General features: G+C 37.6%; 1 protein-coding gene across 2 annotated transcripts; it reads left to right on the forward strand.

Annotated features, from left to right (window-relative positions):
• The first annotated feature begins 19,598 nt into the window (after positions 1-19,598).
• Positions 19,599-57,004, forward strand: sncb (synuclein, beta). 2 transcript variants are annotated; one of them, NM_200969.1, is given in 6 exon segments: positions 19,639-19,675; positions 20,387-20,517; positions 31,820-31,849; positions 36,405-36,523; positions 51,820-51,903; positions 56,875-57,004. In NM_200969.1, coding segments are annotated over 5 exon segments (384 nt in total). In that variant the 5' UTR covers positions 19,639-19,675; positions 20,387-20,396; the 3' UTR covers positions 56,905-57,004.
• The last annotated feature ends 3,944 nt before the right edge of the window (positions 57,005-60,948 follow it).

Below are 60,948 nucleotides of genomic sequence, written 5' to 3' on the forward strand. Positions count from 1 at the left end.
TTTAGCTGCAGAAACCCTCGGGAGGAGAATCTCGTCTCTCCATGAGTCCTCCAAGTTCATGTGAAGAGCTCCAGCGACCCATCGGGCACGCACACATGATATTTGCACATTAAAGGGGATAGTTCACTCAAAAATGGCAATTCGCAGAACTACAGGAACTGCAGCAGATCTGTTTCTCTGTGTTTATACGGTTTCCTCAATGAGCTTAATGTGAGAAATGCTTAAAGGGAAAGTTCACCCAAACATGACAATACTGTCATCATTTGCTCTTTAATAGGAGGCAGGCATTCACAGACCCAGGGGCGCCGCTGGGCGGGGGAAAGACAGGATGATTCTGAGGCCACACGTCGTTTTGGGGCCCCCAAAGATACTATTAGGGGCCCACCAGAACCACCATGCTCTTTACTTATTGCGACACCCACAAAATGTTGTCATAGGGCCTGTACCGGCCAGCACCGCCACTGCACAGACCTACTGCACACTCTTTAGGGACTCTAGGGACATGGTGGTTAGTCAGTTGGCATTTCTGTGTGGAGTTTGCATGTTCTCCCCTTGTTGGCATGGGTTTCCTCCGGGTGCTCCGGTTTCCCTGGCAGTCCAAATGTATGCACTATAGGGGAATTGGATGAGCTAAATTGGCCGTAGTGTATGAGTGTGTGTAAATGAGTGTTTCCCAGTACTGGGTTGCAGCTGGAAGGGCATTTGCTGTATAAAACATAAGCTGGGATAGTTGGTGGTTCATTACGCTGTGGTGACCCCTAATAAATCTAATAAATAAGGGACAAAGCTGAAGAAAAAAATAATGAATGAATGAAAATTAAATGAAAATTTAGTCAGAACTCATACCTGTTTGAGTTTCATTCTTCTGTTCTGTTGAACTCAAAAGAAGATATTTTGAAGAATGTTTGAAACCTGTTATTAACACTCATAGTGCTCTATTTTGACGGTCCATGCGCAGAACGCAAAACACAGAGCGCAAACGCTTTCAGGGCGTGTCAGAACGCATTTTTGCTAATTTACGGACGGAAAAATGCGCTTTCCGCCAAGGTGCATGGTCTAAAAGGGTTGAGTTTAATTTCTTAATGAGTTATAAGTGTGTTTCGAGAATAAACCAAATAGAGTCTCCCATTCCCTTTAAGACCCAGCTGCGTCGTGCCAAGAGCGCGTTCACTATTTACAGGACGCAGAGTAAGTCCAAGTGGAAAAAATGAGCATTTCACAAGCAAACAGTTCACGGTTTTTAACAGAAAACGGTTAAACAGAGCATCTACTGCATGAGAATGAGAGATAATTGATCACTTTCACTCTCGTGGATAGGGAAACCTTTACGCACAGACATCAATTAGTCTATAAATAATTAATTTATTTTGTTAAGCGCAAAGATTTGATTCAGTTCTAATTTCCAGCAAACGAATAAATGAACAATAATGACCAAGTGTGGTCAAAATACACCTGCCATGCCCCATATGGTCTAAAACCTGACAGGTGGACAAATCTAAGCTTGTTTTTAATAAAACAAATATAAATATGGATATAATAAATAATACTGCTAATAATAATAACATTATACAAAATCAAATTGTTATGAATGAACTGAAAAAGCCTCCCGAGATGAAGAAGACATAAAAGCAGTGATTTTTCACATTTATGTAGGCTAGAAAATAATATGTTTTGTAATATTTTAATCCTTTATATTTATATCCTATATCTATTCTTATTATATCCTATATCCTTAATATTTAATTTTTTCATATGTAAAGATATTTGCCTATTGCTCTCTTGTGTGTATTAAGCAGTGTGTAAGTGAGGCGCAACTCTGCGCCGGACTTTAGACCGGGTTAGTTTTGGTCTAATGTAAAACTATTATAGTTTTTATAGTTTATAGTATAAAAACTAAAATCTATTATAGTTTCTCAAAATAGCAACGCGCCAGCAGTGCGCCTCAGAACGCCTTCCTTTGTAGACCAGAACGCCTATGGGCGCACAAATGAGCGCTAGTGCATTTGCTATTTAAACAGGGTAGCGCAAGGCCTCAAAACGACTCTTGCGTTAAGCTGAAACTACCAAAAGAATATTGCGCCGCACCTTGCGCCACACTGCGCCGGGTGTATGATAGGGCCCATAGTATTTGTTTTGTCCTGCTATAAATGTCAGTGGTTACAGGATTTCAGGTTTCAAACTCAAAGTTTTCGACAAGTAAAAGTAGATCTTGTCCGAAAATATGGCAAAAAGTTCTACATGAGGGTAATAGTTTGATTGCGGTGTTTACGTCAATAATGCCACTAATATCTGCATACTCCACATGTCTTCCATTTCTGTGTAGTTCAGTGATGACTTTAATCAGATTAAGGTGATCAAAAAAATCGCTGTTTGGAGCTTATGCAGGCCTACTGGTCATCATTCAAGTTTAACTGAATAAACAGTTTGTAAACACAAGTATATCTTATTCAACATAATTTATTTTCATCACCAACTATCATAGTAGAACAGTTTCTCAAGCAGTTTGTGATGCATTTTGGAAACAGGAGATGAGCCCCTGGTCTAATGCGCCACCTGGCTTGAGAAACCCGCTCTTTAGTCATTATTTTTAGTCATTTTTTGGGTTGCACACATATTCTGAATGCCTTCGGCAGAATGCAAATGAGCCATTTTAATCTAGATTAATTCTAAGATTACAGTTAGATTAATCTAGATTTGTTTTTAAATATATGCCCACCTGTAATATATTTATTTAGTTTTTAATATTGATTTAAAATGTCTTTATTTTATTTTGTATTTTTTAATATATTTGTGCACATTAAGTATTTTATTTTATATTATTGATTTATTTATTTTGAACTTTTTATTTTATTTTATTATTGTTTTTATTAATCTATGTCCACCCTATAATTTTAACACATATTTTCAATTGAATCATTAACTGCGCTTTTAGTTTTCCCATGGAGCGTCTAATAAATCAGAAGTCACATTCAATGCTCAAACCTAAAAGCAAGCTAACTTCCAGCGGTTATTCAAGGATAAGGATGCCAGACAGTGTTTACAGTCCCACTGTGTTTAGAGGTTCAGTGTTTGATAGAAAACAGCGACCACTCATTAACTGCCCCCTCCCTGCCCTCACCATGTTTTATGTTTTGCATAAGCATATTATGTAACATAATTGCGGTCTAGCATTAACATTAATAGCGGCCAATCGTGTTGGTATCCAGCCAACTGTAATGAGTTTACATAACCGGTTAAGATCAGTCAAATAAAGTAGCAATTTCAGGAAATTAAGTTTAAAGACACTCTTTGATGCTGCCGCTCAGTTGTCAGATATTAATTCCACAGAGTCGTCTTCATGAGGAATGTTTATATCTGTCTTTTCTGCTTTACAACAGTCGAAGGAAACCTTTGTTGCTGTATTTAACACATTAAATAAAACCTTGAGGCGGCACGGTGGCTCGCACTATCGCCTCAAAGCAAGTAGATTGCTGATTTGAGTCTCAGCTGGGTGAGTTGGCATTTCTGTGTGGAGTTTGCATGTTCTCACCGTGTTGGCATGGATTTTCCATGGGGCTCTGGGTTTCCTCCACAGTCCAAACTTGCGATATAGGAGAACAGAATAAACTAAGCTGGCCGTAGTGCATGTGTGAGTGTGAGTGTATGGATGGTTCTGCTGTGTAAAACATATGCTGGATAAGTTGGTGATTCATTCTGCTGTGGTGACCTCTGATGAATAAAGGGACTTAGCTAAAGGAAAATGAATGAATGAAAATAAAAACAACCAAAAATAACCTTTTTTCCTCTACAAAAATATGTATAATGGAGAAGTTTGGATGTTAAAGGTTCTTCATGGAAGCAGAAATGTCTGGGTTAAATCATGGTCTTGGTCTCCACCTAGTGGTACTGATGCTGAACTGTTGGTTTGGGCCTAATGTGATTGTATATACAGTTGAAGTCAGAATTATTAGCCCTCCTGTTCAATCAATTATTAAATATTTTTCCCCAAGGTCCGTTTAACAGAGAAGATTTTTCTTAACACATTTCTAAGCATAATATTGTTAATACACTGCAAAAAATGCTTTTCTTACTTAGATTTTTTTGTCTTGTTTCTAGTCCAAATATCTGAAAATTCCTAAACCAAGAAGAATTTTCTAGACAAGAAAAACATATTGTCTTGTTTTGTGAAATAATATGCCACTATGATGTGAGTTTTTCCTTAAAACAAGCTAAATAATCTGCCAATGGTGTAAGCAAATTAATCAAACGTCAAAAGAACAAACAAGATTAATTTGCTTACCCCATTGGCAGATTATTTTGCTTGTTTTAAGGAAAAACTCACTTAATATTGGCGTATTATTTCACAAAACAAGACAATATGTTTTGTTTGTCTAGAAAATGCTTCTTGATATAAGAATTTTTAGATATTTAAACTAAAAACAAGACAAAAAATCTAAGCAAGACAAGTTTTTTTTGCAGTGTAACTAATTTCTAATAACTGATTTATTTTATCTTTGCCAAGATGACAGTGAATAATATTTGACTAGATATTCTTCAAGACACTATTATGCAGCTTAAAGTGACATTTAAAGGCTTAACTAGGTTAATTAGTGTAAAGTTGGGGTAATTAGGCAAGTCATGGTATAACAGTGGTTTGTTCTGTAATAATATTGACCGTAAAATGGGTTGACCTTAAAATCTGGATGTTGAGTTGTATGTACAGGTTTGTTATAAATATACAGGTTATACGGTGCTGTGCACAAATGCGATTGTAGAAAGTATTGCATTGTATATTGATATAAGGTGATGTGTACAAATGCGAATGTAGAAAGTATTGCACATATGTATTGCACAGTTGGGGGATATTTAACTGTTCATGAGGTAGATGGCCTGAGGAAAGAAACTTTTCCTTTGTCGGGCTGTTTTTGTGCTTGGATCTCTGAAGCGCCGACCAGACGGTAACAGTTGGAACAGGTAGTGTGCTGGGTGCGAGGCGTCCAGAGTGATTTTGCGAGCCCTTTTACTCACTCTGGAAGAGTACAGTTCTTAAAGTGTAGGAAGGGTAGTGCCAGTGATTCGTTCAGCAATCGATAAAATCAAAAAAAAAAAAAATTCACCTTAGCCTCAGCAGCGTGGGAGTTTGAGATCGACCTGAGCTTAATCTCCTCTCGTCCAGCAAAAGGCAGGGGGACCCTGGGCTCGAGGATCCCTTGAGCTCAGGGCTTTCTCCCGGGACAGCATGCCAAACAAGCTATGTATAAATCATGAGCTAAGTGTGAATTCTTGAAATAAACTTTTCATCGACTTGTGGTTGATAAAATTTGGCTGTGGAAATCAGCAATTTTTAAAAAATCATCTAAATACATATTTATTATGGCATTTAAACTTACGCTTAAAATGCAAGATGTAAAATGGACGTTAGAACAAAAATAAAAGGAAACAATAAAATAAAACAACAAAAATGAGTTCTCAGTTTTTTATAGCTATGTAAATAAGGACCCCTTCCTTATCACCAGGGCCAGACGAAATCTGCAGACGTTTTTTGCCATTTCTGCAGAGAATTTTAGTAAAAATCTGCGGATTTCTGCGGAATTATTTTGGGAGTATCATAACTTACACCTTAATATATTAAATAAAAAGTAATAAATTACTGAATAAAAACTGAATAAATTCAGATTTACAAATTTACTCCAGTAAATAAACAGAATTAATAATGGGATTAAAATCTGCAGAAATCTGTGGAATTCTGCGCGCGCAGATTCTGTGTGGGCCTACTCATCACTTTAAAACCTTCATCTGAACATGGCAGCATAACATTAGCCCCTTTCACACAGTGATACCGGTAAATATCCAGAAAATTTCCGGAAGGACTTAACCGGTATAGTCAAAAAATCGCTGTTCACACAGGCGAGGACGTTACGTAATTTTTCCAAAAAAGACCGTTCACACATCCATTCCAAAATTACCGGTAAATTCTGACATCATTCCCTACAAATGAGCTTTAAATGGCTGCACTTGTATTTGTAAACATTTGACTACATCACAAACTCTGTGGATGATCAGTTTTGTGAACAACTTCGATGAAAACATATGGAGGATCACTTTCACATGTCGAGATGTTCATAATGTGTGTGTGTGTTGGAGCTCACAGGCTGTTTCACAGGCACAATCAAAGCTTGAAGGTAAACAAACAACGGCTTATCATAAGCATCTCATCGGTGATTATTTACACGGTTGGCATTAAGAAGAACATAGAAACGTGATCTGACTAACATCTTGCAGCTAAATACGTCTGGGAAAATATTCAAAGGCTTTTATTCTCATAAACCGTGCGGACGTAAACACGTCTGACTGTTCTGATTGGCTAAAGCAGACGTCTCACGTCAGCACGTTCTAGACGTGCACGCGCTCTTTCCGGCAATCTTCCTTCTGCGTTCACACAGCGCAGCATTCCGGCAAATTACCGGTAATCTTACAACTTCTTTTTCCGGAAAATAGCCAGAACGAATTTACCGGTATTTTCAAAAAGGACCTGTTCACACATACAACCTTTCCGGAAAATTGACGGTAATTTTCCAGAAAGGTCTGTATGTGTGAAAGGGGCTATAGTGATTATAACTGACAGAGACTCCTCCCCTTCATGATATATTGACCTTATTCTAAAATGCGGAAGTGCGGCTGTTTTCGTGTTTTTTTTAGAACTTCCGATTCAGTCGTCTATGGGAGAAATGACTAGGAATAATAAACTGAAGAAAACAGTCAAACTACTTGCTCTACAAAAAAAAAAAAAATTTTTAAATCAGTTTGCATCATCAAGCAGCGTAACAAGCAGTTTTTAACATCTAAAAATGACTGGAAATGAATGAGACCGGAAGTCTCGAGACAAAAAGATTCAAATGGCAGCGCCCGCTCGTCGGCAAAGAATGAGGTGAATAGCAACAAGCTCGGCCTGCCTTTACTCTCAGCTTTAAGTTATTTCTTAATAAAAGTATGCATCGGCAGCTTTGTGAGCAAATTTTGAAAGAATCTCTCATCTTAAAATTTTTACTGTTAATTAAGAGAACTCATGATGAAATGTCTTGTGAATACAGGCCTAGATTCATACAGCAAAATCTACAACCCAGGCTCATTACGGATATTTCTGGGGACAGTGAAATATGTTACTGGAGGTACGTCTACTCGCAGATTATGCTTTTCCAAATCCACCAGAAGCCGCTGTGGATTTTCTCTCTGCTCTTTCTGCATAAATCCACCAGAGGGCGCAATACACATTTCAGCCAACCAGGCCAGCTCGCTGTTGTCTGAATGACCGGCTGACTGACCCACCCACCCCTTCACGGCCACTGAGCAAACTGGTAACACCGGAAAAGCCAGTTGTACCAAGATGACAGAAAACAGAAGCCATCTGCAATGTCATACCGCCCCAGAGTGTTCATTTTAAAGATGAAATGCAGCCAGACGTACCTCCGGCTACATGATTGGAGAAACAAGAACACATTGAGCTGAACATGTTTGGAGCGGAGAGTTAAATCTGGTTTCTGCTTTCTTTGAGTTTGAGAACAAGATCAGAAAATGAGAAATGAAAGCTTTAGAGATGTCACGTCATTCATAATAATTATCTATCTTATTAGCCTATAACAACCAAGCAAGCCATGTCTTAATGTCTTAATTAAAAAAAGACGGGGCTTACGCCGAAGAACTTTATGAAAGGATCGTAACGAACTCTCATTCATGCAAACAATTCACAATAATGTTCAAATGTTAATCTGCCTCCTATAAGTCTTTCTGAGAGGAAAAACAGTGCAGTAAAACAACAGATAATGAAAGGGGGCTAATAATATTGACCTTAAAATGGTTTGTAAAAAATTAAAAACTGCTTTTATTCTTGCTAAAATAAAACAAATAAGGCTTTCTCCAGAAGAAAAAATATTATAGGAAATACTGTGAAAAATTCCTGAATCTGTTCAACATCAAAATTAGAGAAAGAAAAAATAATCACAGGACATAATTCTGACCTCAAATGCATATTTATTAACACATATTTTGTGTCTTAATTAAAAAAAGACGGGGCTTACGCCGAAGAACTTTATGAAAGGATCGTAACGAACTCTCATTCATGCAAACAATTCACAATGAATGTTCAAATGTTTATCTGCCTCCTAGAGTCTTTCTGGTAGAAATGAAAGCTGCTGAGAGATCTGTGTTTATCTGAAGGCTGTGGCTGTAAATCAAACAGCACGCAAAATTCAAACAAAGAGGAAAAACAGTGCAGTAAAACAACAGATAATGAAAGAACAGATAGAAAAGGGCGTAAAGTAAATTTCCCTGCCCGAAGTTCATTTGAGATGCATTTGTGGAGAGACACTTCAGGACAGCCATTGTCGAATAACAGCGTCTGATAGGTGACTGTTGTTATTTCCTTCTCTCAGATATTGTGCTTCTCTCGGGGTCTTCAGGGCTTATCTTCACTTCTCTGAAGAACTCGTTTATTGCAGGAGCCAGAGAGCAGTGAGGAAATGTTTGTTGTCAAATGTAACGCCTCCGTGGGGTCCATTAAGTCTGCTTTTACCCAAAAAATGTGCATTACAGTATCTTATTTTTATTGCACACTACAAAATGCAATGCTTGTTGTCTCATTTCTATTCCAAATATCTACATAGTCCTCCTGTTAAATTGTAACAGATTTCTAAACAATAGTTTTAATAACTCATTTTCTAATCACTGATTTATTTTTTTTCTTTGACATGATGACAGTGAATAATATATGACTAGATATTCTTCAAGACACTAGTATTTAGCTTAAAGTGACATTTAAATGCTTAATTAGGTTATTTAGGGTAAAATTAGGGTAATTAGGCAAGTCATTGTATAACAGTGGTTCGTTCTGAAGACAATCCAAAACAAACATTGCTTAAGGGGGCTAATAACATTGACCTTAAAATGGTTTGTAAAAAATTAAGAACTGCTTTTATTCTTGCCAAAATAAAACAAATAAGGCTTTCTCCAGAAGAAAAAATATTATAGGAAATACTGTGAAAAATTCCTGAATCTGCTCAACATCATTTAGGGAAAATTAGAGAAAGAAAAAATAATCACAGGACATAATTCTGACCTCAAATGCATATTTATTAACACATATTTTGTTTCTTAATTAAAAAATAATAATCATAAAAACATAATAATTCACATGCACATAAAGTTGAAATCAGATTTATTAGCCCCCTTCAAATTCTTTTCTTCTTTTTAAAATATTTCCCAAATGATGTTTAACAGAGCAAGGAAATTTTCACAGTATGTCTGATAATATTTTTTCTTCTGGAGAAAGTCTTATTTGTTTTATTTTGCCTAGAATAAAAGCAGTTATTAATTTTTAAACACCATTTTAGGGACAAAATGATTAGCCCCTTTAAGCTATATTTTTTCTCGATAATCTACAAAACAAACCATCATTATACAATAACTTGCCTAATTACCCTAACCTGCCTAGTTAACATAATTAACCTAGTTAAGCCTTTAAATGTCACTTTAAGCTGTATAGAAGTGTCTTGAAGAATATATATTAAAATATTGTTTACAGTCATCATGTCAAAGATAAAATAAATCTGTTATTAGAAATGAGTTCTTAAAACTATTATGTTTAGAAATGTGTGGAAATTTTTTTCTTTCCGTTAAACAGAAATTCAAAAATGAAGATAATCAAGGTAGAATAAATTGACTTATTTATTGAAGGCTAAAATTCATCTGATTTGTTTAGCAATGACATCTCATTGCACTAGCAATGATTATAGATGTGATGCCAGCTGTGGTCAGTCATATCACATGCTCCTCTTGAAATTAGTTTATAAAACTTCATTTGTTAACATTTTTCATGCAATATTTTTTAAACACATTTTTAAAAGATATCACATCAGTCTGAATAGGCATTTAATACAGAATTAGAAACAATTTAACAAACAAGAAAAAAAGAAAAAATTACAAACAAGTAGCTTTATTAACACTATTGGAAACACAGTCATAGTGATTTACTCTATATAGTGCAGGTCTTTTGCAAATATACAGTTTTTGTCGTGTTTCTAGTTTACAATTATACATCAAGAAGCATTTTCTAGACATTTTGTTTTTAAATTCCTAAAACAAGCAAAAAAAATCTGACAGTGGGGTTTAATAAAGTAATGTTTTGGCTTAGAAGTAATATTGTACTCTATTGGCAGATTATTTTGCTTGTTAATGAAAAAACTCACTTAATACAGATTTGATTTGATTTGATTTACGGTACCCCTATCCAACTCAATCCCCTTTGAGTGAAGGAATGCCGTCACCTGTTGCTTCACCGATGTAGCATCCCGCTGGTCAATCTCTGCTCCGTCCTGCGTCGTCACCGCTCGCGCATACGATCGGGGTTTGATTTCTAATCCGGTGACCACGACTTCATTCATTCTGGTGAATTGCTCCAGATCCGCCACCCGATTTTCTAGTATCAGAATCCGCTTGTCTTTTTCAATGTTTTGTAATCTCAAGGCTTTCACTTTCTCCACCAAGACCACGATCGTCTTTTTGTTGTCTAACAACAGAAACGTGCTCTGTCAGCATATCCAGCGATAGCTTGATATCATCAACCTCCTCCGCCTGTGTGGTAAATTTTTTGGTGGCATAGCGTTGTTTCGTTTTTATTATTATTATTTTTGTAGCATAACAACACCAGCACGCACCAGCATACGCTCTCTCAATTTATTAATAATAAGTTATTTTTATATACAGCTTTTCTACTAGATATTTTTCAAGACACAAGTATTAAGCTAAATGTGACATTTAAATGCCTAACTGGGTTATTTAGGGTAAAGTTAGGGTAATTAGGCAAGTCATTGTATAACAGTGGTTTGTCCAGACAATCCAAAACAAACATTGCTTAAAGGCGCTAATAATATTGACATTAAAATGGTTTGAAAAAAGTTAAGAACTGCTTTTATTCTAGCCAAAATAAAACAAATAAGACTTTCTACAGAAGAAAAAATATTATAGGAAATACTGCGAAAAATTCCTGAATCTGCTCAACATCATTTGGGAAATATTAGAACACAATTCACAGGAGGGTGAATGTTTCTTCTAACGTCAACAGTATGTGCCCTCTAGCAATTGTAGTTCCTTGTCTAATTACAACTGTTTGATAATAACTTTGCATTCTGTCGTATTTTCAAATACTCGATGTTTGTAATGCTATTATTATAATAATTTAACAAAGACCTTTTCAAATCTGTTTGGGAAAACTGAATCAGGAAACAACTTGTTCAGCAAACAACGATAATGCTCAATGTTTCCCTGCTGTTTCAGATGTTGCTGTCCGTGGTGCTGAAATCATGACTCCGTTTCCAGGCTCTGGACTCGAGCAAATGGGTAAAAATACATTTGTCTATTTATTTTCCTTCGGCTTAGTCCCTTATTTATCAGGGATGCCACAGCAGAATGAACCGACAACTACTCCAGCATATGTTTTTTACAGCGGATGCCCCTACAGCTGCAACCCAGTACTGAGAAACACCCATACACACTCATTCACACACACACATACACTACGGCCAATTTAGTTAATCAATTCCCCTATAGCGCATGTGTTTGGACTGTGGGGGAAACCGGAGCACCCGGAGGAAACCCACACCGACATTGGAAGAATATGCCAAGTCCACAGAGAGATGCCTACTGACCCAGCCAGGACTTGAACCAGCGACCTTCTTGCTGTGAGGCCACAGTGACACTGTGCCACCCTGGGGTAAAAATACACTTTATTTAAATTTCATTCATTCATTTTCTTGTCGGCTTAGTCCCTTTATTAATCCGGGGTCGCCACAGCGGAATGAACCGCCAACTTATCCAGCAAGTTTTTACGCAGCGGATGCCCTTCCAGCCGCAACCCATCTCTGAAAAACATCCACACACACATTCACACACACACTCATACACTACGGACAATTTAGCCTACCCAATTCACCTGTACCGCATGTCTTTGGACTGTGAGGGAAACCGGAGCAGCCGGAGGAAACCCACGCGAAGGCAGGGAGAACATGCAAACTCCACACAGAAACGCTAACTGAGCCGAGGTTTGAACCAGCGACCTTCTTGCTGTGAGGCGACAGAACTACCTACTGCGCCACTGCCTCACCCACTTTATTTAAATTGTTTTATTAATTACTATATGAAAAGTAATCTAATTTTTTTTTACTCAGTAGCTACTGTTTTAAACCCCTATAAATCTCAATGGATGTACAATAAAAATTTAACTCTTTTATTTATTTATTTATTTATTTATTTTTATTAACCATGGATCTTAGTTTAAGCATTTTAATAACAAGTTTAACATTCGTTAGTAATGTAAGAATGGGTTTTAACCACAGCTGTTCGAACTGTAGTTCTGCCGAGCGACTAAAAAGTCATCAGTATGATGGTAAAAACTGTACATTTCTAGTCAGACCATTCTTCTGCACTCTCATACCAAAAACAGAAATAAGGGCAGTATTAATAGCTATAAATGTGGGAGAGCGTTGATATTATGTGATTGTATTGTATTGCATTATGGAACAATTAAATGTTGATGTTAAATCAAAAGTGATTCACAAATACTTGAAAATCAGATGATTTAATGACAATAACTCTCTATGGTTACAACTGAATTAATAACAAAATACTGTATAAAATGATAAAATATGAAATGATAAAACATATGATATAAATTGTACCCAGCTTAAATGTAAAATTAAAGTTATCAGAGGTAGAAGGAGAGAAACAGGGGGAGGGAGAGAGACAAAGAGAGCAGGAACCAGAACCAGAAGTTAGCCTGATTGCAGTAGAGTCAGAGAAGATAGACTCCAGAGAAGCAGAGCAGGAGAAGAGGCAGAGCAGAGTTTTACACCAATTCTGTATCTTTCTTGACCATGTGACTAAAGCCCAAATGCTGAGACATTCAAACTGACCAATCAACATGTGACCACATCATAAAACCCCCAAAGTCAACATACCAGGCCCTGATCTAATCAGCATCTGCCTTTGGAGTCAGTATGGACCTTCTTGAGTCAAAAAGACATGTTTTGCATATAAACAAATGCATATGATAATTTAGCCTCTTACAGTAAAAACACTGAATTACACAGCAAAACAATTGAAAAATTAAACTTTATATGTATCAAAGCATGACACATTTCAAAGCAATGACTCCACATTGCATAAATACCAGATTTTATCATTGCCTTTTGATATCTTGATGTCTGATGTTCGTAATGTAACCTTCAGTTAATCTTCGAATTGCGCTCCAAACATATTGTTTAACAAAAACTTTATTCTTATTATTATTAAAAAAATTATTCTGCTTCTCTGAGTTGATTTATACAGAGCTGTTGGATTTATTTGCACTGTTTAATTCAAGTAGGATTATACATAGCTACTGTAGTTAAATCAACTTTAATTCTATCAATGGTATTTAGGGACAGAGCACCGGAACAGAGCGTAGGCCCTATTGACATTGCTCCGTTTCTTCTTCTTCTTCTTCTTCTCCTGAATGAATCGTGGTTTTTAGGGGCTAAACATGCCTGAAAACTCATGAAGCTGTGCACACGCCCCAAAAGTGGCGAAGATTTATGTATGTTATTGATTTCGGAAGTGGGCGTGGCAAAATGACTCGACATCACCACCTATGCACTTTTGGCGGAGTGGCCTCCGAGCTACGAATCACGCACGAATACAAAAATTGGCACACACCTCAAACACGCTAAAACCTACAAAAAAGTCTCTTGGAGCAGAATCTCAAACCCCACAGGAAGTCGGATATTTTTAACTTTCTGCGACGAAAAAGTGGCGTTTTTGCCATTTCCAGGCGTTGTATTTTAACAAACTCCTCCTAGGAATATTATCGGATCAACACCAAAATTGGGTTTTGTCATCTAAAGTCCTTGGCGATGTTAATTGTGAAGATCTAGAGTTTTTGTCTGAAGGCCCGTGCACACAGAGACATTATTTGCTAGTGTTTTCCGTCGACGTGTAACGCCTCGCGACTAAATAACCGGTGTCAATGTAATTGTGCACACCAACGCGCAAAACAGCAGACGCAAATGCGTCATTTAAAAAAAAAAACAAGTGGTGCTTGCTGCAGAGCCATTTGGGCGAGCTGAGCTCTAGCGAGGGGGAGCTTAAGCTTGAGCTCCACTTTTTTGCATTTCTTCTACGAGTGATGTCACTAGGGGGGAGGGTTAGGGGTGGGGTTGGTGTACGCATTAAAACAGCTTACAGGAGGAGGAGCGAGAGCTCATGCTCCCCCTCGCCGGAGCTCAGCTCTGCTCAAATGCCTCTGCAGCGAGCACCCTCTCAAAAAAACGCCTCATGCACGTTTTTTTGTTTTGACGCACCACGTCAAAATCTTCTCCACCTATCAGATCGGCACTTTTGCTCACGTGCACGGAGCTGCTGAAGTTACAGTAAACAGCAGTTGGAGGCGCTCAAGCGCTAAACGATCTCCTGAAACACAGCTCCTCTCCTGCTTTCACTTCTCATACTGACGGAGAGAGCGATTCGTTTGTGAATGAATCCCCCGAATAACTCTTTCACTAACGTTAGCCGACAATAATACAAGTTTCTGGCAGCGCAGCATCTCGTTGTCATATTTCTTTTGCTTTGTTTGCTGATTTTATTCAACAAAACTAGCATAAGTCGAGTGTTTAGTGCGAGTTGGAGCTGCTTTGCCGTATGGTGAATGCAGTAAGTGACTGTTATCATCAATAACGTTACCTGTTGAACATAAAAGTTCAGAACATACAAAAACGTAAAAAACTTAATATTACCTATGAAATGTTCTGCCTTTGTGCTTCGTTTTCTTTGTTTGCTCGTTACTACACTCGTAGACAGCGCTAAAGTCCCCCATCTTCATGTAATAACACTGTCTTGACTAGTGCGGTTGAATGACATTTGTCCTGGGAGCACTGTACCAATGTGGCGGCGCTATTGACGCATGCTCAGGGTCCCTATGCGATATCTAGTGTATAAATCTATGGTTTGTGCACTGTAAAAGTAATTCTGCTGCCTTAAGTTGTTTAGTTACATCAACTTGTAGTCATCATTTAAACTGACTGAAAATAACTTTGTATTTGTTGGAAAAAAATAGTTTTAAATTAACATATTTAAATAGGTTTCATTATTCAACGTATCATAAAAACATTTGCTCTCATTTCATTATTTACACAGTGTGTGTTCAATAAAAAGTGAATGCACATTATAGCTATAAATTAAATTCAGCTGTAGAACATATTGCATTATAAAAGATAATGCTAGATTTTTTTATTATGCAGAATAAAATATTGCGTTTTATTTTTAGTTGAATCAACTTAACTTTTCTGGTCATCTCAACTTACAATCAGGGTGCGAATTACAGGGGGGTTTGGAGGGCATTGACCCCCCTAATTAACGCTTGATCTCCCCTGAAGGAGATCAAAACAAGATGGGGGGGTCAGTTTAATATTGAGAAATATTTCACTCTGATCTATATTTCAAATAATAATGCTAATAACTAAAATAATAGATCATATAAATAAACATTTGACCACCCCTATAACGATTCAAACCATTGTTAATGCATAGTTGTGCCAATCAGTCTGTTTGAGAAACAAAGTCTGAAAGTGGGGCGACGCAGTGGCGCAGTGGGTAGCACATTCGCCTCACAGCAAGAAGGTTGCTGGTTCGGTATTCGGCTCAGTTGGCGTTTCTGTGTGGAGTTTGCATGTTCTCCCTGCTTTCGCGTGGGTTTCCTCCGGGTGCTCTGATTTCCCCCACAGTCCAAAGACATGTGGTACAGGTGAATTGGGTAGGCTAAATTGTCCGTAGTGTATGAGTTTGTGTGTGTATGTGTGGATGTTTCCCAGAGATGGGTTGCGGCTGGAAGGGCATCCGCTGCGTAAAAACTTGCTGGATAAGTTGGCAGTTCATTCCGCTGTGGCGACCTCGGATTAATAAAAGGGACTAAGCCGACAAGAAAATGTATGAATGAATGAGTCTGAAAGTGGCAGATCTAGAGCACCAGCAGACATCATGTTTACAAGACTTTGTTTTCTCGTAAAATAGGTGTTTGTTTCAATATTGAACCTGAAAATCTAATCAAATTAGATGCATAGTTTGAGGTTTAACCCAGTGTTTCTCAACCACGTTTCTGGAGGACCACCAACACTGCTTGTTTTGGATGTCTCGTCTGTCACACCTATTACAGGTCTTTCTTTGCTAATGAGCTGATAATCTGAATCAGGTGTGTTTGGTAGGAGGGCCGGTGTCCTGCATAGCTCCAACTTCCTTCAACACACTTCCCTGGAAGATTCTAGTACCTAGAAAGAGCTGGATTAGCTGGTTCAGGTGTGTTTAACTTAAATATGCAAGACATCAGCCCTCCAGGACCGAGTTTGGGCACCCCTGGATTAAGGAGACATGAAAAATATGCACATCCTCCAGGAACGTGGTTGAGAAACACTGGTTTAGTAACATCTGAAATGGCTAATCAGAATACTGTAGGTCAGAGAGTGTCCCCTAAAATGTTAAAAATGTATTAATAAACTAGATATAATAAAAAATAAATGCATAAATGACTGAAGCATATCATACACAAGCTAACCAAAACAGTTGACCCTTCTCATTATCCGTGTATAATTTGAGCCACTGCTTGCATCAATCACACTAACTAAACAAATCAAGTTACAATTGGTACAACTTTAAAAAAAACAACTGTTAACTACTAATAAAGTTAAAGCTTATCATTAAAAACATTTGTTTTCATGACTTATTTTACCAAAATGCTCATAAACATATATTTGTACAGTATGTGTACAACGAAAGTTGTGTATGCACATGAAAATTGATATTGTTGTTGTTTTTTATTGTTATTGTCTGTGTTAGATATTATGGATGATATGTTTTTATTTATTATTAATAATTGGACTTTGAGTCTGTAATAAAGTTTGAATTAATGCATGCATAATAATAAATTCAATGCAGTTCAATCAAACAGCAGATGGCGCAATAACCAAAGAAACGCGTCGGATGACGTCATCAGTGTGACTGCAAGCCTACAACACTACAGAAACAAGCGATGATTAATTATTGCTTCTTTGACTATCATTTTTTTATTTATTCTAATGCTTATGGATATATTTGTGTCCGATATGCATGTGTTATAAGTAATAGGCTACATCGTTTTATTCAATATATAAGATCTGGTATTGCTTGATCAAAACAACGTCTTACGCGAAAACAGAGACATTAGAGCTTATTGAAGCCGGACACTGTTAAATCAGCATCTGCTCCCGATCTTAATGAGCCTTCAGAGAAAATCGATCGGTCAGTCGAGGCTCTTGTATTGTGTTTGAGAGGCAGATGTCACGATTTTCAGCAGATGGACAGAGGACACACACACGCATTGATCCCACAGAGATATGCAGGAGCAGAGCGCACCTACTGTTCACTCTCCCTTTAAACATCGTGACGAGAATCTACTATACCGTCCACGCTTTTAGACTTGCAGCGTATTCGTAGTAGATGGCCTGCGATCTCAAACACATGCGGATAGACTATAGTGAAGCCAATGAGGATAGTTTCTCAACATTATATACAATACTGCCTGTATAAATAGATATCCTCTTGGATGGATGGATGGATGGATGGATGGATGGATGGATGGATGGATAGATAGATAGATAGATAGATAGATAGATAGATAGATAGATAGATAGATAGATAGATAGATAGATAGATAGATAGATAGATAGATAGATGGATGGATGGATGGATGGATGGATGGAGCGATGGATAGATAGATAGATAGATAGATAGATAGATAGATAGATAGATAGATAGATAGATAGATGGATGGATGGATGGATGGATGGATGGATGGATGGATGGATCTAACAAACCATTTATCTAGCTATTTACTTACTAGCTGATTAAGATGGCTTACCAACTGATTAAGATGGCTGAAAACCTGTATTCCTTTGACTTTTATAGTATTTGCTTTTCCTACTATGGAAGTCAATGGTTACAGGTTTCGAACATTTTTCTAAATAACTTAATTTGTGTTTAACAGAAGAAGAAAAAACCCCATAAAGGTTTGAAACTTGAAACCACTTCAGCGAAAGTAAATAGTGACAATATTTTCATTTTTGGGTGAACTGTCCCCATATTATAGCAAGGTGTTAGTTATAAAAAAAAACACTATGGGATGAGATACTAGACAGACAGACAGACAGACAGACAGACAGACAGACAGACAGACAGATAGATAGATAGATAGATAGATAGATAGATAGATAGATAGATAGATAGATAGATAGATAGATAGATAGATAGATAGATAGATAGATAGATAGATAGATAGATAGATAGATCTAACAAACTATTTAACTTTGAAGATGGCTGAAAACCTGTAACCATTGACTTCCATGGTATTTTTTTTCTAACTATGGAAGTCAATGGTTACAGGTTTTGAATTTTTTTTTAATAATTCATTTTGTGTTCAACAGAAAAAAAAAATAAATCCATAAAGGTTTGAAAGTTCTTGAGGGAGAGTACATTTTCATCTTTGCGTGAACTGTCCTTTAATATTTATTCTAATAGTAAGGTGTTTGTTATAAAATACGTGACTACAGACAGACAGACAGACAGACAGACAGACAGACAGACAGACAGACAGACAGACAGACAGACAGACAGACAGACAGACAGACAGACAGATAGATAGATAGATAGATAGATAGATAGATAGATAGATAGATAGATAGATAGATAGATAGATAGATAGATAGATAGATAGATAGATAGATAGATAGATAACTATTTAACGTTGAAGATGGCTGAAAACCTGTAACCAATGACTTTTATAGTATTTGTTTTTCCAATTCCTACTATGGAAAGTCAACGGTTACAGGTTTCAAACACTTCTAAATAACTTATTTTGTGTTCAGCAGAAAAAAATAAACACATAAAGGTTTGAAATTGCATAAGCGAAACTAAATAATAAGTTTAAATTTAAGGTGAACTGTCCCTTTAATATAGCAAGGTGTTATAAAATACTATGTGATGGGATATGATATGGATAGATAGATAGATAGATAGATAGATAGATAGATAGATAGATAGATAGATAGATAGATAGATAGATAGATAGATAGATAGATAGATAGATAGATAGATAGATAGATAGATAGATAGATAGATAGATAGATAGATAGATCTAAACATGCACAATAATTATCTATACACTAATAGTCTTTACACTAAACGCAGCGGTACATACTTCATATGCAATCCGATTATAGTTCAGTATTATTAAACACAGCGAATGTAAAGACAGTCAGTCGCACGTGCACACAGTGAGTAAACGCAGATGATCAAATCTTCTGTGATGTGTGTGTGTGTGTCTCCTCATCCCTCAGCTGATCTCCGCGGTGTCCGTCCTCTGTAATGTCCGCTCAGGTGCGCATCAGTGTCAGGGAGCTCAGGCCATTAGAGCCGCTCTCTGACTGACACCCCCGTGATGATCAATACCGCATCCTCGCCTCCTGATTGGCTGAGCGCATCATCCATAGGAAGGCCCACCTCGAGAGCGTAGTGTAACATTTCCTTCCACGATATTTCAATCTAGCACGCAATTGAAGCACAAGGACGAAGAAGGTGCTTTAAAAAGGTAGGCTTTCGACTGCTTTGATCACAGAAAAGTGGGTGTTTGAAGGGACGCGAACGGAGATCGTGTGAAATAGCTCGTGTGCATGTGTGTGTGTGTGTGTGTGAGGAGACTCGTAGAGGGAGGAAAATCCATCGATGCAATCGTATTTGAATTGAATGCATGTTGAATATCCAATGCAACCTGATGATTAAATGAATACTCGCTGTGTTTATTTTCTGAGTCGTGTCGTGTGCGGGACGTTGGAGAGGTGACACCATGTTGTAACTGATCAGTGTGTAAGATCCATCTTCTTCAACGTGCATTGTTTAACATCACACCAATGCATTCGAGATTTATTAAATGCTTAAAATCGACATTAATGCTCAGCATTATTATATACAAACCCTACAGCAGTGGCTAAGTGTAAAATAAGAGCTTTGAGTAATAATTAATGAGTTGGTGAAGATCTCATGCACACCTCCTGCTGTTAAAGCTGAAAAATAGCGTCAGCTGATGGTGTGAATCTTCTCATCTCCTTGTGTTTGCATGTATGGGCGTTTTATCTTCTGGGAAATTAGACTCCTTATTGTTCGACTGACAGCCTGCTATTAACACACACACACACACACACACACACACACACACACACACACACACTCACACACACAGATGCTCTCAATTCCAAATTAACCCACATTTGTCCTATGCATTGCAACTCCTTTTTTTATGCAGAGGGGCCAAGATGGATGTTTTTATGAAGGGGCTTTCTAAAGCTAAAGAAGGGATGGCAGTGGCTGCAGAAAAAACCAAGGAAGGTGTTGCGGTGGCCGCTGAGAAAACCAAGGAAGGCGTGATGTTTGTGGGTAAGTCATGCAACATTTAATGCTCTTTTTTTAATGCATGCATCTCACGAATGAAGCGTGAGCTCTGTGGGAGTGGGAGGGACTGTGAATCTTGGAGCCCGAGGGCCAGGAGGGGGTTGCTATCTGTTCCACTGCCTCTCTCAGAGCATCACTATAGGTTCGGCCTCTATTGTGTAATTTTGTGATTGGCTGGGATGTTGGGTGGGGTTTTCTAGGCCTCTTACGTGGAGCATGTCCTACTGAAATTGATAGATGCTGGTTTTTCTTAAAGAGATGCATTTCTTTTATTTTTTCTTCTGTATTTTATTTAGAGATTTTACGGCAAGTTTCAGTGAAACAAAAATAATAATCATATACAAATTTGAAATGGTATCAACTGAAGCACGTACAGTAAAATAAAAATAAAACATCAGCAAATAAAAAGGGAAATAATAATGTGGCTTAGCCAAAAAAAGTGCCTCAGTGTTTTAGCTAATGCTACTGTAGTTAATACTTGCTGATTTTATTTTAAATGAATTTATTTAAAAAAAATTAAGGAAGTCTGCATTAATATTCTGTTATAATCATCCACTTTTTCCTTTATGATAGCAAAGTATTTGGTGTACAGTATAAATGTTTGAAATCAACTACATACATAAAGCACTAATGTGTGTGTGTGTGTGTGTGTGTGTGTGTGTGTGTGTGTGTGTGTGTGTGTGTGTGTGTGTGTGTGTGTGTGTGTGTGTGTGTGTGTGTGTGTGTATATACAGTTGAAGTCAGAATTATTAGCCCCCTTAAATTATTAGATTGCTTGTTTATTTTTTCCTTAATTTGTGTTTAACAAAGAGCAGATTTTTTCAACACATTTCTAATCAAAATAGTTTTATTATATCATTTCTATTAACTGATTCATTTTATCTTTGTCATGATGACAGTAAATATTATATTTCTACTAGATATTCTTCAAGACACTTCTATACAGCTTAAAGTGTCATTTAAAGGCTTAACTAGATTAATTAGGTTAACTAGGCAGGTTAGGGTAATTAGGCAAGTTTTTGTATAAGGATGGTTTGTTCTGTAGACTATCAAAAAAATTGCTTAAAGGGGCTAATAATATTGACCCTAAAATGGTGTTTAAAAATTTAAAACTGCTTTTATTCTAGCTGAAATAAAACAAATAAGACTTTCTCCAGAAGAAAAAATATTATCAGACATACTGTGAAATTTTCCCTGCTCTGTTAAACATCATTTGGGAAATATTAAAAAAAGAAGAAAAAAATTCAAAGGTTGCTAATAATTCTGACTTTAACTGTATGTATATATATATATATATATATATATATATATATATATATATATATATATATATATATATATATATATATATATATATATATATATGTATATGTGTATGTATATGTATATGTATATATAAATATATATATATATATATAAATATATATATATATATATATATATATATATATATATATATATATACAGTTTAAGTCAGAATTATTAGCCTCCCTGAATTTTTAGCCCCTCGTTTGTTTTTTCCCCAATTTCAGTTTAACAGAGAGCAGATTTTTTCAACACATTTCTAAACGTAATGGTTTTAAAACTCATCTCTAAAACCTGATTTATTTTATCTTTGTCATGATGACAGTAAATAATATTGTAAATATTTTTCAAGGTACTTCTATACAGCTTAAAGAGACATTTAAAGGCTTAACTAGGTTAATTAGGTGAGCTAGGCATGTTATGGTAATTAGGCAAGTTAATGTATCACGATGGTTTGTTCTGTGTACAGTCTGAATTATTTTTTTGCTTAAACGTGCTAATAATTTTGTACTTAAAATGGTGCTTAAAAAATTTAACACTGCTTTTATTCTAGTTAAAATAAAACAAACAAGACTTTCTCCTGAAGAAAAAATATGATCAGACATACTGTGAAAATTTCCCTGCTCCGTTAAACACCATTTAGGAAATATTTAATAAAGAAAGAAAATCATAGGGGGCTAATAATTCTGACTTTAACTATATATGAGCAATATCACACGAGTAGCGGTGTGATATGGCTGTATATCGGCACTGGTGGGAGGCGTGCGTTGGCATGAGTGCCCCCACCAGTGCTGATATACAGCCATATCGCACTGCTACGAGTGTGATATTGCGTTTATACAACAGTTTGATGCCATAATTGTGTATATAAAAACAAAATCACAACTTGGAGAGTCTCAAAAACCCTTTTGTATGAGGAAGTACTTTCTTCTGCGTTGGATTCAAATCATAAGCTGACAGTTAAACAGCCGAGCAAGCTTCTTTTAAACTTTAGATCTGTAGTGTCTGCTTTTTTGCTGGCTGTATGTGGGCGGAGTAATACACAAAGGGTAAAGAGGCAGTACGGGTGCTGATATTACTTAAATATATCACGGCTATCATCAGCCTATCACGGCTATATCAGCCTATCAGATTCGAGAACCAGACAGAACTGTCGTATAAATATATACATATATATATATATATATATGTATATGTGTATGTATATATTAGGGCTGCACAATATATCATTTCAGCATCGATATCGGAGTGTGATCATTCGCAAGAGTCACATCGCTAGCATACACAATATTGAGTCTGAAGTATAATTCATCATTTTGCAAGTGTATTTTCAGGCCTGTAAGGGTTTTAAAATAATTCAGACATAACAAATCATACCGTTTGTAACATTTTGTAACTTTTTTTTCCGTTTGTAATTAATTTTATTGAATTGTTTATAAGACAATTGTTTTATGCAGTATTATTTTACATTTGATTATTCAATTATTGTATACCTAAATACTGTTAGACTCCTCAGGAAACAATAAAATGCTGTTTATTTAATTTATATCTTTTTCTTTATTGAATTCATTTATTGTTGTAAATTGTTTATTATATTTTATGCACTTCCTTTACCATCCCAATCAAACTTAAATAATAAATTCTTCCCAATTATAGATATTCAACTCATCTGGTAAAATTAGTAAAAATTGTAAAAAAAAAAAAAATAAATAAATATATATATATATATATATATATATATATATATATATATATATATATATATATATATATATATATATATCAATGTTAGATGTTTCCAATATTGTGCAGCCCTAATATATACACACTCACTGGCCACTTTATTAGGTACACCTGCCCAACTGCTCGTTAACGCAAATTTCTAATCAGCCAATCACATGGCAGCAACTCAATGCACTTAGGCATTTAGACATGGTCAAGGCGATCTGCAGCAGTTTAAACCGAGCATCAGAATGGGGGAAGAAAGGCGATTTGAGTGACTTTAAACATGGCATGGTTGATGCCTTGTTGATGTGGTGGAACGGGATGTGCAGCCGCAAATCTACAGCATGATGCTATCATGTCAATATGGAGCAAAATCTCTGAGGAATATTTCCAGTAGCTTGTTGAATCTGTGCCACGAAGGGGTTCTAAAGCAAAAGGGGTCCAAGCTGGTACTGGTACGATGTACCTAATAAAGTGGCCGTTGCGTTATATATATATTTATATATATATATATATATATATATATATATATATATATATATATATATATATATATATATATATATATATATATATATATATATATATATATCTAAGTAAGTAAATGAAAATATATTATGAATAATGCATTTAATGCCTAAAATAGCTGCATTTACATTCCAGCAATGTCCTTTTGGACAGAATCAAAATGCAAGAGGAAAAATTATACACTTTCTGTCATTAATTTATTTGTATATTACATAAAATTTTGATGTTGAGAATACGTTTTTGTTCTAATTTTAAGTGTGCTGGATTAATTTAAATATTTAAATTTGACGCTGAGGTCATGCAGTGAATATTTATATAATACATGTATAAATTTAAACAAATGATAATAATAAAGTCCAAATATATTGCATTAACTAGTGCACCGTAAATCATTATTACATCAGAAGGTGCTAATGTTACCAATAATGTGTTGTCAATAATATCCAGCTTAGTTTGGCTCATGGTTTCAGTGTTTTTCACATGATCATTTTTATTCATATAAATAAAGATCATAATTGACCTACTACAATATACAATTGAGGTCAGAATTATTGGCCCCCCTGTTAAAATTGCATTCTTTTATATTTTCCCCCAATTTCTGCTTAACGGAGAGGCATTTTTAAACATAATAGCTTTAATAATTAATAACTAATGACGGACAATGTTATATTTGCCATAATGACAGCATCAATATTTTTTCAAGATACTAATATTCAGCTTCAAGTGACATTTAAAAGCTTGACTAGGTTGATTAAGGTAACGAGGCATTGTATAACAGTTGTTTGTTCTGGAGACAAAACAAATATTGCTTAAGGGGGCTAATAATATTAACCTTAAAATGGTTTAAAGAATAATTAAAAACTACTTTGATTCTAGCTGAAATAAAACAAATAAGACTTTCTCCAGAAGAAAAAATATTATCTGAAATACTGTGAACATTTCTTTAAACATCCCTTTGAAAATAGATATGAAATAAGTTAGATATTGCACAGAAGGGCTAATAATACTGCCCTCAACTGTGTACGTCACTATTACTCCAAATGCCGGACATGCAAGTCATTTCTGAGGTTGTCGTCAGTGCGCAGCCTCCCGAAAATGCCCTATTTGTAATCTTCAGTCATCAATCTTGAAAATGAAAAGCGCTCAAGATATTGATTCTAGTAGAACACAAACTCTTCCGAGAGAAAATCCATTTGGTGTAACCCGATGGTGTAAGGTGATTGTTAATGTACAGGCTAATTTGAGAGTGAAATAACACCGCGTGAGATGGTTGACTTCTGGAGGCCGTCCAGCATCGCTCTGATCTCCTATCGGGCTGGAAAAGAGCCGTTCGGGCCACATGTCACACTATTCCATGAGCTCATAGACCTCTATATGCACACAGAGCTGTGAGTGTGAAAAAACAGGACAGATACTTTCATTGCACACATACAGTAGCATATAGAGTAGTGCTGTCAAACGAGGAATCAAGATTTACTACATGCAACATAGAGAGTTAATATATATGTTTGTGTATTGTGGATATTTAACACAAACACGCATACAATTTTGTCAAATATTAAAAATGTATTATTTATAATGGATTTATTGCTTAATATAGCTGCATTCATATTTAAGGAATGTATTTTTGGACAGCAAAGCTTTAAATAAAATATTTTTTAAAAATGCATAAGGAAAATGTTTACACTCTCTCTTATAAATTTATTCATTTATTAAAACAGACCAGATGCTTCAATGCGCACACACACACCATATAAAGTTAAAACTAATGCTGTCAAACAAGTTATTGAGATTTATTACATGCAAAATAAAAGAATGTATTTACAAAATATATGCATGTGTGTATTATGGATATTTAACAAACACACGTACGTTCATATATATATATATATATATATATATATATATATATATATATATATATATATATATATATATATATATATATATATATATATATTTATACAACATCAGAAAGGTATCTATCTAAACATGCAGCTCAACTCCTTGTTCAAGCTCTTGTTCTCTCCAGACTGGACTATTGCAACTCTCTACTAGCCGGGCTTCCAGCTAACTCTATCAAACCTCTTCAGATGCTTCAGAACGCAGCAGCACGAGTGGTCTTTAATGAACCTACAAGAGCACATATCACTCCGCTGCTCATCCGTTTGCACTGGCTGCCAGTTGCTGCTCGCATCAAATTCAAAGCTCTGATGTTTGCTTACAAAGTGACTTCTGGCTTTGCTCCTTCATATCTGCTCTCACTTCAGATGTATGTGCCCTCCAGAAACTTGCGTTCTGTGAATGAACGTCGCCTCGTGGTTCCATCCCAAAGAGGGAAGAAATCACTTTCCCGAACTCTCGCATTCAATCTGCCCAGTTGGTGGAATGAACTCCCTAACTGCATCAGAACAGCAAAGTCACTCGCTGTCTTCAAGAAATGACTAAAAACTCAACTATTTAGTCTCCACTTTCCTTGGACGCGCTTTTGCAGGTTATCAACTAGGTTTTGCAGTTTGCACTAATTGTTTTGCAGTTTGCATTAACTGTTGTGCAAATGTAAATAGTGTAGTGAGAAATGCACCAAAGTGTATGAGAAAAACTGTAATATTGCAGAACTGAGCCTACAACATACACAGGTCTGTAAATCATTCATGAAATTGTTCAATTCAGAAGACATTTTCAGGAAGAAAAAGATTGACATCTTTTAAAGTAAATTTGTTTGACAGATTTTGACAACTAGTTCAACATTTATGTAGGTAATGACTCAAGTAATGAAATGAGCACTGTTAGTTTTATATGGAATGACTATTCAGCATTCACAAGTTTAGTTCATTTTGACTGACATGACATAAGCAGATGATAATGTTATAAACAGCAGAGAGTTGTATGAGAGCAATTGACGCATGTCCAAAAGCATTTGCAATGTGTTGGAAGGAATGAGAAACTGCTACTATGATGTGCAAAAATAACTAACTGTTTTGAGAAATGCATGACCTGTTGTGCAAATGTAAATAGTGCTGTGAGAAATGCACCAAAGCGACTGAGAAAAACTGTATTAACAGTTGTGTATAGCTCTACTCAAAGAAAGTTTATGTTTGTTGTAAATAAGGCTGTGTTTATTCTTCTGCACAATGCTGTGAGTAAATTAGGATTGCAAAGAGCAAATGCAGTAAAAATGTGAAACATACATATTCAGTGTCTTGTACGCAGATACCTCACTCAATGCAGTGATGTCTGACTTTGCTGTAGTTTTCAATTGGCTGTGCAAATAGTCTATAGTGCTGTCTTGAGCATTTTCAGCAAGTGTCACCAAAATCTGACTTTTTAGCATTGAAGAAATTTCCAGAGTAAACTGACAAAATGAAAACATGACTAAGCCATTTGACTATCTTGTTCATAAACAATGCTGTCAGGACTTTTCATCTTGATGACACTGACACTTTGACTGACATCAATACTTGCTTTTCAGGAATGAGCTCTCCATTATGAGCACATAACTCATTTTTGCAGGTTATCAGCTAGGTTTTGCAGTTTGTACTAATTGTTTTGATAAATGCATTAACTGTTGTGCAGAAATGCACTGGTGTTGTGAGAAACGCACCAAAGCTATTGAGAAAAACTGTAAAACATGGCAGCTCCTTTGTTTTCATCCTCCTAGACTGTGCATGAGTGAGTGACGTTTGTCTGTAAACCAATAGCGTTCAGCTGCACGTCTAGCTCCGCCTTTTGGTTCCCTTTTGTTGTGCTAGGTACCCTTCCTAAAGAAGTGGTGTGGTACTGGTCACTTTTAGAGACCCTTTAACAGTGGAAACAGCCAAAAAAGCCTACCCAACCAAACCGTACCACTCAGTGTAAACGGGTCATAAGTGCACACGTTCATCCCCAACACCCTCACTATTCCTTCATTCATTCCCGCAGTTCGCTGCTGTTTTGATGTTGGTCTGAATGAATAACAGAGTCTCTGCACATCTGTGGCACCAGCAGCGAGTGTCCCGGAGAGAGATCATTACCCTGATCCTTCACTCACAGCACACCGGCCTGTTGGCTTACTCACGTTTCTCTGACCCGGGACAACATGCTCGAATGGCCTTGTGTGTGTGCGTATGAGTGCGTGTGTATGTGTGTGTGCATGTGTGTGTGTTTTCATGCCATATCCGGATATAAATGTGTATAATATCATGGGTAATGCACAGGTATTAGAGGTGATGGTGAATTATGAGGACATTAGTGATGCGCCCCATTTCTCTAAGGGTTTATAAATCATACTGCATGATTTGTTTGTTTGTTTGTTTGTTTGTTTGTTTGTTTGTTTGTTTTAAAGACAAACATAGTTTAGACATAGCATAGTTTCCTGTAAGCAGTAAGGTTAGGTCAATAAAAAAATACAGTTTTTTACACTATAAAAACAATGGAGATCTATATAATGTCCCCACAAGTCACAAAAAAGTGTGTGTCTATGTATGAGTGTGTTTGCATCCATGTATGTGTTTGTGTGTATCCATGTGAGCATGTGTGAGTATATGTGTGTGCACATGTCCGTGCATATGTGTGAGAGAGTGTGTGCATGTTTTCGTGTGTGTGTGTGTGTGTGTGTGTGTGTGTGTGTGTGTGTCCATGCATCTGTCTATCTGTATGTGGGTGTGTGTGCATGCATCCATGTTTGTGTGGGTGTGTGTTTACGCGTCTATGTAAGTGTATGTGCATCCGTGCATCCATGTGTGTGTGAATCTATGTGTCCGTGTGCGTGTGTGCGTCCATGCGTCTGTATGCGTGTGTGTGTCCTTGGATTCTTGCATCTGTGTATATGTGGAGGAGGGGACAGACGTCTCTGATAGGTTGATGTTCCACCTTGAGCAGCAGCTGCTGGATCTCTCTCACACACACACACACACACACACATGCTTGTGAACTGTGATGCCTCTTTCTGTCCCGCTGCTCTTTCACTCCTCTCTAATTTCCTGTGTGTTCATTTCCTGAGCTGATCCCCATCCTTATATGCAGCCGTATGTTTACTGGTCACTGCTCTTTGTTCTCACACTGATGACTGGGTTTAACGCATGATAAAGGGTGTGATATTGTTATTATTAGTTATTGTTATCATTGCATGACTCTAGAAGGGATGGCACTGTCGCCTTAGCTAGAAGGTTGCTGGTTCGACTCCCAGTTGTGTCAGTCACACCAGGATGCAATTATCTCATGTTTTCCGTGGACGTTTAATGCCTCGTGACTATTAAACGTCACTTTTAAAGGCGTAATAGCCTCATTTTTAAAGAAATGCCTCATGCTCGTTTTTTTTGTTTTGACGCGGCTCATCAAAACTTTCTCCACCAATCAGATTGCCACTTTTGTTCACGTGGGCGGAGCTGCTGAAGTCACAGTCAACAGCACTTGGAGGCGCTCAAGCGCAAAACTGTCAATGCAAGCGCACATTGAAGAAGATGCCCAGAGACGATATAAACGTGGAGCGTCTTCCAGTCTTATATAACAACATCTGCTGATAAACCTGTTGTTATTCTGCTGTAATAACCGGCTGGACCTACATTATCCCTTACTTATTTAAATGAACATACTAATAGTCTTACAAGTGGATATGCTTTTTGTGTAAATAAGCTTGTACAAATAATCTTTGGATCATGTATAACATTTCGAGGTTGGATTTTATGTAGTTTTCGACCTAGGCTACACTTATTTCCAAATCCAGTAAATTGAAATATCATTGAAATATAAAATAATTGGTTTTGATATTAATATATTTTGCAGTGTAATATGTATGACTCTTCAATGCAAAGCTTCTGATTTTATATACTTAAGGCCAGTTCACACTGGGACGCTTTAACTTACGTTTTCCATGGACGTTGAACGCCTCGTGACTACATGAAGGGCGTCAATGTAATTGTGCACACCGACGCTCAAAACGGCAGGCGTAAAAGCATCATTTTTAAAGAAACGCCTCAGGTTAGTTTTTTTTGTTTTGACTGCCTCGTCAAAACGTTCTCCACCAATCAGATTGGCACTTGTGTTCACGTGCTTGGAGCTGCTGAGGTTACAGTCAACAGCACTTGGAGGCGCTCAAGCACAAAACTGTCAATGCAAGCGCACATTGAAGAAGATGCCCAGAGACGATATAAACGTGGAGCGTCTTCCAGTCTTATATAACAACATCTGCTGATAAACATGTTGTTATTCTGCTGTAATAACTGGCTGGACCTACATTATCCCTTACTTATTTAAATGAACATACTAATAGTCTTACAAGTGGATATGCTTTTTGTATTATTTGTATAATAATATTTGGATCATGTATAACATTTCGAGGTTGGATTTTGTGTAGTTTTTTTTTTACCTAGGCTACACTAGACGATTAGACGAGACGATATGAACGTGGAACCGAGGGTATATGCAGAGCTAGTGTTTCTTCTCATACTGATAAACTTTCTGTGAAGCGGTTAATGTGACTTTTCCATTTTATACGGTTTCTTTTACAGCATCGATGTTGTAATGAAATAAAATACAATCAGTTAAACAGACTTTGGCATTCATTTAGTTGCTCAAGTGTAAAACGAGACAAAAAGCCGTAGCGCAGAAGCTACATTGAATATACCGAGGTAAAATAAATGCTCATATTATAAAGACATGACGGGGGAAATGTAATTTAATGCAGTGCTTCTTGTACAATCTGAGACCCAGTTTATGTCAGATATCACTCAGCCAGTGGAGATCGCTGAATTTTAATGAAAACAGACCTTAAATGTGCTGATTTTGCAATGGCATACAGTTCACCAGAAGCGCTTAACCCAGGTAACTGACAAATTAAAAGTCCTTTAGCGTACTTCAGCATATACCCAATTGCACTTGTGAACAATAATCATTTCTTCATCGCTAGAGCAGGAGCTGCTACTTGAACCATTCATGCTTGTTCGAATCGACAACAAGCGTGTCAACCTTCGCATTTTCCGTGGCCGTTAAACGCCTCGTGACTAACTAAAGGCGGCAATGTTATCATGCAAACCAACGCGCAAAATGCCTGGTGTAAAACCCTTAATTTTAAAGAAACGCCTCATGTTCGCTTTTTTGCAAGTGTGGGGAAGCTATTATATTATTATTATTATAAATTATTATAGTAATATAAATAAATTATTATTATTATAGTAATATAAATTAATATAATTTATATTACTAAATTATATTTATTTTTCAATGAACTATATACCCTATTAAATTCAAGTTTATTTGTATAGCACTTTTTACAATAGTAAATGTTTTAAGGCATCTGTCCAACCCAATACACCTCTTAAAAATGTTTTCATCTAAAACCATCCAGACTGTGTGTCCATGCACGTCTTTCCTCTTAGTCTTTGTTATAATGACCGCAGTGCTGTGGATGAATCTTTAATGAGTCACGGGTGAACGGCTCCAGTTAAAGCATCTTTTACTCCATAGTAATTCCTCTTGTATCAAACACGCTCCCACTTTTCTCCTTATAGGGAGCTTTAGTGATCTGCATTGTGCCGGTGGAGGTGACAGCTCTGACATACAGCTGCTATTAGCTCTAATGATTTTTCAGTCAGACTTAAAATAAAGCTACTCTGGCAGTCCCGGGCTTGTCTTTCAGCTTATTGCCTGTCTGCATTGTGTTCTCGATCACAGCTTGATTTAATGTGTGTTTCTGTATTGTTATTGGCAGTGTAAATGATTTCACGATGTTCTTTGTGTGTGTGCTTTGCAGGCAGCAAGACCAAAGACAGCGTTGCAACAGGTAAGGTGATTCTGCAAATTGTCCTTTTAGTCTTGTCTTGTAAATAATGAATACGTCTCATTTAATGTGTGCAGAGGGCATGGCTCACGGCCAGCAAGTGGAAGCGAGACAAATAGATCTGTGCCTAGCTGATATTTCAGAAGGTTATTTGTCTAGGACAGGTGGAAAACTAGTAAAGTCACAGTAGGATTTACTTGCTGGAGCTTGAGGATAAAATGAAGTCTGTAACTCCAGAAACCACTTGTCTAGCAAATAAAACCTGTATATAATGCATTATAAGAGACACACTCCCGTATTAAAATCTAATATATATGGCAATATCCAAAAATTACAAATATGACATATACATATACATATATATATTATTATTATTAATTATTATATATATATTAGCAATATCACACTCGTAGCAGTGCAATTTGGCAGGCTTGCGTTGGCTCCAGGTTGCAGGCCGAGTGCCTTAGTGTCCCACCAGAGACGATATTCAGCCATATCGCACTGCTACAAGTGTGATATTGCATTTATACAACAGTTCGACAGCATAATCGTGTATATAATAATGAAAATCAAACACGGAGTCTCCAAAACCCTTTTTTAAGAGGAACTACTTTCTTCCATCATTCATAAACGCCTGCAGATGATGTCAGAACAGCAGAAACTGGTGCTACTTTACACACGTCGCTTTAGAGCTAGTGTTTGAATGATTCTCTAGCGTAATGTCTAAAGTGATGACGAAACAGCTGATTTTGCTCACATTTTATGATTATAAGGCTGAACGGCATGAAATGCCATCAGTCTACAGAGATTTCCCAGTATTTCTCTGTTACAATTACAATAATTAACCCTGAAAAAGCCAAAGCGAAGCAAACAATAGCAGATTACTATGGTATAAATACAGCATACAAAAGAGAGCGATCGACTTAGAATGCCACTTACCAGTTTATTATTATGATTTGATCAGCTGGAGTTTGAAATACGTAAAGAGTTTTTCTCCCCTAAAGTGTAATTATGCAGTCTCTGTCGCCATCTTGTGGCAGACAACCATCAATTTCTTTGCTCTGCATGCTGATGGCCACCGATGCAATAAATCTCAGAAATTATAATTGTCTGAGGACAAGCGAGTTCGCCGAAAGGTGCCGAACGTCAGCCAGGAAGCCACCTATCAATGCGAATGCTGCGGTAAAGAATGCTTCTCCCAAATTGGTCTCTTCAGCCACCAACAACAATGTCTCAGACAATAAGTCATGACTCAAGAAAAGATCTCACACTCGTAGTAGTGCAATTTGGCTGTATATTGGCACTGGTGGGAGGCGTGCATTGGCTTGAGGCTGCAGGCAGAGTGCCTTAGTGTCCCACCAGAGACGATAATCAGCCATATCGCACTGCTACAAGTGTGATATTGCATTTATACAACAGTTCGACAGCATAATCGTGTATATAATAATGAAAATCAAACACGGAGAGCCTCCAAAACCCTTTTTTAAGAGGAACTACTTTCTTCCATCATTCATAAACGCCTGCAGATGATGTCAGAACAGCAGAAACTGGTGCTACTTTACACACGTCGCTTTAGAGCTAGTGTTTGAATGATTCTCTAGCGTAATGTCTAAAGTGATGACGAAACAGCTGATTTTGCTCACATTTTATGATTATAAGGCTGAACGGCATGAAATGCCATCAGTCTACAGAGATTTCCCAGTATTTCTCTGTTACAATTACAATAATTAACCCTGAAAAAGCCAAAGCGAAGCAAACACTAGCAGATTACTATGGTATAAATACAGCATACAAAAGAGAGCGATCGACTTAGAATGACACTTACCGGTTCATTATTATGATTTGATCAGCAGGAGTTTGAAATACGTAAAGAGTTTTTCTCCCCTGAAGTCTTATTATGCAGTCTCTGTCGCCATCTTGTGGCAGACAACCATCAATTTCTTTGCTCTGCATGCTGATGGCCACCGATGCAATAAATCTCAGAAATTATAATTGTCTGAGGACAAGCGAGTTCGCCAAAAGGTGCCGAACATCAGCCAGGAAGCCACCTATCAATGCGAATGCTGCGGTAAAGAATGCTTCTCCCAAATTGGTCTCTTCAGCCACCAACAACACTGTCTCAGACAATCAGTCATGCCTCAAGATAAGATCTAGGACATGTCAGCCATGGTCAACACTGACTGACAGAGGCCTACTACTGCAATCTAAACAACTACATTCTCACCTGAAATAGCCTCAGAAGTACATGATGTTGTCCAACAGCTGCAATATTGGTCAAACTGTAGTGAGTTTATTGACCTGCTGTCATGCTATGTGGGCGGAGTAATACACAAGCATGAAGAGGCTGTACGAGTGCTGATTTTGCAGAATATTGCAAGGCTATCAGCCAATCAGATTTAAGAACCATACATACACTATATATATTTAGGATGATTCTAAGAGCCCATGCATTTTGCGGCCCCCCAGAGATATTATTAGGGGCCAACGCAACAGACTCAACCTCCGCCCCGCTCTTCACTTTAGTCCGTAACTCCAACACAATTTCACGGCAATTCGTAGCTTTTTGATTTCGTATGAATTCGTACGATCTAATTTAGTATGATTTGCTCATCACCCAAAGACGGTTGGAGTTAGGGGTCGGGTTGGGTGCCACGCCTCCTTTTTAAAATCGTACATTTTCGTATGACTGAACTCATACGAAATCGTAAGAGTTAGCCACTAAACTGACAAAACGTAAAATACTTACGCTTCCTCGTGAGATCAGGCTTACTCAAATACATCCCACCACTCTTCCTTTTCGTCCGCAACACACTCCCAACCCCCAACCCACACGCCCCCTGTTTTGTTCTACTCTTCTGTCCACGACCCCCCCTCTGCTCTTAAAGGGGCTAATAATTTTGTCCCAAAAATGGTTTGAAAAAAATTAAAAACTGCTTTTATTCTAGCCAAAATAAAACAAATAAGACTTTCTCCAGAAGAAAAAATATTATCAAATATACTGTAAGAAATGTCATTGCTCTGTCAAAAATCATTTGGGAATATTTAAAAAAGAAAATAAAAATCAAAAGGGGGCTAATAATTCTGACTTCAACTGTATATATATATATATAATTATAGGAGCAGGATTGTGTATTATAATATACAGTATTTTTGCATATACATTAGTTTAAACTAAAAACACTGAAGATCACAGAAAATCCAAAAATTAGCACACCCAGGATGGTTTGTTCTGTAGACTATCGAAAACAAATTGATTAAAGGGGCTAATAATATTCACCTTAAAATGTTTTTTTTTTTAATTAAACACTGCTTTTATTCTAGCTGAAATAAAACAAATAAGACTTTCTCCAGAAGAAAAAACATTATCAGACATACTGTGAAAATTTCCTTGCTCTGTTAAACATTGTTTGGAAAATATTTAAAAAAGAAAAAAAATCAAAGGGGGGCTAATAATTTTATATATATATATATATATATATATATATATATATATATATATATATATATATATATATATATATATATATATATATAATTATAGGAGCAGGATTGTGTACTATAATATACAGTATTTTTGCATATACATTAGTTTAAACTAAAAACACTGAAGATCATAGTCCAAAGATTAGCACACCCAAACTTCTATGATGGGGGAAAATAGTAAATAAAATTGTAATAAACAGGAAAACCAAGAAAAACATAAAAGATATATAATTTAGTCCATTTTGCAATAGCTGGTTTGAACTGAAATGTATTATCTTTCCGTTTATAAAGTTGTTTGGTGACCAAACTCTTATTTCAATGCACATAACTGATTGATAAAACTACTTTGTTTAAATGATGCACCAAAATTATTGCCTATATTCTCTGAGAAATGCATACAAATATGAATTATCAAAAGAGGGTGCACTCCTTTATGCTGAGCACTATATATATATATATATATATATATATATATATATGTGTGTGTGTGTGTGTGTGTGTGTGTGTGTGTGTGTGTGTGTGTGTGTGTGTGTGTGTGTGTGTGTGTGTGTGTGTGTGTGTGAGTGTGTGTGTGTGTGTGTGTGTGTGTGTATATATATATATATATATATATATATATATATATATATATATATATATATATATATATATATATATATTTATTTATTTTTATAGATGTTACTTGCAATATTAAAGCTGACACTTGTGTGTATTTAATGTCCTTGCAATAAAATATAAATGAATAAATCAAATTTATTTTGAGTTGGGCCTCAAAATGGCACGACTAGTGTTTGGTGTTATCTAGTTAAATCAGCTTGATTTATTACTATTAAAAATGATTGAATTCCACTTTCATTAAAGAAAATCTGATTACTGTGGTTGTGTGATTATTGCAGTGAATGACAATAACCTTCATTTCCCCGTTGACATCTTAGTGTGCATCTGTGTGCGTGTGTGTGTGTACTTAAACACAAGGGTGTATGTAAGCATGTGTGCATGTTTGGATTCTGAATGTACTGCTTATTCTTGTCAATCCAAATAAAAGCATGAACGTCTCTGTGTGTGTGTGTGTTAGTGGCTGAGAAGACGAAGGAGCAGGCATCTCAGCTGGGCGGAGCAGTGATGTCTGGAGCCGGAAACATCGCCGCCGCCACCGGCCTGGTGAAGAAGGACGAATTCCCCAGTGACATGAACGTATGTGCTTTCATATAAACAACAAACAGCATTTCATATTCATTCTTTAAAGAAGTCACAGTAGAAATGCACACCTGCTGCCTGGGAGATATGTCTACAGCCTAAAAAGGACTTCTGTTGGTGTGATGAAACACAGGAGTGAATCATTGGACCTAACCCTCATTGCAGTAAACTATATATTAAATATCAGGAGTTTGAGATATAGCGCTGTATTAAGTTTATAACATGATTAACACTGAAATTAGCAATTTTATAAACACCATGTCTCATTATTTTCAGCAAAAATATATGTAAATTGGAGGTTTGCTACCTAAACACTGATTACAGCCATGAGTTTGAGAATCACTGTGTTAGAGCATGCGCCAGGGCGCAGATCTTATTTTTCTGTCCTTAAAATAGCAAAAGTGGATTCGGACACACACTTAATGCTTATGCGCCTAGATCGTTAAAATAGAGCCCTTAATGTCACTTTTTTAAGTGGAAGAAAAAACATTTTCTTGTGTGTCTATTTAAATGCAAATGAGCAGCTGCTCCCCCTCCCCCTATCTAGAAGAGGGCGGAGCCTTTACAGCTTGTGCCTCAGTTACTCTGCAAACAACAAACAAAACCTCTAAAGGCTTTATAAAGCACTGATAAAGGGACATTAAGCCAGTGGCGTAGCGGACGGGCCCGCAGGGCCCGCACTTCGGGGGGGCCCCGCGTGATTAGGGGCCCCACGTCGTCGCGATTTTAAATAATTGAAAATCCAGGAACCGCAATAATCAAACTCTTGGGAACAACTGTGGTCGGAACCAAAGTGCACAGGTCTGTGTTCTCTGAACTCCCCTCAAGCGGTGAACTACTTTATTCTGATTGCTTGCCGCCGAACCGCGTCATAGCCAATGAAGACGCGCCGCTGTTTCTCGCTGGCGGTTCTCGTTAAAAAATGAATGACCTCTGGCTACTTTGACGCTCTCGCCGCTTTCGGTTTGTGATCGCTCCTCAGTTTGTGAAGGATTCCCCGCGTTGTCGCTCCACCCCACCTCCTTTCCCCGCTCCTTAATTTGTGACATAGATATATACTCTAGATATCGCATAGGGACCCTGAGCATGCGTCAATAGCGCCGCCACATTGGTACAGTGCTCCCAGGACAAATGTCATTCAACCGCACTAGTCAAGACAGTGTTATCACGTGAAGATGCGGGACTTTAGCGCTGTCTACGGGTTTAGTTACGAGCAAACAAGGAAAACAAAGCACAAAGGCAGAACATTATAATAGGTAAGATTAAGTTTTTACGTTTTTGTATGTTCTGAAATTTGTGCTAATCAGGTAACGTTATTGATGATAACAGTCACTTACTGCATTCACCATAAGGCAAAGTAGCTCCAATTCGCACTAAACACTCGGCTTATGCTACTTTTGTTGAATAAAATCAGCAAACAATGCAAAAGAAATATGACAACGAGATGCTGCGCTGCCAGAAACTTGTATTATTGTCGGCTAACGTTAGTGAAAGAGTCGTTCGGGGGATTCATTCACAAACGAATCACTCCCTCCGTCAGTATGAGAAGTGAAAGCAGGAGAGGAGCTGTGTTTCAGGACATGATTAAATCAGGTTTAACAGGGAGGGTGAATAGACCTTTTACGCACTTCCGCATTTTTCGAATGGAAATACGTCAATGTAGTGCATTAGAACTTCCTGTTATCATAGCGGCAGATACAAAAAATGGCAGAGTCGAAGAATCGCAGTTTCTGTTGTGTTCCAGGCTGTTCGTCTTCTAACCAAAAACAGCCCTACCTTTTATTTCATTCTTTTCCTGTGGTTCTGAAGAAAGGAAGGGCATAGTTTTAATGTAAAACAGGTAGCACCTACGTCTGCAGCTGGCACTTCGCTCCGGATGATTACAGTGGCTGCGTCGTTCGCCGCCTGAAGAGTGGTGTTGTCCCGAGCCTATTCCCTTGGAACAACTTTACAGCTCCTTTGAGAAGGGAGTCAGTATATGACAGAACCTACAAACGTCAGTCTAAACAGCTATGCTGTGAAGATAGTGACACGGTGGCTAAGGCAGCAAGGATGGATCACGACTACGTGACACACCCACCTGCATTGAGGTAAAGCTGGTATTATATTCACACATTCGTTTATTTAGAAGTCTCTATATTATTTACCATGTTACTTTGAATATACGATCGAAATTACCATGCAAACATGACTTGAAAACAACATTAACACTGGTTATTTGACTGTGAACAATGCTGTACTTTGCTAGTCATTGGCTGCTAATATGATTTCGCTATTTAGAGTTTGCAAATAATACTTTGAATAAATTATATTGTTAAAGGGAAAGTCTGAATGTGCAAATAAGAACCAACTTTACCACTATCCCACCTGCAGTTAAGATTGTTCATAGTGTATTTAGTTAACGCTAGTCACCTGTGTGTACCGTTATGCATATCTACCTGAACAAATTAATGTTAATAATATAAGCTGTTCACGAAACTCAACTAATAAAATAAAATATATATTTTTTTAATAATGAAACAATTTATTGCTGTGACATCTAGTAAATACACGAAGTTTTATCATACTAGCATGTGTGGAAGTATTTAAAACAAGTGTGTTACAACTGGCCCTGTGTTAGGTTCTGCCCCGCTCTCCCCTATTTTAATTGCATGTATTTAATTACTTATTTAATTAACTTCGGAAGACAACTCAGGCTCGCCGAAAACACTCTAGCTGCCTTTTCTCCGCCAAAAAACTCATACCGGAACTGGGTTTACACGTTGTTGACGTACTTCCGGTTTTTGCGTAAAAGGTCTATAGTACATTTCTGTACACACAAACACAAGCTTTTTGTCAGGAATGCCCGTGCGATCACTGATCCATCAATGTAGAAAAGTGATGTACAATTAAAATTTTCGGAATTAGAAAAAAAAAATTGCATATTAACATCCAGGAAAACTCCCGATCATAGATATATATGTATATGTGTATAACTCTGGCTTTGCCCCCTCACACCCCTCGCTTTCAACTGGGGGCCCCGTCGGTGATCCCTGCAGGGGGGCCTCCGCATTTTGCGCTACGCCACTGCATTAAGCACACACTCAGTGTCTGTCAGATGACGCAAATCATAAATATAGTTCAATAAATTCCATCCTCAGACTTTTTATTTTATGCAGACGGCTGCTCGTTTGATCCGATTGTAAATGTGGCTATTGATTATTTGTCACATTTCAGCGTTGTATAATGTAAAGAATGGACAGTAAAGTGAATGCTAGTGGATCTTCATCATGCACGTGTCCATCAGACGTGCTTATTATGGGTTACTGTAAGAGATATACACAAGCTGGAGACGTCACACACACGTCATAACACAAGACACATAATGGAGGGATACTAGGGGGAGTATAGTGTCTTAGTTTAGCTCTAAGTCCTGCTGAGCCCCTCCAACATCTCTCTCTCGCGCTCATCAACAAATGTTTCATATGTTTTGCCAAAGCATTTGTCATGTTTACATTAAGCAGAACATACAGTATGAGAACAAATGATATAGAAGTAGAGATTAAAATAATTCACAGTATAAAAACAATCAACATTTTAAAATAAAAACAATAATCATAATTCATTTCTTTCTCTATTAATTTTAGGATTAATTCAAATATATCGCTAAAACATCACATAAGCATTTAATAATAGTCATTTTAGGTAACACTTTACAATAAGGTTCATTTAATGCATTTACTAACATGAACTAAACATGAACAACACATGTATAGCATTTATTATTCATAATTGAGCATTTACTAATGCATTATTAACATCCAAGTCCCGTGCTTGTTACCATTAGTTAATGCGCTGGGAGTTAATGTGAACTACTGTATTTTCATTAACTAGCCTTGACTAACATGAATAAATACTATAGTAAATCTATTGTTCATTGTTTGTTCATGTTAGTAAATGCATTAATTAACATTAACTAATGAACCTTATTTTAAAGTGTGACCTCATTTTATAATGCATGTATTTATGCATGATGCAATCAAATCTTAAATAAATGCATACATAAATAAGTAAATGCCTGATATAATGTTTAAAAAGATATTAGGAAATAAATATCTCTTTCACACACACACAAACACACACTCTCTTTGTCTCGACCTTGCCCAAGGTCACAGTACTAGGTTACACAGTACTTACACAGCATGGATTATGGAGGAGAAGCCAGTTATTCCTCAGACTTAGGCAGATTTGCTTCACTTTGAACAAACTGTTGATTTCAGTGTGACGTCTCCACAGTCATTATTCTGCAATCTAACATTACAGTATTATACTACAGGGCTGTTGAATGCTTGGTTCTGATTGGCTGATAAACATTCTAAGGCAATGAAGGCGGCACAGCACACGAGCCGCTATTTCACTACTAGGGAGAAATGCTGTAAAACTCCATCTCTGCATCTCTCTTTCTCTCACTTTGGACATTTGACCCGCTGGCCTGTTTGTGAGGTAACTTTTCCTCTCCTCTTGGCTGTTAAAGCGATACTTGTGGATTCAGACACGATCGTTCTCCACTGTGTCTATTATCGTTTACCTTTGTGTATTCTGTACATATAGACTGTGGCCCCGTTTACACTAGTGCGTTTTAGTTTTAAAACGGCGTTTTAGAATGAAAACAATCCGCGTCCACACTCGCGTTTTACCCAGCGTTTCTGAACTGCTCTCCGTCCACACCAAAACGCTGAAAACGCACATCACGTGACCACACACACACTCTCAGGCAAGCGCTGCAGCCCATCTACCCAGATCAGAGCTCTGCTAGTCGGACTTCTCATCAAGCATCTCCCGCTGGATCTAATCTCACTATATTTATTAAACGAAATATTTCATTCATCTTGTTGTCTTTATCTAACGACATATTCCCCGACTTTGGTCATTGGAATCTATTACTTGTTCTCAGGTAACGTGTTTTGGCTAAGCACAAAGATAAGTTAATGATTAACGTTAATGTAAACACGTAGCCTATTCTGTATATTGACTGATCGCTTGCCTTTATTTCCTATAATGTATAAACTTATTGTATGTTATACTTTTATAATGGCCATTATCGATTATTAAAACTGATATTCAGCAAAAGAGAGGCTGTGTTTCGTATTTTCACTGAAATTGAAAGGAGGCAGTTGTTATCGGCTCCGTTTTGTTATAAATATCTACACAGTGAAGATGACGCTCATGCAGCACGACGCCTCAGCATTTCTGCTGTCTGTTAAATTGCTAATATTAAAATGAAAATAGGCAGTTCCTTAAATCATGTTTACATTTTGTTGTTGAGAAAGTGAAACAACGTAGCCAGGGTGATGTGAATGACGTTATAAAGTACACTGTTCCCTTTGAAGATTTACCCGTGTCCTCGGTATAGTCTGCTTTTCCATATCGAACTGAGAAGAAGAGACTGCAGCCTTGATCAAACTTGCGAAGTCTGAATTTACACAGAGAGAATGCAGGACTGAACTGTGCGTGTTAGGCTACTTAATATTCAGGAAAAGCCCCAATCAGAGAGGCGAATGTCTGCAGCCCCGCCTCCGTTTTCAGATGTCTCCGTTTTCCATCATCCACACTGAGACGGAGCAGCAGCGTTTCAGAATGAAAACAGCCTCTTCAGCGTTTTCGAAACGCTCCGTTTTCGGCGCTCGAGAACTCCGGCGTAGTGTGGACGGTTGGCGTAACCGTAGCAAAACTTATGCGTTTTCAAACTAAAACGCATTAGTGTAAACGGGGCCTGTAACTGCAGCTGTTCTACCCACGTCACTCAAACAGCGATTTCACTTCTAAAGCTAATCGCAGCCCTTTCTGTTGAGCAGGTGAAGACCATAACCAATCATAGGAGTGTTAGACCTCCTTTGACAGCGCTCAAAAAGCAAGCAAGATAATATTTACATTTAGTTTATTTTGCTCTACATGCTCATGCCGTCTTCTGTGCATGTGTTGGAGTTTTGTTTGATACATTCAGAAAGAGTTTTCTTTGAGCAGGTCAAATTAAAGGGACAGTTCATATAACTTACTGCTGTATTAAAGGTGCAGTAGGTGATTTGCCAAAATGCTCACCGCTTAGCATATTATCTTTGGACGGCGGGGAGGGACTGTGATTCAAAGCCACACCCCCTGATATCGCGAACGCGCGCACCACGTCACAACAGTCGACAGACAACCCACTAGTTCATGTCGTTCGCCAGTTAGTTAGTGCCAGCGCGGTGCAGGAATTACATGAAATACTTTGCCACACTTGCATGCTATATCAGAGCGAATATTCAGAGTAACGTTAGCGGTAAACAGTAGAGGAAGGCTGTCATTGTTCATAAATGACCCAATGTGAATATAAAAGCAAATTCAGCTCAGTAAAGCAGGCTAGGCGGAATAGCGCTATTTACTGGTGTTTTGTTGTTAAACTAGCCTGCAAAAAAATCCAACTTAAACCAGCCTAGGCTGGTTGGCTGGTTTTAGCTGGTCGACCAGGCTGGTTTTAGAGGGGTTTTGGCCACTTCCAGGCTGGTTTCCAGCCATTTCCAGCCTGGTCTTAGCTGGTCATACTGGAAAATGACCAGCTCAATCCAGCTAAAACCAGCTTGACCAGCCTGGTTTAAGCTGGACATAGCTAGTTTTGGCTGGGCTCCCAGCCTGCTAGGCTGGTCAAGCTGGTTTTAGCTGGTCATCTCCCAGCCTAACCAGCTAAGACCAGGCTGGAAATGGCTGGAAACCAGCCTGGAAGTGGCCAAAACCCTTCTAAAACCAGCCTGGTTGACCAGCTAAAACCAGCCAACCAGCCTAGGCTGGTTTAAGCTGAATCTTTCAACAGGGTAAATATAAATCTACAATATAGATGCTGTCAAAGAACCTTATGAAACTGAAAATAATCACATCAATCTTTCACCGGGAGATTTCAGTGGCTGAACAACACGTCTGTGCATAGAAGACATTCATAACACAACACAATCTAACATAAGCTTAGCCTGACTAAAAGAGTTTCAAAACAGAACATGACCTGTCTAACAGTAATACTTCAGCCATGGTGTCGTCCTTCCTCCAGCATGCTAAAGTAACTCCAATACTGATTCAGGATTTTCAAAAGTTTCAATGCAGCATTTGATTTCTCCCGGTCCGTCTCGTGACCGCGCGGCCGCTTTAAGAGCGAATTATACCCGCGCCTGGCTTTACAGTATTCGGCCTGAGCTCGGCTGTCCTTCGGCGCCTCCGGCTCCGACTCGGCATCTGCGAGCGGCCCGCAGCTCGCTCGCGCGCATGCGTTTGTGATGCAGACGGTCACACGCTAATGGCGGATCTGCCTGAACACATGCGCAGAAGTCCGAATCTACATATGCTGACAGACAGTCTGACCTGCCTATCGGAATTAAGGGAGATGACGGTCCGACTCTATTTAATTGGGTAAACATTTTTTAGTTTTATGCTTTACCCTGAATATAAAAATACATATAAACACATTTAGATCATTTACTGTAATCATTACTATTGGACTGTGAAGAGACTTTCAACCAGCACAACAACACATGTTTCTGAAGACAATCACCTACTGCACCTTTAAAGGTCAAAATTGTATTACAAATAGTATATAAATATTAATAGATTTATAGACTTTAATATAAGAAAAAATTCTTGTGTTGTAAAGAAAACATCTAGTTATATATGGAAAGCGTCGTCAGTGCACCGAGGTTGAACCGAACCACTTTGAACAAACTGTTGATTTCAGTGTGACGTCATTCCAGTATTCTGCAATCTAACATTACAGTATTACACATTATACTACAGGGCTGTTGAATGCTTGGTTCTGATTGGCTGATAAACATTCTAAGGTTCTGAGGCGACAGTGCTAACCATTGAGCCACGGTGATGCCCTGTAATTAATCATTACCGACTTGAAAAGCAATGCTAAAAACAATACCACTGATAGAATTAAAGTAAAAGTGCATTTTTATTTAATAATATATGTACATTCATTCATTTATTCATTTTCTATTTGGCTTAGTCTCTTTATTAATCTGGGGTCACCACTGCGGAATGAACCGCCAACTTATCCAGCATATGTTTTACACAGCGACGTAGTGGCGCAGTAGGTAGTGCTGTCGCCTCACAGCAAGAAGGTCGCTGGGTCGCTGTTTCGAACTCAGCTCAGTTGACGTTTCTGTGTGGAGTTTGCATGTTCTCCCTGCGTTCGTGTGGGTTTCCTCCGGGTGCTCCGGTTTCCCTCACAGTCCAAAGACATGCGGTACAGGTGAATTGGGTAGGCTAAATTGTCAATAGTGTATGAGTGTGTGTGTGTGTGTGGATGTTTCCCAGAGAGGGGTTGCGGCTGGAAGGGCATCAAAATGTGCTGGATACGTTGGCGGTTCATTCCGCTGTGGCGACGCCAGATTAATAAAGGAACTAAGCCGAAAAGAAAGGAATGAATGTTTTACATAGCGGATGCAACCAATCACAGGGAAACATCCATACACACTCATTCACACACATACACTATGGACAATTTAGCTTACCCAATTCCCCTATAGCGCCCAGAGGAAACCCACGCCAACAGCGGGAGAACATGCAAACTCCACACAGAAATGCCAACTAACCCAGCCTAGGCTTGAACCAGCGACCTTCTTGCTGTGAGACGATTGTGCTAAGCACTGCGCCACCGTGCTGCTCCTATCCTAATGTTTATTTATTCGTTTATTCATTTTTTTAATTTATTTAATTTAATTTGTAAACAATAGTTTTAATTTTTAGATCAGAACAAGATCATAAAGCACACATATAAACAAATTCACAGGCTGTAAACCGTCCCACCAAATCCCGCTGGTGCTGTATAACAGTAGTGGTGCTGCTGACAGCTTTACTAGTGTGGTCCTCCATGGGTTTTCCCCACCAGGCTTAAAAATTAGCTGTCCTTTGTGGAGACCCGCTAATCTGATAAATCACTTACAGGAAAACCAGCATAAGAGGCTTGAGGCATATGTGCTGAGTGTTTACACTTCTGAGTGAGTGTGTGAGCATGTCTATATGTCTGTGCATGTGTATGAAGATGCTGTAGCTAAAGAAACAAACCCACTGTGCTGCATTGCAAAGCTCAGTTAATCATCGTCCTGATTCATCTGCTATTGTCAGGAGAGTGTGTGTGTGACTGGTTTAAGTGTGTAGTTTAGCGGCTCTGAAACATGTGAACGTGTGTGGGTGGTCAGTGATAACTGTGGTGCTGGACTGACTGAGTGCGTGTCTTGTGTGTTTGTTTGTGTACTAGATGCTGTAATGAACAGATACAGACTATAGTCATATTATTTGCTAGATCAAACACACTACCATCATATTTGAAAAGGAATGTTTTGATTTAAGTACTCTATGTAAAATACTTACATCTATATAGCATGTTTATAATCTTTGCCATAGATTATATATTTCAATTAAGCATTCTTTAATTAAATCTTAATTTTTACTGTGGACATTTTAACATATTTGTGCTCACTTAAAATGGCTTTTCTAGCATCCAACATTCATATATATACATATTATGCATCCATACATCTATAGTATATATATATATATATATATATATATATATATATATATATATATATATATATATATATATATATATATATATATTATATATATATATATATATATATATATATATATATATATATATATATATATATATATATATATATATATATTAGAGGTCGCGTTAAACTAATATTTTCCGTCATTGACAGTTTTTTTTTCAGCAGTGACAGAAAAATCTGAAGGTGATCCGTTAGTTTGACGGATTATGCTGAGGGTGATCTATTGTAATTTGTAGCTAACTGTAATTAAAAAAACTGTACAAAAGCACACACATCTCTCTTAATTGGGTGCTCAGCCAAAACCGCAAAAAGTGTAAATTAAATGTAAATCAAAAGCGGCAACACCTCTAATGAGGAGTTTGACATTCGTCGTTTTCTGTAATAATTTTTGAATAAGTCTTTATTATTTAATTAGTGTCCCAGAGATGGGTTGCGGCTGGAGGGGCATCCGCTGCGTGGAAGTGTGCGGGATGAGTTGGCGGTTTATTCCGCTGCGGTAGCCCCGGACTAATAAAGAGACTAAGCTGAAAAGATAATAAATGATGAATGAATGAAGGTTTAAGTAGGGGTTTGGTTTAAAGGTTTCTTGGCTATATTTTATATATATATATATTTTTTTTTTTCTTTATTATAATTTGTGATGTAATATTATAGTTTATTTATTTATTTATATATATATATATATATATATATTTGTAATTTGATTTAAAATATCAAAGCTATAGACTATATGTGAATGTGTATACATGTATTCATGTGTGTGTGTATATATATATATATATATATATATATATATATATATATATGTATGTGTATATATATATATGTATGTGTATATATGAACGATTGTGTGTGTGTACATATGCATGTATGTATATGTTGGCATATATGCGAGAGGAGATCATGTGATCCGGAAGTGTATAAAAAGGAGCACCTGATTGTGATGAACACTGTCTGATGAAGAGCCAGGTGGCTCGAAACGTTACACGCTCTGTGTCAGCCTTTTTAATTTAGCTAACTGTAATTCCCACTCCTGTCCAGCTGATGGCGATAGTCCTTGTTTTGTCTCCTCTGTCACCGCTGCTTACAGTTGCAAAAATCTCACAGCAGATGAGTGTGAGAAGACTCTGTAAACGGCCAAATAGTTGTCGATTCTAAAGTCACGGTTCGATTCGATTTTCGATTATAAATAATTAATTAATTAATTAATAACAAACTAATTATTTGTAGCTTACCGTTTAAACTACCTGACCTGCATGGTCTTTGTTTTACTCATAAACAAATCATACAGTAAATGAATAAAGGCAAGATACGCACATAATTACCACCTGTCAATCACTTTTTTCTGCGGGACTCGTGAATAGGCAGTGATCTGTGTCGTTATAATGGCGTCGGTAAAAAAGGTGCAGAACCAACAGGAACCAGCCAACAGTATCTGAGGTGTTCGCTAAAATGACTAAGTACAAGTGAGTGAAAGATTGAAGCAGTCTATTGATCCTCTGACTGCCTTGACCCGCTGTCTCGAGCGCATGGCTGTGGGTGCGTCTGTGTCTGTGTGGTCACGTGCGTTTTCACGTGCGTTTTCAGTGGTAGAGAGGAAGGAGGGCTGCTCAGAAATGCTACACGCCAGTGTGGATGTCAAATCCTTGTCGTTCTAAAATGCCATTTAAAAACAAAGACCTATTAGTGTAAACAGGGCCTGAGTGTGCACTTTTCGCGAGCGGATTTGCAACGGGGGCGGGGCCGAGGATCGCGATGCCGGTGTTGTCTATCGGACGAACCGATACATAGCAGAGCTTGCAAACTGTGTTTTTTTTTTTTGTTGACAACACGAACGTTGTCATCATAACTCACTGGAAATCCAAAATGTTTCCACACCGGCGACTTCATTGAAAGAGGAGAGGGTTTAAGTTCTGTCGACGGGTCTCCTGCTTCTGCAGTTTAACAAGCACTTCAACAAGCGTGTATTTTTCCCGCATTGCAAGCCAAGCTGATGTGACATGGGGGCGTGGCAGCATCGACGATTCTATTTTTTGAATCGATAATCGAAATTGAGCATAAATTTCGATCAATTTCGATTTAAAATCAAAAACGTGACACCCTTAGTGATAATAATAATAATGGTGAACAAAAAAGGAAGTGATGCAGTGGACGATGAAGAACAAACAGACGAAAATCCTCAGTCGCTTACAGCTGTTGTTACGGGCCAATCAAGCGGCGACGTAGAGGTCAGGTGGTTTGGAGTGCATTGTGAGCACCTTGGACAGCAGGTAGTAATCGGCCCGAGCTCGGCTGCCCTTCGGCGCCTCCGGTTCCGACTCGGCATCGACGAGTGTTATCCGGGCCGAGCATGGTCCGCAGCTCGCTCCCGCACATGCGTTGTGATGCGGCTCCTGTTAACCATATCTGGCCCGAGTCTGTCTGTACAGTCCGGGCCACTTCTGGCAAGGACTCTCCAGTGTGGCAGCAGAATGCAGCTTCAGTCTCCAGAACAAATTTAAAACTGTCAGGAGAAGTCGACTTTTCAAGGCAAAGACACAGAATTGAATAACAATTGCCTCTGCATCAGTCTCTCTTGATGCGTTTGATCACGCACAGGCAAGCACCCAGTTAAGGTCGACGCAGGAGGAAGATATGAGTTAAGGCAGATAGGAGTTATTGTTCATTTGTCAAATAAATAAATGAATAATTTAGCCTATATGCTCGTCGTGCAAGTTCATTATTAAAATATGATTGAAAAAAGCGATTAGAAAATATGCAAATTAATTGACGGTCAATAATAGGTTATGACGGAATCTTTACAACCCTCTCCGTCAAAATGACGGACAATGACAAAGTCTAACGTGACCTCTGATATATAAATATATATTTATACAACAGTTCTGTCTGGTTCTCAAATCTGATTGGCTGATAGCCGTGCAATATTCTGCAATATCAGAACTCCTATAGCCTCTTTACCCTTTGTGTATTACTCCGCCCACATACAGCCAGCAACAAGCAGACACTACAGATCTAAAGTGTAAAAGATGCTTGCTCAACTGTTTAACTGTCAGCTTATGATTTGAATCTGGAAGAAAGTAGTTCCTCATACAAAAGGGTTTTTGAGACTCTCCATGTTTGATTTTGTTTTTATATACACAATTATGCCGTCAAACTGTTGTATAAACGCAATATCAAACAAGTAGCAGTGCGATATGGCTGTATATCGGCACTGGTGGGGGCACGCACGCCTCCCATAAGTGCCGATATACAGCCATATCGCACTGCTACTGGTGTGATATTGCTCATATATATACCAGTTTGTCACGGGGGCATGCATGAAATGTTCATGAGTGAATGTGAAACTGCCGAACTGCAATTAAAGTCACCCAAAATGACAGGAAACTCTTACATGGAAGCACTTCACGTAAACACCTTCATTATATTATTGTCTATTAAGGCAAATAACTAGACTACAGATGTCCATGTAAGCGTAGTCAGAAGTGTCTTCGAAGTAAGTGAAAGATCCAGAAGGGCACTTTTTTGTCAGACGGTTCACCGGTCAGGTATACATCCGTGCTAAAATATCAAGGTGAAAGTCACCATAGCTTGCGTAGAATAGACCCAGCTCCCAACACAACTTTGAGAACAGATTAACAGCGATATTTTTTTTTTAATCGGCCGATAAGAGTCTCGCGTTAATGTAGCATGTTAATGCCTATAACGGCCCACCTATATATATATATATATATATATATATATATATATATATATATATATATATATATATATATATATATATATATATATATATATATATATATATATATATATATATATATATATATATATATATATATATATATATATATATATATATATATATATATATATATATATATATATATATATATATATATATATATATATATATATATATATATATATATATATATATATATATATATATATATATATATATATATATATATATATATATATATATATATATATATATATATGGATGGATGGATGAATAGATAGATGATAAACCATTTCCTTTGATTTAGTCCCTTATTTATCAGGGGTCACCACTGCGGAATGAACCGTCAACCATTTCAGCATATGTTTTGCACAATGGATGCCTTTCCAGCCTCAACCCAGTACTAGGAAACACCCATACACTCTCATTCACACACACTCATACAAAGCGACCAATTTAGTTCATCAATTAACCGGAGCACCCGGAGGAAACCAACACTGGGAGAACATGCAAACTCTACACCTACTGGCCCAGCCAGGACTCGAACTGGCGACCTGTGAGGCCACAGTGCTAACAACTGAGCCACCGTGCCGCCCACTCTTCTATATATATTTTTTATCAGTATTTAATATTTTTCAGTGTATATACCCTGCTGAAAAATCCAGCTTAAACCAGCCTAAGCTGGTTGGCTGGTTTTAGCTGGTCGACCAGGCTGGTTTTAGAGGGGTTTTGGCCACTTCCAGGCTGGTTTCCAGCCATTTCCAGCCTGGTCTTAGCTGGTCTTAGCTGGTCAGGCTGGAAAATGACCAGCCAAATCCAGCTAAAACCAGCTTGACCAGCCTAGCCAAGCTGGAAGTCCAGCCAAAACCAGCTATATCCAGCTTAAACCAGGCTGGTCAAGCTGGTTTTAGCTGGATTTGGCTGGTCATTTTCCAGCCTGACCAGCTAAGACCAGGCTGGAAATGGCTGGAAACCAGCCTGGAAATGGCCAACCCCTCTAAAACCAGGTTGGTCAACCAGCTAAAACCAGCCAAACTAATCTGGATTTTCAGCAGGGTATTGATTTGTTTTTTCTTCAGTGATGGTCTGACATGTTAGAGCTGTCTCTAGTATTAAAAGCTTGATTTCTTTAGAGCTGAGCTGTAATCTGATCTGAATGAAGGAATAAAAGGAGTCTGGTCCTCAGATGTCAGAGTGATGGACGTGAAGGCTTTGACAGTAAATTATTAGATCAGGAGATGTCTGAAATATGACCCAATTAACTCTGATTACTGGGATAAAAATAGACCATCCACTGACCCAGAACTGTACAGAATATATATCTACTGTATGTAGGTAATGAGTCTCTCTCTCTCTCTCTCTCTCTCTCTCTCTCTCTCTCTCTCTTTCTCTCTCTCAAAGGGAGTTTGATCAAACATTTATTATGCATATAAAGATGTAACACATAATACATTGTCCTGTATTATAAAGTTGAAGTCAGTTATAAAGTCAATTATTTTGTATTAATAACTGATTTATTTTATCTTTGCCATGATGACAGCACATAATATCTGACTACATATCCTTCAAGACACTAGTATTCAGCTTAAAGTGACATTTAAAGGCTTAACTAGGTTAATTAGGGTAAAGTTAGGGTAATTAGGCAAGTCATTGTATAACAGTGGTTTGTTCTGGAGACAATCTAAAACAAATATTGCTTAAGGGGGCTAATAATATTGACCTATTGAGAAAAAATATTATAGGAAATACTCTGAAAATTTCTGAATCTGTTTAACATCATTTGGAAAATATTTGAAAAAGAAAAAACTTTACCGGAGGGCGATTAATTTTGACTATTAATGTAGCAGATGCATTGGAAAGCACATCAGCGGTGTATTGTATATGGTACAAGAGGTCAGTGTATGTTTGCTGTGTCTTAAAGGTGTTTGTTGTGTCTTGAAGGTGTTTGTTGTGTGTTTTTACAGCCGGAGTTTGGTCAGGAAGCCACTGAGGAGCCGGGAGAAGGTCTGATGGACCCTGAAGGACAGACATACGACGACAACCAGCAGGTCCAAACAACACACAAAACACACGCACACACACAATAAACACAAATAAATAAATTAAATAAATCAACATTCATATATACAGTTGAAGTCAGAATTATTAGCTATGTTAATTTTTCCCCCCAATTTCTGTTTAACGGCTTGAAGATTTCATCAACACATTTCTAATCATAATAGTTTTAATAACTCATCTCTAATAACTGATTTATTTTATCTTTGCCATGATGACAGTAAATAATATTTGACTAGATATTCTTCAAGACAATTCTATACAGCTTAAAGTGACATTTAAAGGCTTAACTAGGTTAATTAGGTTAGCTAGGCAGGTTAGGGTAATTAGGCAAGTTATTGTATTGCGATGATTTGTTCTGTAGACTATCGAGAAAATAAATAGCTTAAAGGGGCTAATAACATTCACCTAAAAATGGTGTTTATGAAATTAAAAACTCCTTTTATTCTAACCGAAATAAAACAAATAAGACTTTCTCCAGAATTTAAAAATTTCCTTGCTCTGTTAAACATCATTTGGAAAATATTTGAAAAAGAAAGAAAATTAAAAGGGGGCAAATAATTCTGACTTTAAATATATATATATATATATATATATATATATATATATATATATATATATATATATATATATATATATACATATATATATATTACAATATATACATTACAATTTTATGTTAGGTTTTTATTTTATTTATATATAATTAAACTGATGGAAAGCATTGTATATGTATATATACACACTCATATATTTATATATATATGTAATATAGGCGACCTTCCGCATGGGAGTCGGTCGCTCTAACAAGGAGGCTAAAGACCATGGCCTCTAGCGTCTGTCGCTAGAGCACCTTTAGAGGTCAGAGGAGTGAGGTTTACCTGCACAGCCCCTACTAGCTGGCCTCCGTTACAATCACCCCCTAAACCTCACTCCCATCCGGGTCACGGCACCAATGTAACCCCACCGGTCCTACACCGCCCAACCCGCTCCGAGTTGGGATCGAACCGACTACCTTCCACATGGGAGTCGGTTGCTCTATCAAGGAGGCTAAAGACCATGGCCTCTAGCGTCTGTCGCTAGAGCACCTTTAGAGGTCAGAGGAGTGAGGTTTACCTGCACAGCCCCTACTGGCTGGCCTCCGTTACATATATATTAATATATGCAACAAAGGTTTATGTAAATATACTAAATATATACTGAATAAACTTGTTGTTGTAAGTGACATCAAGCATATGAGATCAAAATCAAAATTACATTTTTAAAAATTATAACAAATTTTCCAAATCAATTGATTTTACATGCTGGTAAACTGTAGTAGGTGAAGTTTTAGATAACGTTCATTCATTCATATTCTTGTCGACTTAGTCCCTTTATTAATTCGGGGTCACCACAACGGAATGAACCGCCAACTTATCCAGCACATTTTTACGCAGCGGATGCCCTTCCAGCCGCAACCCATCTCTGGGAAACATCCACACACACATTCACTACCGACAATTTAGCCGACCCAATTCACCTGTACCGCATGTCTTTGGTCTGTGGGGGAAACCAAAGCACGCAGAGGAAACCCACGCGAACACAGGGAGAACATGCAAACTCCACACAGAAACGCCAACTGAGCCGAAAATCGAACCTTCTTGCTGTGAGGCGACAGCACTACCTACTGTGCCACTGCATCACCCGTTTAGATATCAAATTATAATAGATATTATTGTTGTTGTTAATGTATAATGTGCTGCATAAAAAAACTCATGCCAGAGTAGTTGCCGGTTCATTCTGCTGTGGCGACCCTTGATTAATCAGCAACTAAGCTGAAGCATAGTTCATTTTGGTTCATTCCGCTAATTAATAAAGGGATTAAGCTGAAAATAAAATATAATGAATGTTTGCATTTGTGAACTTGCATTATTCAGACGTGTTGTTCAGATAAATATTCTGTGCATTTTGCATTGAAAATATGTACAATGTTAAAAATTGTGTGCTAGCTAATAAATCGGCGACTTAGCCGAAGTATAGTAAGGATTTTAATTCACGTAAAATGCAGAATTATTGAACCCATTTTTTTATTTTCAATTATTATTTTACTTTATTTATAAGCACACCTTGGGGTTTTATATTATTGTTGTGTTGTTTTTTTTCTGGTATGTGTTCTGGACACTTGGATATGGTGGGATTCCCTGGGTGCGTGTGCGTGTGCATGTGTGTTCTCTGCTCCTCCTCATTATGCTCAGTCATTCTGCTGACGTTAAGCACACCGGTGCATTGTGGGTAATGATGTACTCTCCTGTGATGACCTGTAAAGGAGATGATCTCTCCTTCCAGATGATTCTCATTTACACAGAAAAGCAGAGGATAATACAGAATAATTAACATGTAGATCATCAAAAAAAATCCATTAAAGTCATCAGATATCAGAGATTTTATTACTATGAGATGTAATGCCTGTATTACTTGTCATTGGAAAACCTGTAATGCTAAATTATTCACGTGATGCATGTCTTGGCCAATCGAATCCTGGCTTTCAGTCTCCTTCAATGCCTACTGCTAGCATTAGCTGTTATGTTATTTAGGCTACTAATGCTTCTGATGTGAAGCTTCATCTGCCGCCTGCTGGAGGAACTAGGAACTGCAGCAGACCTGTATATCATATAATCAGATGCAATAAAGAAAAATAAGGGAAGTAGTTAAAAATATAACATAACATAATGTAAAATACTATAATATATAATTTTAAAAAATAGTTTTAGTTTTGTTTTGCTAAAATAACCTTGATCTTGAGGTTAGACGTGATTGAGAAATGCTGATTTTATAGTCTAGTGTGTTATTTCTGTTTGGGTTCAGTGTAATTCCAGAAAATAAGAAAAGCAAATGAGGCAATCAATTAAAACAACTTGAAAATATATAAATGTGTTGCATAGTGTGTGTAGAGAATGTTTAAATTGTGTTATAATTAACTAAATGTAAAATTAAATTAGTTTCTACTTGAATTACTATAAACATCAACTGAACTCGTCTTGTTTCTGGTAGAATGTTTCTCATTTACACCACTGAAACTCTCTATATAAACATATTTCAAATAAAAGCTTATTAAATCACAACCCAATTATATTATTAAATATCTTTTATAATTCCAGTCCTATTATTTAAACTAATATTTAAACAGAAATAGCTTTATTAAACTTAAAGGCAAATTCAATTTGTTAATGAAAACTACAATATTTGTTAAATGATAGTGAAATAACACTGCTGGAAAATTTCTTGGATGATTTTTGGCTTTTGTTTAGTCTAAAAAGGTCTTTACAGTCTTTCTGTCAGTTTTATATATCTGTTGTTTAATTATTTATTTGTTACTTATCCTATATATAATTTTATTATATATATTTAATAAGGAACATGCAATCATGTAAATCGATTTATTTTTGTAATAGATAACTGTATTGTATTGCCAAAATACCATTTTTTTTCTCTATCCATCCATCCATCCATCCATCCATCATCCATCTATCTATCTATTCATTTATCTATCTATCTATCCATCCATCCATCCATCCATCCATCATCCATCTATCCATCTATCCATCTATCTATCTATCTATCTATCTATCTATCTATCTATCTATCTATCTATCTATCTATCTATCCATCCATCCATCCATCCATCCATCATCTATCTATCTATCTATCTATCTATCCATCCATCCATCCATCCATCCATCCATCCATCATCCATCTATCTATCTATCCATCTATCTATCTATCTATCTATCTATCTATCTATCTATCCATCCATCCATCCATCCATCCATCATCCATCTATCTATCTATCCATCTATCCATCTATCTATCTATCTATCTATCTATCTATCTATCTATCTATCTATCTATCCATCCATCATCCATCCATCTATCCATCCATCCATCCATCCATCCATCCATTCATCCATCATCCATCTATCTATCTATCTATCTATCTATCTATCTATCTATCCATCCATCCATCCATCCATCCATCCATCCATCCATCCATCCATCCATCCATCCATCTATCCATCCATCCATCCATCCATCCATCCATCCATCCATCCATCCATCCATCCATCCATCCATCCATCCATCCATCCATCCATCCATCCATCCATCCATCCATCCATCATCCATCTATCCATCCATCCATCCATCCATCATCTGTCTGTCTGTCCGACAGTCTGTCCGTCCGTCCGTCCATCCGTCTGTCTGTCTGTCTGTCTGTCTATCCATCCATCCATCATCCATCCATCCATCCATCCATCCATCCATCCATCCATCCATCCATCCATCCATCCATCCATCCATCCATCCATCCATCCATCCATCCATCCATCTATCCATCCATCCATCCATCTCTCTCTATCCATCCCTCCATCCATCACTCTATGTCTGACTTTACTGTAGTGTTAAAATGGCTGTGCTATTAGTATATAGTGCTGTCTTGAGCATTTTCAGGAAGTGTCACTAAAATCTGACTTTCTGCATTGGAAAAAGTTTACAAAGTAAACTGTAATAATAAAACAGGACAGCCACTATCTTGTTCATAAACAATAGTGTCAGGAATTTTCATCTTGATGACATTGACACTGTCATTGACATTAATAACATTAGCTTTTGAGGAATGAGCTCTCCATTTCAAGGAAGTGACACGCTTTTGCTGGTTATCAACTAGGTTTTGCAGTTTGTACTAATGTAAATGGTCTAATGTAAAGAGTGTTGTGAAAAATGCACCAAAGCCACTGAAAAAAACCGTAATAAGTATAAGTGAATAACTCAAATTTGACAAAAATGTCAGATAGAACTTTATAATTCTAAGATGGCGGTTTGTTTATTGTGCTTTTTTTTATAATAGAAAACAAAGTCAAATTTAAAATATCTCTCTCCTTCTGAATATAACTAATATTTTATCATCTGTATTTTCTCTTCTGTTTCAGGAGAGCCAGGATTATGAGCCCGAGGCGTAAAAGCGTCACATTCCAAGCCCAAATCCAGCCAGCAGCACAAAAAGTTTATATCAATACCAAGTACAAATCCTAAACACAATAAAAACCTGTTGCAAAAAAACAAAAAAAAGGTGAAAAAAATCCAAAAAACGTAAATCTATATTCCAGTTAATCCTGCCGAGAAATGTTCTTCCTATCAGATATCTACTTTTATGATGATCTATTGTAAATGTCATGTTCTGACGGTAACGTGTTGGATGTAGCGCTATGCTAACTGCCGGAGGACTCTCCGTCTCGTTTCCTTGAATCCCTCCCAATGAAACGAGACCCGTTCTCCATCGTGAATCTTTGTACTCGTGAACCTGCATTTCTATATGTGTAATAGATGTTTCATATCCTCCAATGGCATATTGGGGATTCGAATATCTTCGGGTAAATATGATATTATCTATAAATATAGCTGTGTGCAATGCCTGTTTGTGGGATTTGACTTTCTTTTTTTAATTTAATATTGACGCGAGTTGTTTATTTCATGTTTTTTGAAGTAAGAGTTTTATACGTCGTGACTTTATAGTTGCTTGTGATATCATTCCAGTGGGTTATTTGTTAGAATTGGCCAGTTTGTATCTGTGTGTGTGTGTGTGTGTGTGCGCGTGTGTGTGTATGTATGCGTTTGTGTACTGGAGATTTTAGTGTAAATGTGTCTTGAGGTGTTTATGGACGTCAGGTCAATATGTGCTTTACAATGCTGGAAATGTCAATATTAAAGGTTTCTGTGTCATTCAGGACAAGCGAATCCTCTCTGTAAATAAAGAAACAAACAAAACAAAACGTTGTACTGGTGTTTTCTTTTTACGTTCTGTCTAATTTTACATTTTTGTTGTTGAATGTACTAACCGGCCACTTTATTAGGTACACATGTCCATCTGCTTATTAACGCAATTTTCCAATCACATGGCAGCAACTCATTTAGGTCAAGATGATCTGCTGCAGTTCAAGAATGGGGAAGAAAGGGGATTTAAGTGACTTTGAACGTGGCATGGTTGTTGGTGCCAGACGGGCTGATCTGAGTATTTCAGAAACTGCTGATCTACTGGGATTTTCATGCACAGCCATCTCCAGGGTTTACAGAGAATGGTCTGATAAAGAGGAAATATCCAGCGAGCGGCAGTTCTGTGAGCGCAAAGGCCTTGTTGATACCAGAGGTCAGAGGAGAATGGCCAGACTGGGTCCAGCTGAAAGAAAGGCGACAGTAACTCAAATAAGCACTCGCTACAACCGAGGTCTGCAGAAGAGCATCTCTGAACACACAACACGTCCAACCTTGAGGCGGATGGGCTACAGCAGCAGAAGAGCACACCGGGTGCCGCTCCTGTCTGCTAAGAACAGGAAACTGAGGCTACAATTCACCAAAACTGGACATTCGTATGTTGGAGAAATGTTGCCTGGTCTGTTTGATTTGGCATCAACAACATGAAAGCATGGATCCATCCTGTCTTGCATCACCGGTTCAGGCTGGTGGTGGTGGTGCAACAAGATACCGCGTTGAATCTATGCCATGAAGGATTAAGGCAGTTCCGAAGGCAAAAGGGGGTCCAACCCGGGATCCGTAAGGTGTACCTAATAAAGTGGCCGGTGAGTGTAACACTTATTACCTGGCTGGCACTGGATTATTCTTACACAGTTTGATGCAAAAAGTCAACCCTTTATCCTGTTATGCTATTTTAAGTGTTTCTAACTTAATTTTTGTTGGTATCCTACATCCTACAGTGCAAAAACACCATTAGTTTTTCTCCACTGCAGGATCAGATAAATCTCATAGTGTCTGAAATGACCGTTTTAAGAATAAGTCTTTCTGAAGCCACCTTTCCAAAACACTGCCCTGCTCTGATTGGTCAGATCAGGGGTCACCAACATGCCAGGTTCCATGTGAACCCGCCATGAGTTGCCCGCGGGCCTGTTCTAAAAATAGCTCACCATAGTACCACATATGAGTAAGCTGCAATTAATATTTTTTTAGGTATTTTTGAATCACACTTGCATTTTTGTAAATTTGAAAATTACTTTAAGTTATATATTTAATAAAAACTTTAAAAACATTTTCAGACAAATGAAGTGTTGCATATTGATGTTTATCTAACTTGTAAATCATTGTTGACAACTACTGTGAGAAATCATTAACATGATCAATGTCTTCACATAGATGAATATTATTAATTATTAATAATAACATAATTAAAAGTAAATTAAGAAAAATGTGTACACTAATCGGTACCCAAGAAGTAGCTCTCAGTTTCCAAAAGGTTGGTGACCCCTGGGTCAGATGAATCTGCTCTGACTGGTCAAATGGCTCTGTACTGCTCTAATTGGTCATACAATTATATTCAGCTTTAATTGGTAAGATGGTTTTACTATGCTCTGATTGGTCAGATAAATAATATGCACTGATTTGTCAGATGGTTTTACTCTGCTCTCGTTGGTCAGATATTTATATCCTGCACTGATTGGTTAGATAATTATATTCTGCTCTGATTGGTCAGATAATTATATTCTGCTCTGATTGGTCTGAGGATTTTACACTGCTCTATTTGGTCAGATCATTCTGCTCTGATTGGTCTGATGGTTTTACTCTGTCAGATAGTTCTATTCTGATTGGTCATAGGCCTTTACACTGTTCGGAATGCCCAGAGGGTTCTACACAGCTCTGATTGGTCAGAGGATTCTACACTGCTCTGAATGGCCAGAGGGTTCTACACTGCTCTGATTGGTCAGAGGGTTCTTCACTGCTCTGATTGGTCAGAGGCTTCTACATGACTCTAATTAGTCAGATTATTCATTGATTGGCTAGAGGGCTCTACACTGCTCTGAATGGCCAGAGGGTTCTTCACGGCTCTTATTGGTCAGAGGCTTCTACACGGCTTTAATTTGTCAGATTCTTCACTGATTGGCCAGATGGCGCTACACTGCACTGAATGCCCAGAGGGTTTTACATGGCTCTGATTGGTCAGATTCTTCACTGATTGGCCAGAGGGTTCTACACTGCTCTGATTGGTCAGAGGATTCTACACTGCTCTGAATGGCCAGAGGGTTCTACACTGCTCTGATTGGTCAGAGGATTCTGCACTGCTCTGAATGGCCAGAGGGTTCTACACGGCTCTTATTGGTCAGAGGCTTCTACATGACTCTTAATTGGTCAGATTATTCACTGATTGGCTAGATGGCTCTACACTGCTCTGAATGGCCAGAGGGTTCTAAACTGCTCTGAATGGCCAGAGGGTTCTACACGGCTCTTATTGGTCAGAGGCTTCTACACACCTCTGATTGGTCAGATTCTTCACTGATTGGCCTGATTGCTCTACACTGCTCTGATTGCCCAGAGGGTTCTACACTTCTGTGATTGGTCAGAGGGTTCTACACTGTTGTGATTGGTCAGAGGGTTCTACACTGTTGTGATTGGTCAGAGGGTTCTACACTGCTGTGATTGGTCAGAGCGTTCTACACTCCTCTGAATGGCCAGAGGATTCTACACTGCTCTGATTGGTCAGAGGTTTCAACACTGCTGTGTTTGGTCAGAGGGTTCTACACTGCTCTGATTGGTTAGATTGCTTGCTTTAATTCTGAGTCAGATTGCTCTATTCTGCTCTAATTGGGCACATGTTTCTACTTTGCTCTGATTGGTCAAATGGCACAATGGATGGGAGATGGCTCTACTCTTTTGTGATTGGTCAGATGACTCTGCAGTGATTAGACAGATGTTGCTTCTCTGCTCTGATTGGTCAGTTTTACTGCATCATTTCTGTATGTTTAGGAAGTGCTGTAAGTTGTTTTACTTTGGCAGCAGAAAACAGAGGTCGAGACACAAACCAAACTTTCAGTTATTTGAGGATTACACACACTGTTCAAGCATTCAATGAACATTATAGACTGGTATAACACAACTGTTTGTGTCAAATGTTGAACTTAAATGACAGACAACTCGTTTAAGGCTGTCCAGACCAATTCTTCATACAGCGAAGCACTAACTCTGATCTGACAAACAGCTTCACTGCACACTTCACTGAAGCT

Source organism: Danio rerio, chromosome 14 (genome assembly GCF_052040795.2).
Source record: "Danio rerio strain M-AB ecotype USA chromosome 14, GRCz13ab, whole genome shotgun sequence".
NCBI classification, from domain to species: domain Eukaryota; kingdom Metazoa; phylum Chordata; class Actinopteri; order Cypriniformes; family Danionidae; genus Danio; species Danio rerio.